Source organism: Mytilus edulis, chromosome 8, assembly GCF_963676685.1.
Source record: "Mytilus edulis chromosome 8, xbMytEdul2.2, whole genome shotgun sequence".
NCBI classification, from domain to species: Eukaryota; Metazoa; Mollusca; class Bivalvia; order Mytilida; family Mytilidae; genus Mytilus; species Mytilus edulis.
In genome coordinates, this window is record NC_092351.1 from 82,941,259 (window position 1) to 83,002,819 (window position 61,561).

At 31.8% G+C, this 61,561-nt stretch overlaps 2 protein-coding genes across 3 annotated transcripts; one reads left to right on the forward strand and one right to left on the reverse strand.

The window, feature by feature from the left end:
• The first annotated feature begins 17,767 nt into the window (after positions 1-17,767).
• Positions 17,768-23,710, forward strand: LOC139486419 (uncharacterized). The gene is made up of 2 exons (XM_071271291.1): positions 17,768-17,892; positions 21,507-23,710. The coding sequence occupies exons 1-2, from the start codon at positions 17,840-17,842 to the stop codon at positions 22,555-22,557; spliced, it is 1,104 nt and encodes a 367-aa protein (XP_071127392.1). The 5' UTR covers positions 17,768-17,839; the 3' UTR covers positions 22,558-23,710.
• Positions 23,711-29,033: 5,323 nt separating this feature from the next.
• Positions 29,034-57,958, reverse strand: LOC139486418 (uncharacterized). 2 transcript variants are annotated; one of them, XM_071271289.1, is made up of 18 exons: positions 57,848-57,958; positions 55,500-55,550; positions 54,199-54,321; positions 50,982-52,774; positions 48,990-49,126; positions 48,100-48,250; positions 47,546-47,662; positions 46,959-47,035; positions 46,100-46,335; positions 44,651-44,730; positions 43,500-43,621; positions 42,860-42,996; positions 41,356-41,529; positions 40,477-40,666; positions 39,660-39,779; positions 33,922-37,413; positions 32,998-33,021; positions 29,034-29,257 (listed from the first exon to the last, which is right to left on the reverse strand). In XM_071271289.1, exons 2-18 carry the CDS (start codon positions 55,529-55,531, stop codon positions 29,168-29,170), a joined length of 7,095 nt encoding a protein of 2,364 aa, XP_071127390.1. In that variant the 5' UTR covers positions 55,532-55,550; positions 57,848-57,958; the 3' UTR covers positions 29,034-29,167. The 2 variants fall into 2 exon arrangements, with proteins under 2 accessions (XP_071127390.1, XP_071127391.1); XM_071271290.1 differs by lacking the exon at positions 32,998-33,021.
• Between the last annotated feature and the right edge of the window lie 3,603 nt (positions 57,959-61,561).

A 61,561-nucleotide genomic window follows, 5' to 3' on the forward strand; every position in this document is an offset into this window, starting at 1 on the left:
AAAAATCAATATGAGTACAACTTGTGACGTCATAATGAAACGCAGAAACGTAAAATTTTCAACAAAATGGTTTATATCCTAGCTAGTCAATGTATTAGCTATAATTTATCGTGATATTGGTCGATAAATCCGAATTTGAAATTTACGCTAAAAAAGGGGGCCATTTTAGGACCTTATCGAACATACTCCTTTACTTTTTGGATTTTCATGATACACAAATAGGAGTATTTTACTCACAGCGTTATGAAGACTGTAATTTTGGATATGAAGTAGTAGCATAATGATATGACAACTTAACCATGATGACTGGCTTTTCCTGTTCTCTTTGCTCAACAATTTTAATTTTAATTTGTTTTTGAATATCCTGTGAATATTGAGGAGGAAGTGCACCAGAAGATGAAATATTTGTGCAGTGTATAATGTACATTTGGTTGGATTTAACAGACATAGTAGTATTGGATTTGTGATAATGTTTGGATTATGTCTGTGTGAAAATGTGATTCTAGAATTTTCCTGATCTAATCTGAATGTCTTAGCATAAGGAACTGCTGATGTACATGTATCATAACTCTTTTTATGCATAAATTTTGTATTGCGGGTAACGTTTACAAAACATTTGATAGTTGTGATCCAGCTTTTATTATGACATTTAGTTGGTAAATATATGGAAATTTGTTTGCCGTACAATGGATTGTAAATTTTTAAAAGATGAGTGCTTTTCATCATGTTCAATATCAAAAATAAATTACATGTATACATATATTTTTGTATTACTCTTTCATGGGAATAAGTATAATCTACTATTATACCATATCCGTTAACTTTTGTTCATTTTTTATAATATAGATAAAAACAACAAAAGAGAAAAAAATAACATAAATGAATTGACATACACCTATGATTATTTAAAAGAAATATTTGGGTGTAGGCCACACAAAAAAAGGGGAGAATTAAAAATACAGTTTGTTCTTTAATCAAACTACATTTACCTGAATTTATATCGTCTTCCAATGAGTTAATGCCCTTTTGGTTTTTGAATAGGGACGGATCATTCATGGACTTCATCAGTTGGTGTTGTTGCTGGACGCTTTTCACTACGAGAGTCTGGTGTTCCCGCGCCAAATTGAAACATTGTTGTCTGAATGTTTGATTTTTTTGCTGTAGCGTCTCCTGATTTTTTCCTTCGTTTTGTTGTTTTCTTTTTTTTTCTTTTTTGGGTTTTCCACTTCCTCCAAAATATCATTGGTTTTATTTTCGAAGGAAAATGTCGCTTTGGTGATTTTCTTCGAGGCCTTTCCGAGTACATTTGATACCTTTTTCGGATTGACGTTTGTTGTCGATTCTTCTGGTGTATCATCAATTGACTCAGTTTTAGATTCGTCACTGTCAGTGTCACTTTGAGAAGAGCTGCTGCTTTTTGACTCATTGTCATGAGGCATACTGTTACTCTCCTTGTTTTGAGCTTCAAAACTTGGACAGTCAACCTGCTTTTCATAACATTCAGTTGAGGCAAAATAAAATAAGAGAACGGAAACTAATATTGTTGGGACGTACGGACGGAGAAGGGTAACACGTAATGCTCACTCCGAAGCGGCCGCGAATAAAAGTATCGGACGTTTTTATACTAAAATATTGCATACCCGACTATCCCTACGACCCATATACGATCAAGTCGATCTGGTCTGGTCAAGATCACACTGAGATTGTGAAAAAAAATATTTGGTATCTAGTCGAGTAAAGATCGTGTAAAAACCGTGAATGGATCGGATTTTATCGAACAAGTATTCATTTTGTTGTCGGGATGGAGTCCTGATGGGGTCGTAAATTGTCGAGTAAAGGTCGTGAACAATCGGATGGCGGTCAGGTAGAAGTCGTAAACAGGCCCTATCAACATTTTGGTTGAGCTTAGTCGTGGAAATTTTGACAAACGAATTCATCGAGTTGATCTGATCGGCAGTGTTAACCTAGCTTAAGGCAGAATACTACATAATTACCTGTTGATGACAAGATGGTAATGTTGGTGTATTTGATTGCTGTGTTATTGATGCATCACATTCTCTTATTTGCTTTTATTTATGTATATATGCATCCCCAAAAAAATATAAAGACCGATTGTATGTACCTACTGATTTCATATAAAAGCATGCTAACAAATATCTTACTACATCAATAAATTAAAGTAATACATTCTCTGACTACTCTAGCAAATATGCAAGTCGTTATCGATTTATGAAATTAGTTCTCCTAAAGAGGACTGAGAGATTGATTAACCCCATTTATCAAATTAAATATACATGTATTTTATTTTAGAACAAGGCTTTACACATTTTAAAATGCTGACTTGTTTAACTACGCTTTGTTTATCAATAACATTAACGGTACCTTTTGTCTTGCACCAGATGCGCATTTCGACAATACATGTCTCTTCAGTGATGCTCGTGACCAAAATATTTGAAATCCAAAGCTTATATAAAAGATATAATCAACGTATTCTTGTATTAACTGTTACAGCAATAAAAAAGTAATTTACCTAACAATTTTTCTAGTATAGAATCCGGAATAGAAATGACCTTAGTTTTCGTGATCAATGTCATCCTTGACATAATTTTGAAATATTTCCGGATGTTGATGTTAATATACATTCAAATGAGAGGCATTAAAACGAAGGATTGTTTTATTCATAAGTCAAAAGCAAATTGACCATACACGACAAACATGACAAATATACAAATCAAACACCCAAACCACATAAACACAATTTTGTAAAAAAATATTCCTTCATTTTATGTTTAAATAAACTCATCATAGATACCAGGACTAAATTTTGTATATACGCCAGACGCGTGTTTCGTCTACAAAAAACTCATCAGTGGCGCTCAAATCCAAAAAAGTTAAAAAGGCCAGTTAAAGTACGAAGTTGAAGAGCATTGAGGACCAAAATTCCTAAAAGTTTTGCCAAATACAGCTAAGGTAATCTATGCATGAGGTAGAAAAGCCTTAGTATTTAAAAAAATCAATATTTTGTAAACAGTAAATTTATAAATATAACCATATCAATGACAATTCATGTCAGCACAAAAAGTGCTGACTACTGGGCGTGTGATACCCTCGGGGGGGAAATCTCCACCAGCAGTGGCATCGACCCAGTGGTTGTAAATAAACTCATCATAGATACCAGGACTATATTTTTTATATACGCCAGACGCGCGTTTCGTCTACAAAAAACTCATCAGTGACGCTCAAATCCAAAAAAGTTAAAAAGGCCAGTTAAAGTACGAAGTTGAAGAGCATTGAGGACCAAAATTCCTAAAAGTTTTGCAAAATACAGCTAAGGTAATCTATGCCTGGGGTAGAAAAGCCTTAGTATTTCATAAAAATCAATATTTTGTAAACAGTAAATTTATAAAAACAACCATATCAATAACAATTCATGTCAGTACAAAAAGTGCTGACTACTGGGCGTGTGATACCCTCGGAGAAATAAATTTCCACCAGCAGTGGCATCGACCCAGGGTTTATAAATAAACTCACCATAGATACTAGGACTAAATTTTGTTTATACGCCAGACGCGCGTTTCGTCTACAAAAAGACTCAGCAGTGACGCTCGAATCCAAAAAAGTTAAAAGGGCCAATTAAAGTACGAAGTTGAAGAGCATTGAGGACCATCGAGTTGATCTGATCGGCAGTGTTAACCTAGCTTAAGGCAGAATACTACATAATTACCTGTTGATGACAAGATGGTAATTTTGGTGTATTTGATTGCTGTGTTATTGATGCATCACATTCTCTTATTTGCTTTTATTTATGTATATATGCATCCCCAAAAAAATATAAAGACCGATTGTATGTACCTACTCATTTCATATAAAAGCATGCTAACAAATATCTTACTAAATCAATAAATTAAAGTAATATATTCTCTGACTACTCTAGCAAATATGCAAGTCGTTATCGATTTATGAAATTAGTTCTCCTAAAGAGGACTGAGAGATTGATTAACCCCATTTATCAAATTAAATATACATGTATTTTATTTTAGAACAAGGCTTTACTCATTTTAAAATGCTGACTTGTTTAACTACGCTTTGTTTATCAATAACATTAACAGTACCTTTTGTCTTGCACCAAATGCGCATTTCGACAATACATGTCTCTTCAGTGATGCTCGTGACCAAAATATTTGAAATCCAAAGCTTATATAAAAGATATAATCAACGTATTCTTGTATTAACTGTTACAGCAATAAAAAAGTAATTTACCTAACAATTTTTCTAGTATAGAATTCGGAATAGAAATGACCTTAGTTTTCGTGATCAATGTCATCCTTGACATAATTTTGAAATATTTCCGGATGTTGATGTTAATATACATTCAAATGAGAGGCATTAAAACGAAGGATTGTTTTATTCATAAGTCAAAAGCAAATTGACCATACACGACAAACATGACAAATATACAAATCAAACACCCAAACCACATAAGCACAATTTTGTAAAAAATTATTCCTTCATTTTATGTTTAAATAAACTCATCATAGATACCAGGACTAAATTTTGTATATACGCCAGACGCGTGTTTCGTCTACAAAAAACTCATCAGTGACGCTCAAATCCAAAAAAGTTAAAAAGGCCAGTTAAAGTACGAAGTTGAAGAGCATTGAGGACCAAAATTCCTAAAAGTTTTGCCAAATACAGCTAAGGTAATCTATGCATGAGGTAGAAAAGCCTTAGTATTTAAAAAAATCAATATTTTGTAAACAGTAAATTTATAAATATAACCATATCAATGACAATTCATGTCAGCACAAAAAGTGCTGACTACTGGGTGTGTGATACCCTCGGGGGGGAAAATCTCCACCAGCAGTGGCATCGACCCAGTGGTTGTAAATAAACTCATCATAGATACCAGGACTATATTTTTTATATACGCCAGACGCGCGTTTCGTCTACAAAAGACTCATCAGTGACGCTTGAATCCAAAAAAAGTTAAAAAGGCCTATTAAAGTACGAAGTTGAAGAGCATTGAGGACCAAAATTCCTAAAAGTTTTGCCAAATACAGCTCAGGTAATCTATGCCTAGGGTAGAAAAGCCTTAGTATTTAAAAAAATCAATATTTTGTAAACAGTAAATTTATAAATATAACCATATCAATGACAATTCATGTCAGCACAAAAAGTGCTGACTACTGGGCTTGTGATACCCTCGGAGAAATAAATTTCCACTAGCAGTGGCATCGACCCAGGGTTTATAAATAAACTTACCATAGATATCAGGACTAAATTTTGTTTATACGCCAGACGCGCGTTTCGCCTACAAAAAGACTCAGCAGTGACGCTGGAATCCAAAAAAGTTAAAAGGGCCAATTAAAGTACGAAGTTGAAGAGCATTAAGGACCAAAATTCCTAAAAGTTTTGCCAAATACAGCTAAGGTAATCTATACCTGAGGTAGAATAACCTTAGTATTTCCAAAAAATCAATATTTTGTAAACAGTAAATTTATAAATATAACCATATCAATGACAATTCATGTCAGAACAAAAAGTGCGGAATACTGGGCTTTTGATACCCTCGGAAGAAAAATCTCCACCAGCAATGGCATCGACCAAGTGGTTGTAAATATACTCATAAATGATTCCTTCATTTTATGTTGAAATGATTCCTTCATTTTATATTATAGAATATTTATCTTCCATGCCAAACAATTATTTTTTGATATAACTGTCTCACCTGCACAAATCAAACAGCCGTCCATTTACTTTTAAAATTTTATCTGCATAGCTATTACAGCTAGGTACTGAGAATGGTGTTTGAAAAAAAAACGAAGCAAAGAATACCAATGTTAGTGCAATTTTTGGTCTCATTTGTATTGATTTATATCACTGCTTTTGATACACCATAATATTAAAATATAAAAATATAGATATAAATCAAGACATTAACAGATTATTGTATATCTTCACGAAGAAATAGATTGTTTATTGATATGTACCATTTGTTTTACATAAACAAAATGACTAAAAAAAGAGTAAATTTTATATAGACTACGTACTGTAACATCATAGTACAGGACAGTCGATGTAACGGCGTTTACAATGACAATTATGCCCGTGTGCATATTTGTCTCAGGAGACTACTGTTAAAGATAATAAATGTTTAAAGTTGGTTGAAAAACATATGAGAAAAATTCAATTGATCGCTGTTGTATTTTGTAAACTGTTGGGTTTTTTTTCCATTGCTTTGTAATACCGCAGTCCCACTAGGCCAAGATCGCACTAAGATATGTAAAAAAGAAATTAAAATTTTGACGATCATAGTGCATTCGTGTAGATTGCAGTAAAGTCGTATCACGGTCGTGGTAAGGTCTTCAAGATCGTGATTAGCGTGGCCAACTTTGAACATGTTCAAAACAAGCGTGGTGTTGTGGCGAAATCAGGTCGTAGTAGAAGCGTAATTAGAGTGCAGTAAGGTCATGGTAAGATCGCAAAGGTCGTAATACCTTTTTGAAATTATCTAATTCTATGCTGTCTAATTTCCCATTTGATTAACTTCCAACTGTTTTGAATCAAGCGTCATTTCTGATTCTTATAAGGACGATACGGTCATCTGAAGTCTGGCCATAAACAAGCACCTGTCCAAGTTTGGTACAAACCAAGGATAGTTTAAGAAAGTTATTAAAATATGTGAATTTGTAACAATAGAGTGGATATGATGTTATCTTGCAAAAAAGGTAAATCCAATTGTAAGTCAAATATCAATAAAGAGTTATTTTTATAGAAATTTACCTCTGAATATTCAATTTTGATCATAAAAAATCTGCTGTCTCAATTTGGTAGAAATACGGGATAGTTTCTAAAACTTTAACCATAGAGTAAATATGTGTGGACGCCGCCGCCGACGCCGACAACGGAATATTAGATTGCTATGTCTCGTTTTAGAGACAAAAGTAGCAGGCTCGTCAAAAAGCGTAAAAAGTATAATAACATTAACGGTACCAGTTTTTCTGCACCAGATGCGCATTTCGACAATACATGTCTCTTCAGTGATGCTTGTGGCCAAAATATGTAAAATCCAAAGCTTATATAAAAGATGAAGTGCTATAATCCAAAAGTTCCAAAAAGTATAGCCAAAAGTCGTAAAAGGAATCAGAGCTTTGCATGAGGGAGATACATTCCTTAATTTATAATAATTTTTATCATTTTGTAACCGCAAATTTAATAACACAAAAAATCCGCATTTTCATGCCAGTACCGGAGTACTGGCTACTGGGCCGGTGATACCCTCGGGGACTAACAGTCCACCAGCAGAGGCATCGACCCAGTGGTAGTAATAACATTAACGGTGCCAGTTTTTCTGCACCAGATGCGCATTTCGACAATACATGTCTCTTCAGTGATGCTCGTGTCCAAAATATGTAAAATCCAAAATTAAAAATTAAAAAAGCAAAATCCTTCTATTAAAAATAAAATAACACTAATACCTATCTCCGTGGAAAATTTAAATCGGAAGTCCGTTATCAAATGGCAAAATTAAACACATAAAAAATCCCAGTAGTCATCAGGACTTCTGTGTTGACTTGAGTTATAATTGGTATGCTCACAATTATAAATAAACTTTTAACAAAATTTTGGCCTTTTTAACAATTTTTCATTCAAGCATCACTGATAAGTCTTTTATAGACGAAACGCGCGTCGCGCGTAAATGAAAACAAATCTATTCTGGTCTCTATGACGAGTTTATCAAATGCCAAAATCAAACGAATGCAAAACAACAGTTATATATGGTACAGGCAATTTATCATGCAGAAAATGGTGGATAACATTACCTAGCCGATCCTCGCACGTGTATGACAGTCGGGCAAAATTTCAATATATTGACAATAACATGTAAGCAAAACAAAAAGACATAATAGTTGCAAATGTCAAAAATGTCAAAAATAGGAGTACAGCGACAATTCAATTGGTGTAGGAGTAATATCGACCAAGTGCTTGTAAACTAGAATTATAGTTTTTCCATTACCAGATAAATCTTCATTACGCTCAAACCCAAACCTTTGAAAGCTAAGGCTCCATAGGACATAAGCAAGCTAAGACTTTACTGACTAAAAGGGACACAAACGCTTGAAATTTTTGTAGATTTGTGTCTTCTCGTCGTTATTTGTAGTCTGTCATTGCGTCGACGGTTTTGGTCGACTTAAATACTTTAAATTATTATAACATTTTAATATATTTATCCCCTTCTTTAGCAAACGTTTCATTCTAGTTTACTTATACGGGTTTTTTTTCTTTTTAAATATCATTGTCAAAGTAAAACGACGATTCATTAATAGATTAATTAATATAATTATAATAAACCTATACAAACACACCGTTTGAACCAGGCTCTAAATATGTGATTTGCGTTGTACCTCTATTGTCTAATACTGCATATGATAAGATTACAAAACGAATAAATAAATAGTTTTATCGATTACATATATCAATAGGATGAAGGTCAAGAACAAAATATGAGAAGCATACTTTTACTTGCATAATCTGGTTTTTTTTCTTATTACTTTATTTTTCAAAGGAAAAAGTTGAAACTCTATGGAAAGATCTTTATTTTTAAAAACATTTACACTACAGGAAAAGAATAGATTTGTTTGGGTGTACTGGTACCGGAAAAAGTTCATTAGGAAACACATTGTTAGGCAGATATTGTTTCAAAGAGATAACAACATCATCTTCTGTAACGCAAAAGTGTGAACAGCAGAAAAGACATTAAAATCTAGACAACGTATTCGAATTGTAGACACGCCAGGGATTTTTGATACAAAAAGGAAAAAATATGTTTTCAGAGGTGCAAAACTTTTTTGATTTATTGAAATCTGGCCCACCTGCAATCTTGGTTGTATTTATTTCAAACAGATATCAGGAGGAGAAAGACGTACTTGAGCTACGAAATGTTTTTGATAACGATTTTTTTCAATAATATATATTCTGATTATGAACAGAAAATCATATATTAGCAACGCTTCAATCCCAAATGTCCGGGAATATATTAAAGACTTTGCTACCGTTGAGCTTCAAAAATTGTATGAACAATGTGGGAAACGGGTTGTTGCTGTGGAAAATCACGATGTTTGGGAAAAAGAAAATTGAATGCGGAAAAAATTATGAGGGAAATTGGAAAATTAGACGTTAATTATATACACCATTGCTTTGCCCTGGTACATGAGAATATAGATACAAGCAGAACAACTTAATAGACAAGAACAAATTCGGAAATTTGAAAGAAAAAACAAAGATTTAAAGTATAGGAATAATGCATCTTGCAACATGCTATGAGTTGAAATAAAGGGTTCTATTTATAAGACTACTTTTAAACTTTTAATGTAAATGACGTTCACTCGGAACATAGAGCTATCAAAACAGAGCAGATCTCGTTTAGTTGTTAGGAAAAATTGAAAGTTCCAAATGAGGGGTTGAAACTTCAATATCAAACTGTTTGAAATATCTTGTATTTCTACCAAACTTGGAAAGGAGCTATTGTATGATTATAAAATAGTATTTCAGTAAAACATGAATTGAATTATACCCACTTAAAATGTTATCGGAAGTAAAAATAATGTTGGAAGACGAGTTTTTTTTTATGTATTCAGAAACAAGTACAAAGGAAAACGCATAAACAAAACATGTAAATGTAAAACATATGACGTTTCTTGTGGTACCAAGTGTCACCTTGGGGGAGAGAACCATAATAGGATTTAGATGAGTAATTAAACAAATATTTAAGTTTAGTTGTTTGATTTTTCGCGCTTTTCATCTAATTGTAGTAATAACAATTTTGAAAAGTAAAATAATAGATTTTGATATAGAGGTTTGTTTGAATTAAATCCATATGCTCACAAAAAATGTATGGTCAGTTCGTACTGGACTGTACGATTATACTAATACGATCCGACCGTACGCGTATGGTCAGACCGTACAAGTATACGTATATGGTCCGATCCACACGCTAACGATCCAAATACTCGTATGGTTTGAATAATATATAAAGATTGAAGTAGTCCAATAAATGGTTATTTAAACTATTTTGTTTAGTTCGAATTTTTAGTATTGATGGCTGGCTTATTCTTGTTTTGTTTTATTTTATTCATATTTTGTAATAATTTATGTATTAGCTCATTGTAACGATACTTTTGTACTTCAGAAGACTGCGATATTGAATCAAATAATAGGATGGTAGTTATGTAAAGTTGTGGTTGCTCCTATTCGTTTTGTGTATATGTACTCTATTCTCTGGCTTTATGAAATGAATATAACATTATCCCCAAACAATGAAATGGCCGACTTTATTAACTTTAGTATCGCAGATGAATATTGTTACGTGTTTTCTTTTCTCAAACAATACAGATAAAATCATATCGTTTTCGAGATAATACAGTATCTGTGTGTCTGTTGATGTCAGGTATATTTGTTACTAACATTTTAATGTACGTACGTGTATATAAGATCGTTTGGACTCTTATACACATCTTTCAATACAATGTATGAATAGTTGTATGTGTCGTTAACATGTAATCATTTCTCTTTCAAAATCATATCGTTTTCGAGATAATACAATCAGTCTGTGTCTGTTGGTGTTAGGTATATGTGTTACTTACATTTGAATGTACGTATGTGTACCTTAGATCATTTGGACTTTTTATACACATCTTTCAATAAAACGTATAAATAGATGTATGGGGTGTTAAAATATAGTCACTTCTCTTTCAAATGAAGAATACCTGCATATTCAGGAAATATTTTCTTACTAAAGGATAGAATGATTTCTAAAATATGACAGATGGTTTGGTTTTTTTTTTGTATTGCTTTGTATTGTTCTTACTTGTGTCTTTATTTATAAATATGCCCTAACAGATTATCCGAAAAGAAATTATTTCATTAGATAACATTAATCGGCTTTTAAGAATTAAAATAAAGTAAAACCCAACGTTCCCTGGTTTCCTCTACATCTTCAAACAATAAGTGTCTTTATTTTTTTCTTTAATAAAACAATACATTAATAACATATTTTTTTTGTTAAAAAGATAAAACTGACAATATAACATAAAGGTGTTGTTTCATAGAAGACAGTATTAGTATATATTTCGACGCATTTCAATGAAATTATTCAACGTACTCATACTCATGTATCAAACTCTTTTAGATGTGAGATTACCATAAAATGTTGGTGACAGAAATCCAAGGAGGAATATTTCTTCTTTACATCTAGGAAACATTTTCTCAGTTCAAAATATGGAATGAAACTTTACCTGAAAAATACCATACATAGTTTGTACAACTATTGATACTGTTTTAGGTAAAAACTAAGTTTGATCATGAATAAATAATTTGATTTATCAGATTCTTAAGGAGGCTCGAGGGTACACCTGGTTTTTTTTTCATTACAAATTTTATTTATTTCATTATTCGTTGTTACTTTATGATATGGTACAAAATTGAACCAAAAAATCAATTCGTTTTGACCCCAGATAACTTTTAAAATGTTGATATCATTAAAAAAAAACTCTAAATTATCTCCCTTGGGCCATTTTCTGCATTAAAATTGAAATATCTCACTCATCGGCGACCTTTATTTTTTTATTATTTTTTTTCAAATAAGCTGTAATTTAACTAAACTATGGTAAAATTTAAGCGATTTCTGTGATTTAGTGGGGTTTTTTTTATTTCGAAATACCTTTTTTTTCTCCTATTAGTGCAAAAGAAATAAAGTACCTTAGTTAACAAACAAGCATGCTTCTTTCGAAGACAGATTTTGAGCTTAAATGAACGGTGACCCCATAATTTTAATTATTAATTTTTCTATTAAGTGTAGGATAAAATTTATTTATAGCAAAAAAATAGCGTAACCTTATTTTTAAAAAAAAATGTTTTATACCCGCGAGCCGCCTAAAGTAAAGCTCACTGACAAAAAATATTTTAAAATCAAAGTCCTAATAGGTGTAATACCACCAAATCATGGTACGTCACATCCGGTTGCATACGAAAGTAGGCCTAAAAAAATATTCCCTTGAATTTGACAGTTGTAGAAAATTAACCCTGCATTTCAATGCACTTAAATTTTTCTGAGTCGTAAATATGTATGTTGGGTGTCTGAAAGCATCATTCTTTTTTTATTTGATGGTCTTATAAAATATTTTGGAACGTTAAGGTTACATAGTTACCAAAGCAGGTAACCAGTAAATAACAGTGTAAAAATTGGGTTGTCTACCCTCGGCGGTGGTTACTTTCTTATATGCAATGAAATGTAGTGTGAAATTTTCACTGTATCACTGGAAAGGATTGAACTTTACACATGCAAAGTATTTCTTTGGTTGAAATAAAGGTAAATACTGTACGATTTTTTTAAAAGTGCCAATTTAACAAAGACTAATAGGGAAAAATCAATGGTGGTATTACACCTAATAGAAGCGTTGAAGAACTGATTATACTATACACCTTGAAAAAAGTATTGTAACACTTTCATTGAAAAAAATGTAAAATGACATAATTGTAGAATGTGTATAATTTGGTATTTACCAAATTCTCTTGATCCGTTTATAGTTTAAAATTGAATTTATGTTATTAACTTACGTTCAAATAGTTCAATATGAGTTTTATGCATAAAAATCTGTATTTTTTGCAGAACCAATGTTTTGGAAAAAATTAGTATCGATTTATTATACTTGTTATATCTTGTTAGAATTCAAGAGCTAAAAAAAATGGTGTTAAATGTAAAACTTCTCTTGATACTTATTATTATTAGTTGGTTTGGGTTTTTTTTCGTTCTTGTCGTTTATAAATGTATAAGTTCAAATTGATACGGTTATATTCTGTGACATTCTGTTGATAAACATGTTCATTAAACAGTATCGTGTACATTTTGTGTAAAGGTCGAAATATATTTATTTACTTATAAATCAATATCGATAAAACATGAGACTCGTATATTTAGTCACAAGCATGGGTCATAGATTTATATATCTATGTTACTATGTATAGTGTTGTTTTATTTTACTGAATAATTTATCTGATAAAAGGTAAACTAACAAAAATACCAAACTAATGTTGTTTGTATCGCCTGCAAAAAATAAAATAAATAACCAAATTAATAGCATGTTAACTTTTGTAAGTTTTTATACTTTTAATACATGAATTTCTACAATTACATATTACTTCAAAATGACTTTAGTGTGAAGGAAGTAAAGGTAATATTTTGGCTAGCTGTTTTCTAACTGAACTGTAAAATAATTATTAGGTTATTATCCTCCTTTCGGAGTAGTCTCGTCATACAGCTTGGTTATATGTCGGATTTGTCTACTCCTGAATGAGGGTATTAATTTTGACGTAATGTTGATTTATTCGAATGAAAAAAATTCAAAAATGTGTACACTAAACATTTATATTAAAAACTTTTAGCATGGCAAGCCGTTTTACTTTTTTCTTACTTCAAGATATCTCATATAATAAATTAGATATCCCATATAATATATCAGATATCTTATTTAATCTAATTTTATATATTAAATATCTTAAATTAGAAAAATACGTAAAACGCCTTGGCGTGGTTTTTATGTGTCATTACCAATGTGAAGTCTGTAAAAGTATGAGATCTATCAACCTTTTAAGTGGAAAAATCTTTTTTTTTTCTATACCAATAGCTGACACGGTATAATACAACTCTACTTTAGTAACGCCTCCATACTGTACACAAAATATTTTGCGGATACTTTATGCTGAGATTTGCCGTCATATTGTTTATTCATGATCATGTACATATAATATGTTACATGGAAGTAAGTTAAATCGAGAAAGTAGCATACCAACAAAGAACAAAATAAACAATTATGAGTTACCTTACAATCTTAATCAATGAGTTGGATGCATACTTTTCTGTGAGCAACAAATGGCAGTTTGTGGTCAGCGCGTCACTGATGAGTCTTTCGAAGTTGATACGCGTCTCTGGCGTAGAACATTTTAATCTCAATTTCCAAATGAGTGAAGGAACAACTCATTAAGAAACACCAACATTTATTATTATAGTTTAAGACTAACTTATCTCGGCGTCCATGTTAAGTGTACACATTAAGCCAATTTTAGCTTTGACCAATTATTGTTTATTATGAACAATAATCTGCTTGTCGGAACGATTTTTATCTTTAGGATAGTTTGTCATTATCTTAAATTGGCCATACAACATTCCGTAACTTTGTTCTGTTTTGTTTTGTTTGGGGTTTTTTGTTTTGTTCTGGTTTGTTTTTACCTTTTGAACCGTTTGCTTCTGATTTGCTTATCTCTTGAGACATGTAGGTCTGAACGTTTGCATACTTGATGAAATTGTTATTCACTTCATTGATTTTACCATACTGTATCTTAGCTTTTCTTAAATACAATGCTGGATTGAATTGATACACTCGTTATATTTGATAATAATGTAAGTATGGCGACATATTTTATGACTTCATAGATAAAAAGAAAGTACTTAAAAGAGGGACGAAAGATACCAAAGGGACAGTCAAACTCATAAATCCAAAACAAACTGACAACGCCATAGCTAAAATGAAAAAGACAAACAATAGTACATATGACTCAACATAGAAAACTAAAGGAAAACAACACGAACCCCACCAAACACTAGGGGTAATCTCAGGTGCTCTGGAAGGGTAAGCAGATCCTGCTCCACATGTGCACCCGTCGTGTTGTTCATGTGATAACAAATCCGGTAAATAGTATAATTCGGTAGGTCACATTCATGAATGGGAAGGGGATTGTAGTTACGACGTAAGGAACATATCCGATATCATTTGTGAAACTGTTATTCCATAACGGTCAACCAACTCGTGATGACGTCCGTAAAATTTACGAAGGGATGATTTCAACTTCACCATTTGGAACTCTTGGTTTAATAGCTTCCTTGTGAGCAGTAACCCTCTATCAAGAAAATCATGATAGGAAATGCAAGCACGGGAATATCGTATCAATTGGGAGATATATACCCCGTATGCAGGTGCTGCTGGAATGTTGCTACTTAGAAATGGAAAGTTCACAATTGGAAAGCTGAAATCATCTCTTTTGTCGTAAAGTTTTGTTTTCAACCGACCCTCATTGTCAATTTCTAGATGTAAGTCAAGATATGAAGCCGACTTAACTGTATCTGTAGTATCCTTTATCTCTAGCTCGATTGGATATATGCGTTCCACACAGTCACCAAATTTTGAATTATTTAGCGAAAGAACATCATCTATATAGCGAAAAGTAGAGTTAAAGGATATTGCTAACTTCTTATCTTTCTTCCTAAGAAGTTCCTGCATGAAGTCAGCCTCATAATAATAAAGAAACAAGTCGGCAAGTAGAGGGGCACAGTTTGTTCCCATTGGAATGCCGACAGTCTGTTGAAAAACACGTCCTCCGAACGTAACAAATATGTTGTCAATCAAGAAATCAAGCATCTTGATAATATCAGTTTCAGAGAATTTTTTGTTCGAATCAGAGTGATCCTTTACAAAGTAGGATTCGTCCCTCCCTAAGACAAGATACTTGTATCTACGTTGGCCATTATTTTTTACGAAGGAAAGCAATACCAACTCTTTCAATTTGTCTTTTAGTTTGGAATGTGGAATACTGGTGTAAAGAGTAGAAAAGTCAAATGTTTTAATACTGTTACAAGATGAAAGAGAGTTAGATTGTATGTACTCTAAAAAAATCTTTGGAATTTTTAAGTATCCACATCTGATTCACGCCCCCGCTAGAATAGGCAGTGTCACAATAACTTTGAAGCCCGTCTTTGATTGCTGATAAAATAGATGTTAATAATTTAGAAAGAGGTTTCGTGGAGCACTTGGAAGACCCAGCAATATACCGTTGTTTGTAAAAACACTTATGTAGTTTAGGTATCCAATACAGTGATGGCAAATCTAGTTCTTCATCTTTGGTTGAAATTCCAAAGGAGCACAGAACAAACCTATGATTATCCAGGATTTCCTCTTTGGTAAGTGTTGTGAGGGTATATGTTGAGTTTCCAAGGAACGGGCAAATGCATGTGGTGAACCTTAAAGTTTTCTAGATTATTGAATCTTGTATCTTACATGTATTTGACATATGCATTCTTATGATGTTACCCTTATTTTAATAATTATCAATTGTAATTAAGTAGAATAAATAAACTTTTTTTTATATTGAGATAACTTGTTTTTTTTTTTCAAGGACGCACTGACACTGACACACAGACATAATTAAAATATTGCAATGATATGATTCACAACAAATCAATGTCCTTTGGTTTTGTAAGTCTTTGTATAATCCTTGGTTTTGATTGTTATTGCCTTGGCATTGAACTAAAACAATATAAATATGCATAACTAAATTAAAAAAAAATATAATGATATAAATCTTTGATGGAACGGTAAAACAGTGTATCACAGATAAGTAATTTGCATAACCAAATGTATACAACAAAGATATCTAAACAAATGTGTTGATGATAATCATGAGCAAGATAATGAGGTAAACATTTTATACCGGCAAGCCAGGATTTATTGATTATTTGAATTAGTATGCCATGTTTGTATGAAACACAGTGATTTGTTTATAGGCATGAAACTGAGAATGAAAAAGGAAGAGATAGGGATGCAGTAATAGTTTATCACACAACAAGGATACAATATAGGTATTTTTCAGGATATTGGGCCAATAGTTTCTTAATATTAAGTTTATATACTCTTATATATTGAAGTATGTTTACATTTAAAACTTAATTTATATTCAAAATCCTTTACCATATGACAAACCGTTTTACTATTTTTTCTAACGGCAAGATATTGAATTTAATATTTAACATATCTCAAACAACATATGAGATATTTCACATACTTTATAAGATTTCTTATTTAATCTAGTTTTTTTATATTTAAGATATCTTTTAAAGTTCTATATAGAGGTTCTATTTTGTTTCGTTGTTGTTGTTGTTTTTTGTCTAGTTTTTTCGGGTTGTTTATTGTTTATGTTTTTGTTGATGTTTTGATGTTGTTTTTTTATTTTGCCTTTCGAAACATATTAAACTACTGACACATGATTAAAGATCAGTTTCTAATATTTTTTTATGTTATCGATTTACAATTATTGTTTATATGTTGTTGATAGCAACATGGAAGTGATTAAATATGGTCATTGAATTACTACAAGGGACAAGCAATCTGTATGCATCATTATATACAAGTACATAAAGATAAGAATGAAAATAAAGGTTAATTTAGGAAGACCTATTATTCAAAAACACCGGATTTGACTAATAATTTATCCCAAAGTGCAAAATATTTGCTAGCTGTAAGAAGTATACAAAAAAAAGTTTGCAAAATGTTTTTTTTTCTCGATAAAATGCATCTAACTGCTCAAGACTATAAGCAAGACGAATAAGCAAATAAAACAAGAAACAGAACGTGAGGTCAATATAAATTCGCCATACACACTTATCGATCTAAAGTTGAACACAAAGTTTTCAATGCATTTTTCAAAAGATGCAACATGCATATTTTAAAAAACAAAAATGTTAAATTTTATTTTATACAAAGTAATAGTAATGAGTTTTATAGCTTTGCATGGGTACTTGACAAGTTAAGGCTAGATCATGATAGGAAACGATTTATAAAATTGGAGTGTCTGAAGTGCTTTTCATTTTAACAAAATTTGAAGTAACGGATGTTTAAATACTTTAATAGTAAATTGCATTCAATCGACCGTTTACAATTTACACAAATACAAATAAAAAAAATGCATTTAGATATCCTTCTTTCTTTGACAGGATATGTGTAAATGAGTCATTATGAATACATATAACCATCAAGCAGAATCAATGGATGATATGCAGGCCTGTATGTAAGTTTTTGAATATAATTGATATACTTATCCAACAAATAATTACATTATTTTTTGTTTCAAATTTTATTTTTAATTCTGTAATATTCTAAACTGTTTTTATGAGTTCATGTCTCTTTTTTGTATAAAATTATTGTTTCTAGCACTCAAAACAAGTAAAAGTCTAAAATGGCCAAAATCTGTACTCGACTGTACTGGTTTTTAATTCGATCAGTGTTATTTGGCCTGCATTCTACTTGATTTAACTCGACCCCAGTCTTAACCATACTCGACTGTACTGATTTCTACTTGATCCTTATCTTTGTCATTGATAAAAGTCAGAGCTATTACTCGATCAGTCTTAAACAGTTTTAACCCATTCTCGACCTGTATTCGACCAGTTCTTGCCCTATTGTTATAGTCTGAACTTTTAAAATTTTAACTGTTTATAGACCTACCTATCTATAACTGATATAACAACAGATGCAATAATGTTGAGATTTTTACATCCTAACATGATTATCCAATTTAACTAATTGAGATAGTTAAATTATTTACTTTAAGTTTGAGTCTTGGTTTAAAATAATGGTTAAAAGGGATGAAAAATTAAGAAATGATTTAGAATGTTCTTCTGTTCAGATTTAACTATAAAATTATACCTCCTGATTGGGAAACACTCATTTGAAAGAGTACACATGTTCAGATAGTAATAAATTTTGATTGACTTCGTTTGAATATTAAACAACATGTACAAATTAAGTTGCAAGGACTAGTTGAATCCACTAGAAAAATAATATATATGTTTAAAGAAAAATATGATTTCTTTTTACCTGTTAAATGTACTTATTAAACTTTTAGGTTGATGTTCATGTGCCAGGCCTTAAAGTTTGTCAAAACTTAATGAATCAATTTAGATTTTTATTGAAACGTTGGAACATAATTTCTATTTTAAAAAGTGTTCACGAATTACTATGGTAGTTCTATAACATAAAATACTTGTGTTGCAAAACTAGGGTGCCATTTTAAAAATGTATTACTAGTAAGTAACTTTAAATACATTCTCTTTAAAAATGTTTATTGCGCTATTAACTTATAGTTATCAAAGGTACCAGGATTGTAAATTAAAACACCAAACGGTCGTTTCGTCTACGTAAGACTCATCAGTGACGCTCAGATCAAAATAGTTATAAAGCCAAACAAGTACAAAATTGAAGAACATTGAGGATCCAAATTCCAAAATGTTGTGCCTAAACTCTACTGAAACCCTTCATTGAGAATGTAGGGCAGGAGTCACAGGACAAAATTTGGTTTGTAGTTTCTTGAACTATGCTTTATAAAAGCAGTATTGTAAACAAACTTTCGTCTAAAAAATCTTTAATAATGTTGATCAATTAATTGTTAAAAAATCTATTTGTAAAAGTTGATTGTTACTTAAATGGATTTCTTAGTGTATATACATCTATCCTTACCATGATTTGAATATGATAAATCTTCATTTTTCAAGGCTTTTGACCACTTTCCTCATCTGTAACATAAACAAAAATGTAATAAAAAATATTTACCTCAAGATTTGTCTCTTAAATATGACCAATTTAAACAAATTATTTATAAATTATGGTCCTGCGACTTTTTTTCCTATCAAATTTGTGACTTGTGACTTTACCTATATTTTCTACCAGGCTTAAGTTATTGTTGAAAATTTTGCAGTAAACATAAAATATTTCTCTACATTTATCAACTTTTGAATATCATTAATGAAATTGAGAATGGAAATGGGGAATGTGCCAAAGAAACAACAACCCGACCATAAAACAGACAACAACAGAAGGTCATCAACAGGTCTTCAATGCAGTGACAAATTCCCACACCCGGAGGTGTCCTTTGGCTGGCCCCTAAACAAATGTATATGCTAGTTCAGTGATAATGAACGCCATACTTAACTCCAAATGTACACAAGAAACTAAAATTAAAGACAAAACAAGACTAACAAATGCCAGAGGCTCCTGACTTGAGACAAGCGCAAAAATGCGGCGGGGTTAAACATGTTTATGAGATCTCAAACCTCCCCCTATACCTCTAGCCAATGTAGAAAAGTAAACGCATAACAAAACGCACATTAAAATTCAGTTCAAAAGAAGTCCGAGTCTGATGTCAGAAGATGTAACCAAAGAAAATACACAAATTGACAATAATACATAAATAACAACAGACTACTAGCAGTTAACTGACATGCAAGCTCCAGACTTCAATTAAACTGATTGAAATATTATGTCTTCATCATATGAAAATCAGGCACAATCCTTTCCGTTAGGGGTTTAGTATCATACCACCATAACATATACATTAAGCTTATTTGTACAATGGTTGAAAGTACTGGTCGAGTAAAGGTCATGAAAGAGTTCAGAATGTTAAGTATGGTTCAAACTACAGTCGAATAATGTCAAGTTTTAGACCAATTCAGACTTGTCTAGTCGATTGAAAATCAGTACAGTTGAGGACAGATATAGGCCATTTCACACTTTAATTGGCCTGTAGTGAAGTCTTCAATCTATTAAAATTAAGGAATTTCCTCTACATGAAGGACCAGCCAAACAATACTTGGAAACTTGTGTTTGCTGTTGCTCTTCTAAGTACACGGCATAGAAGTAAAACCAAAGGATGTTTAGCTTATGGTAAAAATAATGTGCTCAGAAGTCATAACTAGTACATATTTATGTTTAGGTGTCAGCTAAATCTAATTTTCTTGCTGTGTTGAAGACCCTTTTGGTACTAAGCGCCCTTCGGCTTTTTTTTTTTTTTTTTTTTGCTCTTTGGTCACGTTTTTGGGTCTTTGCATGCTTCCACATTCCTAATTTTTTTTAAGAAGCATTACTAGGCTTCATATGATCTAACACCTTATAAAACAAATATAAATTGTGCTACACAAAAGGGTTCATTCTCATATTTTGGCATTTTAATCTTATATTGCTTCTTGACGTTAATAATTATCAATTTTAGCACTGAAATCAACGCTAAAATGGAAGATAAAAAACGCTTGCAGTACTGTTCAGCCTTTAGAAAAGAAAACGAAAATGTTTGATATGTATCCCTCAAGAATTGTATAGTATCCTTGGTTAAGATCTGTGTTTTTCATTCATAAATTAACTCACCAGTGACACTTGAGTAAAAGATAATTGAAAAGTATTCCAGATGGCTTGAATCTTTTCCATTTATGTGGATAATTAAGGAAAATATCGATATCATTTGAACATTCATACTAGTTTTTTGTGTTTTTGTTTTTAATTGGTCGACAAAACCGGATTTAAAGATTGTCAAATTCTTTTAAAAAATGAAAAAGTGGTAGATGCTAAAAGAAAATAGAAAGCAATAAGTGGAAATTGACAAACTTTTATACAACGTACTAGTATATCGAATACAAATTTATGAAACACTATATACACAGATAACAAAAAAATTAAAAACGAAACCACGCCAAACAAATAACGATGAAGAACTCGTGTTCTCCGGAAGGAACAACAGTTTGTATTCCAATGAATATATAAAATAAAAGATATTTTTGTTTATACTAGAAGGCTTATTTGGATGTATATTCATATTTAAATATTCAACGTTTCTTTTTCTTTTGTTATAAACAGAGATTCGAAAGTTAGTGTGGCTGCTAATCCTGAGATTAAGGATGCTGAATACGTAATTGAATCATCATTGTGTGATATCATCCCGCCATCTGAGAAACCTAATTCGCTTTGTTATGGTCATGGAAAATCACTGTTAAACAGTTGTTTGACTTATAACAACAAGTCAGCGACGAGTAAAGACATCAATATGGAATATCCTGTACTGTTTAATGAAGAAATTGTAATGGATTTATTTCTTGATAGATTTGTATCAGAAAAATTCGTTTATAAGTCTAGTTTTTGTATTGAAAAGCAAATGATGAATATATATATTAGCTGTGTCCGCGTTCATCATAAATATGGATACGTTATTATGGGCGAACTTTCACGACAACGTCTTGTCATGTACTACAAAACTGGACAGAAAATAGATGAAATACGGTTAGGGTATCAACCACAATCTCTTTGCTTAGTGGATGACGAAACCGTTGCCGTGGCAACCCCACAGGTAGTGTTGATTATCAACTTAGTGTCTAAAAGACATACACACTTTTCTCTGAATGACAGCTGTCATGGGATAGCTTGCACTGATACAATGAGACTAGTCGTTAACTGTTTAAACCGTGGCCTTGTTATAACAAATTTGAACGGGCAAATTCTTGAAAGTTTTCCAGGCATCAGAGGCAAATTAGTCTTGTGTAATTTTATGTGGGAAACGGTAGTGTACGCGCGAACGTGCTCTGATAACAAAGTACACTTTCTTGATTTAAAGTCAAAGAGTACAATAACTATTAGCTGTCTAGGACTTTGTGAAGCAGGTGGTATAACATGTGATGATGGCTACAATGTGCTGATAACCTGTGCTAAAAATAACCGCTTGTTTACGATTAACCGAAGTCGCGAAACATCGACCGAAGTACTGTCACTTACTCAGATACCCAAAATAAACTGGTTCTCATCACTAGATTATCATACGGAAACAAACGAACTGTTTTTAATTACAAATAGTGGGCGCTCGTTGTGTGTTTTGGCGGACAAAAAACAGTTCGACTTGGACCTTTTTAATTTTTGATTAATTTCGTTTATAAGCTTAACGATGCTACCTACCTTATTATATATATCTACTTAACTCTTGATAATGTTTTATTTCATGTTATGGTTACTAGTATTACTAACATTCAGGTTGGTTATACTTGATTAGTTCTTAGCTGACATGTTTTATATGATTTATATTGATCGATGTTCGATATGTGTGATAAGCATGATGCGCACTCATACTTTAATCACTCTTATTTTTTTTAAAGAATGACACATAACTAAAATGTTATATGCTTTAAAAAAAGAATCATGTGTATCTTTTTGTAAATATGTGTTGTATAAGAGAGGAAAACATTACCAAAGGGATATTTAAACTCAGAAATACAAAAAGAGGTGTTCTCGGGTGCTTACGGAAAAGAAAGATGAAAGTGGTGAGACTTAGAGTTTAATACACTATTGAATCTTGATTCTTAAATTAGTGTGACATATGCATTCTTATGTATAGACCTGGTTTCTCGATCATTTAACTTCTCTTACTGCTGGGAGTACAAACTACTGTTAGGCGACTTTCTGGTAAATATTGTGTGCTTGACTAAGCAGTTAAAATTTTAGTTTGATCAGTTTTGATTGACCAGAACAATATCAAATTCACCCACTTAGTGATAACAGTACTAACATAAGAAAGTAGAAAAATTTCATATTCAGAGAGACTAAGCATTTTATTTCTTCACACAATGTCATGGATTTCTTGCTTGAGGGTCTATACAGAATAGAAAAAAATGGACCATGAAGAATAAAGAATAGACACAAATAGAGCAAGAAAATACAGAATAGAGAAAACTTGGGTGTTCAATTATAAAGTATATAGAATTGTGTCCAATTATATAAAGAAGAGAGAAAAATGACCTATACATTAAAAGATGGCAAAAATAAAGGACTCGTTTAAAGTAATGAATATTTCTTGCCTTTTTCTTTTTTCTTTAAGCTATTCTGTTGTAAATCCTTCTTGTGCCTACTTCTTTCATTACATCTTAATTATCATTTTACTTTATATGCTTCTTTAATTTCACGAGGTTTCATCTGAAGAAACATTCATTTCAATGTTATTTGATTTCATATGTTATATTTTACCCTTATTTGATAATGTAGAGTGATGTTGGTAACAATAAACCTTTTATTCAAATTGAGACCACTTGTTTTATCAAGGACACACAGTCAGAAATATAATGCTGTAATGATATATGCTCCACTGAAACATTTGGCGCAACAAACAGCTGGTTCTATTTCTATATCATATCATAATTAAGTTTCAAATAAGAAAACTGTAAATTCAGAAATTTTTGTGTGCATTTATTATTGTGTTTTGGCAATGATAGACCAAAATGCGAGAATAATTATTGCAATTAAAGGAAAAGCTGCATATAAGTGTTTGTGTCAGATTTCAGAATGCAAATTTTCATTTTTGCGATATTCATCCAATCGCCTAATTCGCAATAATTTCTGAATTTACAGGTATAAATGTATGAAAAATAAAACAGTCAACTTTAAGACAAGTAATTAGAAATTTTATTTTTATCAAAATTCATCATAACTTGGCACTGAACTAAAACAACATAAATATGCATAACTAAAGAAAAAACTACAATGATATAAATCTTTGCTGGAATGGTAAAATAGTGTATCACAGATTAGAAGTTTGCATAGGCAAATGTATACAACAAAGAGATCTAAAAAAATGTGTTGATGATAATCATCAGTAAGTTATCTCCCTTTTAATGATTGAAAATAGGTAAAAACGTTTATACCGGCAAGCCTGGATTTAGTGAATATTTGAATTAGTATGCCATGTTTGTATGTAATACAGTGATTTGTTTATAGGCATGAAACTGAGAAAGACAGAAAGGAAAAGAGAGAGAGATGCAATAATATTATTCTTTATTTTCTGTCTCCTTTGCAAAGTCAACTACTGTAAACCAACTTATTTCCCGAAAAATTTATTTTTGCCACTTTTCTGAGTAGAAAAATTGTCTTCCATATGTAAAATAAGTAAACTGTACATGGAAAATCATAAAAACAAATCACTGAAAATTTGTTTGGAAAGGGCTAAACATGAAATAAAGTATAAGTTGGTTTAGATTTTAAGGATGATAAGAAACTTTGAGAAATATAAATAACAGTTCAGATGACATAAAACTAAAGTCTGAGAGAGAAGGAACCTTTGGTGTCTTTGTAATTTTTAAATTGATCATGACTACTGAGCTCTGGCAAAAACAATTCACAAACAGGGGTATCAACCCACTGCTTATTTGTTTAATAGTTTAAAAAAAATGAGCAGCAATTTTGCACAAAAAAAGAAAAACAGACTTCCAGTATAGCTATATAATGACTATACAATGGTATATAAGCCCAGATACTTTGCCATAGTTCTAGCTATGACAAATTCTCATATTAAATATAAAGGATCATCTGTAATTTCATTGAATATACACTCAAATAGTATGAATTGTTTCCTGTCCAGAAAATTTTAAAGGAGATAAGTTACTCATGTTCATCAATAAATAGCTGGAATAAAATATCTGTCATTATTACAATCACATCCAATATATTAAATACATGTATAAATATAAATTCATTTTGGATACAATATTCATGATATTTCTAAATATAAGACTATTCCTACAATAAAAAGGACATTAATCCTGCTATTTGATTTTTAATTCCTGAGTCTTTTGATAAGGCTTACAATAAAAAGTTTTTGAAATAGTTCATTCTCAAGTTGTTTTTCCAAGGGAAGCAACTCTTAGAAAAAAGGATCAATAATGTAAGATTTCTTTGGTTTTTAAATTAAAGGATATGCAGTTATTCTTTATAATTAACCTGAATGAGATTAACATTATTTTTTTTTTTGTACAATGTAATTATGTTTTCCCTATAAATAGCACATCTTACAAATGCTAAATAAATTGAACATGCTTCAAACATTTAAATAATTATTTCAAAGATGTACAAATATTGATTTCTGTTTATTACTTTATATAAGGGTTAGAAGACATAAGCAAAATTATGGTGATATTTTCCAAAGTAAATTAAAATTTTACTCAAAATGAAGACAAGCAATAAAAGCACTGTTCCTTTGCTTTTTTGCTTTTTTTTTTGCTGTGCATGTACTAATTTTGTGTTTTGGATGGATACCAAAGATCTATCCTTTGTTGTTCTATTAAAGCTTTTAAGACTCATTACTTTGACAAGTCTTTCCCTTAACCATATAACTACAAAAAAATGGACCTAAATTTGAAGCATAAAAAAAGAAGAGAGAGCTACTATAAACAATCATCTTAGTCATAACCACATAGAAATAAGGGTGTAATGTTTACTTTTATCAAATAATGAAAAGATGGACCCAGGACCAATAAGACTTAGTGATATGTTCAACAAGTGTAAAATGATTTGTCAACATACAATTAACAATAATATAATTATTAAGTATTCCCCAATTTTACCAAAATATTTTTTTCATCACCAAACATTGTGCAATCTAGCCATACACCATGTGTCACTCTAATTCATAAAAAAACATGTTTGTTATTTAAAAAATTATTACACAAACAAAAAAAAACAAATAAAAATGCCATAAAAAAAATTCGACACTTACACTAAATTTAAAAATACCATTGCAAGTTCATTATTCTATTGAAGCTCATTGTACATAAATTGTACTAGTGGGTATGTGTTGTAATGTTACAGTCATACTATCTTATTGTAAAGGATGGTCAACTGCCTGTAATTTAGGGACATCATTTTGTCCAGTACTGAATCAGTCTGCAATTGACAAAGGAAAACAATTTGTTCTAAAAAGTGTGACATAACAGTATTAAATCGTTAATCTGCAAATGACTATTGAATATATGTTAATCAAATATAGATATAGGAAAGTTAGACAAAAGATACCAGAGGGACAGTCAAACTCATAAATCGAAAATAAACTGACAACACCATGGCTAACAATGTGGTATGAGTGCCACTGTGCCAATGAGACAACTCTCCATCCAAGTCACAATTTATAAAAGTAAACCATTGTAGGTCAAGGTACGGCCTTCAACATGGAGCCTAGGCTCATACCGAACATTAAGCTATAAAGGGCATCAAAAATTACTAGTGTAAAACCATTCAAACGGGAAACCCAAAGGTCTAATCTATATAAAAGATGAGAAAAGAACCTAGTTCAATCTTCCCTTAAAAATAGTTGGAAAAAATAACACTTCATTCACTTGACTGTAATCAAATCACAATGATTTTTTCAATGGTATTTTTAAAACTAGTGTATTTGTATAACAAATGCAATGTTTCTAGAATAACACTTTCATTATCATTTCATCAATTCATTATTCAAAATTCATAACATAAGCACTTGGTCATTATATAATAAAAATACACTAAATTAAAGAGTATTATACAAATTAAATTTCATTGATGCTTTTTAAACATAGCATGGCATTTTGTCTTTTTTTATGGTTCACAACTGTGCCTATCAAATAAAATTATTCATCAACAAGAGGCTGTCACAACGACAGCAAACCGGATTTATTTACATTTATTTGTGTCCTGGCAATATCACAAGAACCATTACTGATGAATGGTGAAAGTGAAAATCATCAATATCAAATTTGACCTCTATTTTGTCATCAGTATCAACATTTTGAAATAATAATATTTGAAAAGCTTAGATTGAATGGTTCATGAGTAAATGCAACAACGTGAATGGAAACGCCATTTTACGATCTTTTAAGAACCATAATTCCTGAACAGTAAAAGTCAAAATCATCATTATGGAACTTGACCTCTATTTTGTCATCAGTAACAACATATTAAAATTTCAAAAGCTTTGGTTGAATGGTTCATGAGAAAATGCACGGACAAGACGGGAAACACCATTTTTCAATCTTTCAAGAACCATAACTCCTGAACGGTAAAAGTCAAAATCGTCATTATTGACCTTGACCTCCATTTTGTCATCAGTAACAGCATATTAAAATTTCGCAAGCTTTGGTAGAACAGTTCATGCATAAATGCACGGACACGACTGGAAACTCCATTTTTCAATCTTTCAAGAACCATAACTCCTGAACGGTAAAAGTCAAAATTGTCATTATTGAACTTGACCTCCATTCTGTCATCAGTAACAACATATTAAAATTTGGGAAGCTTTGGTAGAACAGTTCATGAGTAAATGCACGGACACGACTGAAAACTCCATTTTTCAATCTTTCAAGAACCATAACTCCTGAACGGTAAAAGTCAAAATCGCCATTATTGAACTTGACCTCTGTATAGTTGTCAGTAATAACATATTAAAATTTTAAAAGCTTTGGTTGAACAGTTCATGAGTTAATGCACGGACAACATTTGATTGCTGCCTTTCAAGAACCATAACTCCTGAACGGTAAAAGTCAAAATCGCCATTATTGAACTTGACCTTCGTATAGTTGTCAGTAATAACATATTAAAATTTTAAAAGCTTTGGTAGAACGGTTCATGAGTTAATGCACGGACAACATTTGATTGCCGCCCGCCCGCCCGCCCGACCGCCCGGCGTACATCCCCAAATCAATAACCAACATTTTTGTCACAAAAATACGGTTAAAAAGGCAGAGTTAAATTAATTTGAGATTCTAACACACATAAAGTAAAGCTGTTTAAGAAGCATCTGTTCTGAATTAACTTAAAAATACAACATCTATAAAATTATTTTGGCATGCAAATAATTCCACTTCATTTATCTCTGATTTTCAGAATTTTATAAAATAAAAAGGCAAAAAATAGTGAAACTAAGTGTCAGGAGTTGAGAATAAACATTCAAATTCATGTTGAAATAAGGTACTGCTACCATAATGCTAGCTGGTACATTTGAATACTGAAACTATAAATCTCAAATTCCTGAGAAATCAAATAACTCAAATATGGCATTATAAAAATCTCTTTGCACTCCAGTCTTAAGACTGTACAAAATAGAAATTTTCACTAAATTATTTCCTTAATAATAAGGCTTTAAAAATATGCCATAACAAGTACAAAAATTTCCATTAAATTACAATATTTACATTGTATCACTTCTATTTCTAAAAATAAACAGTACACTAGATAGAAATATATTGTTATATACTGATGAAAGATAACAATAAAAGTTGAGACCAATAAATAAATGTAAAGAGTACAAGGCGTACAGTCAAAATAAGTTTTTTTTTTTTTTTTATATCAGGCTACAGGACCTTCAGATTTTCAATTTTTACAAGAGTCAAAGACTAACAAATCTTTTACCCTTTTCATTTTCACAAAATTTTAATACACACTTTTTTCCCTACTTCAAACAGATCCCTTAAAAATTTGCAGTACATAAACCTTAAATAGTACATAATTTGAAGTGAAGTTCCCACCCTTCTTTTTTCTATTTCTTTAAGCTTGATCTACTCATGCCTTTCATCCCATGGTAAAAATATATTGTAGTCTTATGGCTACTCAACTCTTTTTTTTTATTAAATCTTTTGATTAAAATTCATCATGTTCTTGCATTAAAGTTGAAATGTTTATAACTAACAAATATTATTACAATATATTCATCAGATGTTTTTGTTAATAAAATCGTTCTTTTAGTCATCCACAAAGGACCAGCTACTGGCAACTGATGGGGACGGACTGTAATTATCTTCTCCCATAGCTTCTCTTCTGCTGAAAACTGCCTGTAAAGACACAAATATAAATTAGTTAATCGAAAATTGGAATATATTAAACTCTGGGAAAATCTTTATTTGATGAATACAAATATTAATTTTGATGAATGCAATACAAGTATGAGTGTTCTAGCAGCCTAATAGCTAACCAAGTTTTTACTGCAATGAAATTATTCTTACATGCATTAGATAAAATTTATCACCTTTAAATGAGGTATTTTTAAGAATTGTAGGTCTAAGAAATATCTTGAGTTTGTCACTGTTTCGTAATTTTATTTCTACATCATTAAGTATCAATGTATTTCTACTTCAGTACCATATATAAACATGCACACAAGTATAACATTGGGAAAAGTCTTTACTAAAGTCCTAAATCATTTGCATATATATGAATAAATACAAAAAATTAAGTCAGAGCTTTTGATTCTTACAAAAATCTGTATATGCAAATTGATTAAAAATGTGCACTTCATTCCACATTGGGATTCGTGGTTCACTTATATCCATGAAATCCTACATAATTGGTTTCCCATAAATTATAATGAATCAACAGTAAATTCATTTTTTTCAAGCGCATTCCCAACACTACCTCTTGCAGAAAGCCTCTGTCGTTTTTGGATACAAGTAATTTAAAAGCATTCCAAAATAGTTCATTGAAGTTACCGTATTTAGACATGTTTAGTGCGCAGTTGTGCATAATATGCACTCTTTTCATCCCTCAAAAATTGTGGACATTTTGCTGTTGAAAACAATAGAAAAATATACAAAATTACTTCTCTCCTGGTAACTTTGATAAAATATCATAAATTTTCATTTGAGTTTTAACTGCTTATAGGTGTATTTTGTGCATCATCTGGATTTTTAAGATACATCAGGTGCAGTCCAATTCATGCAAAGGCATTAACAAACATGAGCTGGTGGGGATCTAAGGTAGCTAAGGTATTAATAAAATCTAATAGCTGAAACATGTTTAAAAAATTGTAACTGAAAACAGTTATATGAATATGACACACTCTTGGAAAAATCTCCACAAAAAAAAACAAAAAAATGTGCAGTCAATTTTAAGATTATAAAATGTAGCAATAAATATTACATGAAATTACACTATTATCATGATCAAAGACCAACAATAGCCAAAAAATTGATTGCATTCATTCCTTTCTTTAAATCTGTTCATTTGTACACTGGTAAAATCTCTCACAAAGTTAAGATAAATGTATAAAGCAATGTGACAGGTGCCACATGTGGAGGAGGAAAAACAAAACTTTGGCAGTAACATACTTTTTTTGATTTTTGGTTGGTTCCTCTGTCTTTTTGTCTTTTGTTCATTAAATGATTTGTTATAGGTATATGTGCTTTTGTTATTTTTGGGGTGGGCCATTTTTTTATTTACTGCTTTAAAGATAGCATCCCGACCTCCAACCGAAGTATCTTATCTTTGAATTTTATCCACTGATCTAGTAGTAACAAACCAGATTTCCTTTTTCTTTGTGAAAATAAGACAATGTGGTAGGATTGCCGATGACACAACTATCCAAAAGAGACCAAAATCTTACAAGTTTTAAAAACTATATGTCACCATACCATATTTACTACTCATTCCAATTGTGACTTATTTTTCATCATATTTTACATGACATGAGCAGGCTGCAGCATACTGGGTACAATTTGAGGAGCAGAAACTGATTACTGTTCAATAACACCACAGGTTCACATCCTGTTTTAGTGTTCCTTAATTTTCAGTGTAAATATCTCATTTGTTGTTTTTTCTTTTTGAACCTTCTTTTTTCAGCTGACTGTCTATTCCTTTATATATGAAGGTACCAATTTTGATTGAGAAAGGAGAAATTGTATTTTCATTGAAATTTTGATTTCGGTTTTACAAAAATCTGTATAAGAAAATTACTTAAATGTTCATGTAAGTCTATTAAAAATGTGCACTTTATTCCACATTGGGATTTGTGGTTAATCTCTATCCATGAAATCCTACATGATGGGTATTCCACAAATTATAATGAATCAACAGTAAATTCGTTTTTAATATCGTCGCTGTGCTTCTAAAATGTTGTAAATTAACCAATTTTTCAAGAAAAAAATATCTCACAAACAGGCTTTGAAAATTTTGGCAAAATGCATGGTTCCAAAATGTCGCATGTGAATTTGAACATTTTTGCAAATAGCAGTAAAATAAAATCTTTGACTTTTCTGGATTATCCAAGAACTTAAATTATTTTCACAGAAATAAAGAAATGTACAATTATTTTTTCCCCAAAGCCATTTTTCAACGATTTTCAAATTTTCATACAGCATTTTGGAAGCAAACTTTACAAACAACTGACATTGGCAATTTTGTAATATGTCTTATTTCCCACATTCTGGTTGGTCTAATTGTATGCTATTTTGTAATGCCAAAGATTTCCTCCAGCCAAGACCATTGGTGTCAAAAAGTATTTTTAGCCAAAAAAGTCATATACAACATTTTAGAAGCCCAGCGGTGATATATTTCCTCCAACTCTTATTACCTATTGCTTTTAGATTTAGTTAATTTTTGCAATTAAAGTATTATTAAACACACAAACTTAATTGAGTTTATGAATCAGTTAAGTCAAACAAAACACAATTTATTATACGTACATTCTTACACAAACTAGTGCATTAGAACTGTTACTTTTTACTTGAATGAAATATTCAGGACACAAGTTGTGATCTTATAGGCCATTTCTTGTATCATGTCTTTCCCCCGAAAATATCATCAATTTTTCATGCTTGTAAGACATAATAACCAGATAGAAGGCACATTGTATTACTGTTCTATCAAAGTTTCAAGCACTTTCAGAATTGTTCTTCTGCAGGGTAGTTTAGAAAGAATATATATGTTCGGTAAGTACATAATCTTAATTCACATACCACTTAAGGGAGGGTGACCAACTTATTAGACTTAAATTTTCCAAACATTTTGTGAAACTTTTTAACCCTTTTGCTCAACATGTATGTGTTGAAAGTGACAATGCCTACATTTTAATCATGTGATGATTGAATTCACATGACAGATTCAACTAACTACCATAACCCCGGAACTGGCCTATACATGTAGTTTCCTTGAAAAATGACACCTACCTTTTTTAACTTTTATGTGTTTAATTAAACATAAAAAAATGTGGCAAATATAGAAAAGCAGACTATATAATATCAGAATAATGAACTATTTGTAAATAATGTTTTCCTTTTCTTTTACAACAAATCCTATGAAACAATACCTGCAACCCAAGCTTTAGATAAATAAATATAATTTAAGTAGAAAAACTTTCATTTTAGCGAAATTTAATATACAGTCGAAATTATTGCACAAACATCAGCACAAAATAGCAGACATTGATCATGTGACAATATCTGAAATAATTCTCAGGAGAGAATCCTTTGGAAACCTTGGAAAGGGGACAAAGGGAAAAAATATACAGACAAATTAATTTCATGGACATAAAGCAGAACAAACGTTGATCACAATATCTGAATTATTTTCTCAGGAGGATCCAGCAACTATTGAAAGGAAATTAAATGGTCCTAACTTATTTCTGTTTTTTCATTGAGAGAGCTACAATCAAGTCTGATATGCAGCAAATCATGTGATATTAACATGCACTTAAAATCACAAAGGTCAAGGTTATTCACACATCAATCAAGCTCATGCTGATGTTTTACAAGTTCTTGTTATCTACATAGAAGGTAAGCACTCATGAGACTTAGCTTACCATTCTTATGTCAGTCCAGTTAGCCTGTATTTGAAATCATATGTAGAGCAACTAGCAAATAAATCTATCAAACATTTAAATTTAATTTTATATTCTATTTTTTTTTTTTTTTCGGCAAATTAAACATGTTAAATTAGTTCTTTTGCATTGATAAAATGACGTTTTAGAATATTGACGTGTTTCTCAATTGTAAATAAATTTTCAACAAAGTTTTGCATATAGATACAAAAAAAACAGTAAGTGTGCAATATTCCTTTGTAATATAAATCACAAGAAAATCATGCAATTTTTGGCATTTATTTAATTAATTGAACGATATCTATTTATATGTGCTTATAGGTATCCTTCATTCTCTGTTCATGAGTGAAAAAACACACTTATATAAAATCACACATTGAAATATTAAATAATATGAAGTATGTCTCCTACATTTCATACAAAGCTAGTAGTCTTATCAAATTAATTAAATACTAAATATGAATAATGTCCCCATTTCAAATGTAGATCTGTTATAGAGATGTACTTTCAAATTCTTCTGCCAAAAAGTTTCAATTGAAATTATTACTTAGTACATATAGCACTAAAATGATAATGATAAAAGTTTGTTTTTTTTCTCATAAAACTGGTAGTGAAAATAATTGTGGATGTAGAAACTTTAATATAGATTTGTCGTTGTCAAATTTAATACAAATGTACCCGTATTCATAAAGTAAACAATTATCTTTTATACTTTGCTGATCAAAAATTCCACTCGCTCTAGGATTACGGTAGACCCAATTTAATTTTTTCTTACTTTTTTTAGCTCGTTATTTTCTATTCTGTTTTACCCCATTTAGATCCTCCTGCCCTTTCTTGATGTATTCACCATTATACTTCAGAGAAAAAATTACTGTGTATATCTATGACCGTTAATATATTACTCACCCTTTTTAGAATATCTGCTATAGATGTGTATGTCTGTTTATTGACCTGTGAAAGATCTGTGAGCTGGTTTGGATGTGGCTTAGATATTGATTGTAAGACTTCCTTTTGATCCCTTAATTCTGCTGATTTCACCATTATTGGATCGTCTCCCTTTGCTGCTAGATTGGATTTAGTTGAATTTGAAGGTGTTGCCTCATGGCTGGAATGCTTTGCTTCAGGAATCCCCAGCCTCTTTTTTATATTAGAATTAGTTGTCTCCCATACTGCAGCATCCTGTTCTGGCAAAGGTGGAGCTGGTGGAGGAGTCAATTCCATTGATGGTATAGGTGGAGCTGGTGGAGGAGTCAATTCCATTGTTGGTATAGGTGGAGCTGGTGGAATGGGTGGATCATCAGAAATGAAATTATGTGGTGGATCGTCAGGTAGCAAAATTGGAGGGGGATGTGAGGGCAAACTTGATGTTGATATTTTACGTTGCTTTTGCTTTGCATCAGTCATGACTGGTTTCGCTTCAACCCAAGCCTCTATACTTTTACGGTTTTTAGGATTTGTCTGATTTTCTGAACAGTTCTCATTACTGACAGTAAGATTTTCATTTGCTGCTGTTTTCTTGTCGGGTACTGATTTTGCTTTCTTTTTTGGCTTGGATTTCCCACTTTCTTTTGCATTTTTCTTTCCCTTTTCTTTATCATCTTCTTTTGTTTGTTCTGTTTTCCCCTTTTCTTTTCTTTTTAATTTTTTTGTCGAAAATTGTGCTATTTCATTATTTAACGACATTCTCAAATCTGGCAAGTTTTTGACACTATCATTTTTACCCGTATTTGAATTTTCTGGCAATGATTTAGCACTATTATTAGTGTCTTCCTTCCTGTCAACTTTTTCAGTTTTACTCTTTGACATTGAACAAGATTTCTCACTATCTTGATCACTTTCAACTTTAGTTCCACTAAAATTAGCCTCACTTTCAATCTTCTTCAGATTAGTCATGTGAACAATATCGTCTGTTATACTGTCATTAAGGTCAAGGCTATCAACAGACAGATTGTCAAGGTCATCCTTTATGTCTATGTTTTCAATGGAATCTTTATCACTAGTATTATCCTTCTCTAAAATATTATCCTTCATCTCATTCCCATTGGCCGAATTTTTCTCCATGTTTTCATTTCCCTTTTTCCCACTTCTGAGCTTCGTATGAAGTTGCTTTATTTCTTCAACATGTCCAGTTTTTTCACTTCGTAATTTTGTGTGTAAACTTTTCATTTCTGTCAGTAAATTTTGTTGAGGACCTTTTTTCTTACCATTTGACTTATCTTTTGAACTAAGTTTGGATTTGACCTCAATCTCAGTTTGAACTTTTTCTTCAGTGTCAACTGTGTTAATTTTTCCAGAATCAAAGTCAGTTTGCAACAAATCTAAAAACTTCTGTTCAGCATCTCTATTCTTAGAAATGAAGTTTTCATCTTCGGAACTTTCATTTGCTCGAACCTTAGCAGATTTTTGAGAATTTGTATCCTTTGAATCAACATATGCTGAAACTGGATTTTTCTTCCCATCTTTTTTGAACAGTTTTCCTGAATTTCTTATTTCATCCATCACATTGGCATGAATTGTCTTTCTTGGGGTGGAATCTTTCTTCATGTCATCATTTGACTTTTTGATAAAAGATTCGTAAATAATACTGTCATGTGACTTCCTTGGGGTGGAATCTTTTCTTAAGACATCATGTGACTTTCTTAGAGGAGATTCATCAATGAAACTGTCATGTGACTTCCTTGGAGTAATATCTTTCTTCAAGACATCATGTGACTTTCTGAGAGGAGATTCATCAATGAAGCTGTCATGTGACTTCCTTGGTGTAAAATCTTTCTTCAAGACATCATGTGAATTTCTGAGAGGAGATTCATCAATGATACTGTCATGTGACTTCCTTGGGGTGGAATCTTTCTTCAAGACATCATGTGACTTTCTGAGAGGAGATTCATCAATGATACTATCATGTGACTTCCTTGGGGTGGAATCTTTCTTTAAGACATCATGTGACTTTCTCAAAGACATTTCCTCCATCATACTTGCATGCAATGATCTCGGAGTTGAATCTTTCTTCCATTTATCATGTGACAGTCTTGGTGAAGAATCTTCAATCAAACTATCATGTGACTTCCTAAGGAGGGAACTTTCGTCATGTGACTTTCTTGGTGTAGATTCTTTCTTTAAGTGATCATGTGACCTCTTAGATGATGGATCAGTTTTAGAATAAGCTTTTGAATTAAGCATTTCCTTCAAAGCAGCATCATGTGATTTTCTCATCGATGAATCAGTTACATCTGATTGTTGGTTTTCCATGTCATGTGACTTTCCTCCAGTGGAATCATGTGAGATTCCAGTAGTACTTTTCAGATCTTTTTCCTCATTTTCTTGTTTTGCCATAAACCTCTGTGGTGTTTCTTTTTCTAGATTGGATTTTGATTTTCTTATCTCCTGCAGGAGTATGTCATGTGACTTTCTTACTGCAGAATCATGTGACTTTCCTACTATGGAATCATGCGACTTTCCAGTTGATTGATTTTTGTCAGAGGATGACTTTGTTGAGTTCAAAACTTCATGATCAAAACGTTGATCTGACTTCCTCAAATCAGCCAGAGGGGACTTAGATCTTGGAATACTAGCAATTGTTTCAATTACAGCTCCTGTTTGGTCAGACTTTTCAGAATCAGTGTAAAGAAAATCTTTCATATTATCTGAATATTTACTCCTCACCGGACTTCTAATTGTTGGTGATAAAATTTCACATGACGTTTTTAGATAGTTTAAGTATTCAGCGGTTGTGTCTTCCCCATGTGCAGAATTTTTGAAATCTCTCAAAGATGTCTGACTTTTCTGGAAAAATTTCTCATCTTGATTTTGTTCATTTTGAAAATCTTCCATAAAATTGGTATTAAATTTAAAATCAAAACTATCTCTAACATCTTCCGTTTCTCCAATTTCTTCCTCAATAGAATCACCAACATTTTTCTCGTCATCAAACTTTTTATTCCTAGTTGAAGAAAATGGTGAATCAAATGATTTTCTGGTGAGAATAGATTCCCCAGAATTCCTTGCTTTATCATATGAATGTCTATTTGACGATGATATCATGTCCTGTGACCTTCTTGTCGTGGTTGTCAGACTTTTTTGAGGTTCCCTAGATTGAACTGAAAAGTTATAAGACTCCCTGGCTGAGTTGCTAGGATACCTATTCTGATCATTTGATTGGTTTATGTAAACATGTGATTCTCTTGTCAAGTCATGTGATGCCATTATAGCATCATTTGAATGTCTTATATCTTGCATCATGGTCTTCACATTTTCTAGATCCACAGTGTTGTTGACTAGGCTGATAATGGTTCTGGCTGACTGTACATCTTCTAATGCTTCATTTGGTACGCCTGCTTCTTTGAAAAGAGCTCTCCAGTCAGGAGGAAATGCTAACTTATCAAGTTGTAAAATGATGTCCTACAAAATCAAATTAATTAAAATTGTCAAGACTTTTCTTAGTTGATTCAGAAAAACTAATTTCAAAATGAATGCAAAATGGTGGCTCAAATTCAATTTCATCAAATCTTGTACAATGTGTAATTTTAAGATTTACAAATAAAGCATTATAGATTTATTATTATTCTTACTATAATTTTTGTGGGTATGGTGAGATCATATGTTTTCATACGTCATATGGATTTGTACTATGCAGGCTTTTCAATGGAAATTGTGACGTCACAATGCTTTCTTAAGGTGGTACCTAACACTACAGGGAGATAACTCTGTAAAGTCAGCTAAACGTTTTAACTGCGTTGTGTTATATAAGGAATATTAAACTTCTCAATGATCAAAATTGGTGTTTGTCAAATTGCTATATAACCAGTGTATTTCTTCTGACAAAATGGTTGGTTCAAAAAATTTTAAACTTTTATATTTTTATTAAAGTCTCAAAGTAAATACTTCGACAAAATTTTATGAAAATTAAACGAGCCAAATTAATTTTAGTGAAAGTGTTGGGTACCACCTTAACAGTATGAAAACCAATAGGACAAGGATACAGGTAAACAAGAAACTTAAATAAATGTGCAAAAAGGTATCAGCTTTTTCAAGAGTTGTACAAAGACTTTCTTAAACCCACTAATATAAAAAAAAATCCTCAATCCCCAACCAGTGGTATTCACGTAAAAAATATGAACTAACAGCTCTCATATATATTCTAAGATTATGTGTATGGACTGTCATGATTTGTGAAAAGGTATGAAGATTCTTCTTTAAATCTTTAATATCAGTGTAAGCACTTGTATACAAGTGATAAAAATAGCACAGGAAAATACAAAGTTGAGCTCATGAATGAAGAAGGACCCTTAAATGTCAGGATTTGATATTTAATTTCTAAAGAAAAAGTGTGACTAAAATTTCATCCGGACATGCTGATGTACACCAGTAAACGATACTTCAGATTAACTTCATAAATATGCAGCAACGTCTAGTCTGATGGTTGACATGAATTCATCATCCTTTAAAGAACTACCATTGTTGACAAATTTATATAAACATTGCTGGCAAGATATATTCCAGAATATGCATACGCTGATTAAGATAATAACACAATGTTGACTTCTGTACCCCTAATTGTGACATTTTTACCTAGTGTGTCTGTTTTGTTCATGCATAGTTTTAAAATATAATGAAATTTGATGCGACTGTCAAGCAGTCAGGGGTACTACTTGTACAAGTAATTTTTATTTACTGGAAGAAGAAAATTTTAATATACTCATATAAGTAAATTTTTAGGATACTTATACAAGTGAATTTTATTTACTTGTATAGGTTAAAAAAAATTGGACAAGTTATGTCCCTTAGATATTTAGAATTTTTTACTTATATAAGTGAAAAAGTCATCCTATCTTCTTTTCTTAAATTCTTAGGATTCCCTTGCTCTAATAGAATTTTAAATTGTCTGCCCTTTGCAGATGTCTTTTCTTATCATTTAAGTGTAGTTTCATGGACAATGAAAATTGCATTTATCTGTTATCTTCAGAACACTACTCATTTACAAGCCCCCCAAGGAGCAATTTGTGAATGCCTTGCGCAAATACTTAAGTTCTTTGTGCAATCAGTTTCTTTGTTGAATTAATGAGATGATTGTTGAACTCTAATAAAAAATTATGAGCTAACCTGGGCAAAATCATTAAAGGCATGTTTTTACATTTCAAAACTTAAGATTGTGGAATTGTAAAAAAAAATCACTTTATACAAGTAAATTTTTGAGAAAATTAAGGGGAGATCATTCAAAAATTATAATTCACTTATAAAAGTATATATTTTTTACCTCTTCAAGTAAAAACAATTACTTATACAAGTAGTACCCCTGACTGACAAGTGAGAGGTTTAGCTAGCTATAAAACCAAGTTTAATCCACAACTTATTACATAAGAAAATGCCTGTACAAGTAGTACCCCTGACTGACAAGTGAGAGGTTTAGGTAGCTATAAAACCAAGTTTAATCCACCACTTATTACATAAGAAAATGCCTGTACCAAGTCAGGAATATGACATATGTTATCCATTCGTTTGATGAGTTTGATTTTGCCATTTGATTAGGATCTTTCCTTTTTGAAGTTTTGTATTTTTGTGATTTTACTTTTTGTTACTAAATAATTTGCTAATTTTTAATGCTGTTTTTTTTAAATTGTTAAAATTGTTTAAAATGTATAGTTTACTTTAAATGCAGGTCTTTTTGCAGGATTTTGATCCCAACATCTCTTTATCAATGATGACAGATCTGGTGGACTATTCGTAGAAATTTCTGGTCTCTTGTTCAACCTCACTCTTTCTAAGATCTAAAAAAATTAGAAATAATGACTTTTTTTTCAGATAATTTAATGAGGTTTTTATTCATGCAAATAATGACACTGATTAAGTGTGGCAATAATAAGAACTTGCATTCTGATATCAGATAGATATATGTGTATGCAGCTTTTCATGAAATAGCAATAATCTATCTCTCATTTTTGTTAATTTTTCAAAATCAAAATAATAATATAAACATACAATCATTTACAGTAATCAATTTGACAAAAGTAATTGTCATCAATCTCTAAGTCTAAACAGTCCAAGGGAGATAATCTTTTTTTCTTCATTTAGATTGATGCACTGTATTATTCAAACTAGTGTTAGATTGATGAATTACATTGTTGGTGGTATGCACCAATTTCAGCAAGAATACAAAGCACAAATAGGTCTAATGGGATTCATTTAAATAAGCAACAAACATCCTATATAATCTAAAAATAATACTGTGGATTTAATATTATTCGTTGGATACCAATTATCAAGAAATCAATTATTCACAAAAATACAACTTTTCCATGATCCACAAATATTGGTCTTCACAAAAATTAGTGGCCTGATTAACACTTCTTTTCTGCTCCATATAATAATGTTATAACTGAGCTCAAACAAATCGCATGCAAAATTAATTCATCATGAATACACCCTGCATGAAATAAAAGCATATAGAGTAAAATTGACACTTACCTGAAACACAGAACAACCATCATAAGGATGGCTCCTTGTTAACATTTCCCACAGGATAATGCCAAAGCTATAAACATCTGCTTTTGTTGTTATCTCCCCTGTTTCCAATAATTCTGGTGCCATCCAAGTTGGCGAGCTGCACATGCTTTTCTTTTTTGATAATTTTGATGCTTTTAAATCAGCATCATGTCTGAAAACAAAATAATAATTTAAAAATTAGATGTGGTATTATGGTTGCCAAAAGATAACTATCCATAGACCAAGGAACAAAGATTTAAACTAATTTGTAATTTAGTAAAGAATAAAAGACAATATAAATGCAATATACATATATTAAAACAGCCTTAAAAATCTTAAAAATTGTTGGAAAATTAGTTCATGCAGAACAAAATCCTAGGTATCATTTTACAGTTGTGAACCAAAAGTCAGCTCAATATCTACAAGAATATTGAGACAGAATTTTAAGTTATTTCATGAAATGTGGAAAACTTTTTTTTTGGTGTCAAACTTGAATATCAAAATCAAAAGCAGTGGCGGATCCAGGGGGGGGGGGGGGGGGTGTTCCGGGGGTGCGCACCCCCCCTTTATTTTTGCCGATCAATGCATTTGTATCGGGACATATGTTTTGCACCCCCCCTTTGCCCTGGGTGCCCTGGGTTAGCACCCCCCCTTTCGAAAATTCCTGCATCCGCCCCTGAAAAGGCATAATGAAAGTCACTGATGGAGCAGGAAAATATAATATCTATGTATATGCAAGTTTTAAGGAATCCAAGAAAATTGATAAAAAAATGAAAATAAATGAATCCACAGTATAAAATTAAATGTTTGGAGGAAAATATAAAATTAAAGATAACAAATGTTAATATTTTCAAGTTTTACCTAAATTTAGAAAATCCAAAGTCTGCTATCTTAGCTCTGCCACTACTATCCAGAAGGACATTCATAGACTTGAGGTCAAGATGTAGGACTTGTGGTTTGTGTTGATGCAGGTAATTCATTCCTAGAGCGATATCATGTGCAACTCCATAATATTCAGCATGATCCATCGACTCACTGAAAATAATTATTTTGGTGTAATGTATTTGATATTACAAATTTATTGTGAAAAGGAACAAAAATTGTATCTTTCAATAATTTACTTTATTTGAATTTGTCTTTGTCAAGAAACAGTACATAATCACTACAGCTATATCATTCTTGATATGTGTTCAAATAACAAAAATGGTAACACAAAAAAAACCAAGTGGGAAATATGACTACTAAAATTGAAAATTGAAAAGAAAGAATGTGTTTAAGAGTCAACAATCCAACCAAAAAGCAGAAAATACCTGAAGGTCACCAATTGGACTTTCACACAGCGAGAAAATTCTGCACCTGGATGCAGACATCAGTTGATCCCTATTCAATGAATGTAAGAAGGTAGGAAGGAAGATTTTCTTCCTGGATAGGGTTCATCATTCATTAATGGCTGTATGCCCATTTCATGTACTGTGGATTCATTATTATACATTGGATACCAATTTTCATGGGTATTGTGGGTACAGATGAACCATGAATTAAAATATTCCACCAATAACAAATTTTCAATACTATAGGCTTTGTATGCAGAGATTTGGAAAACCAAGTATCCATGAAATGCAAATTTTCAGCACTCCACGGAAATTAATACCCATGAAAATAAATGAATGCACAGTATGTAAAAGAAATCCAAGAAGGTATATTGGTTTTGGGCAGGTTTAGTGGACTAGCCCTTACCTGATCAACTATGTTAATGTCTACCTGTCTCAAATAATAATACAGGAATTAAATTTTGAATGGGCACAAACTGTCAAATCAATCACCGATCCTTTGGAATTCTTCTGATATTGATGTAAAAAGTCAATGTTAGAAAATGTTTGAACCAAACCAAGGGCACATAACTCTTACTTTACAGATAAAGTAATATATACTTTTTTACATTTTATTTTTGAGGGGATCAAAAGTTATTAAAATTTTACAAGATATGGCATTTTAAGTTGTTGCTACAGGACAATTTATATTTTCAGTAAGGTTAGAGTATTGATCGTGTTTGAAAACCCCACTATACCTTATAGATGAAGAACAGCAATAACAATGTTATTCATTTGCTTTTGTTTTTTTCATGTGTGTGTGTGTGTAATGATTTTGTGTCAGAAATTGATTACCCTGTTATATCAATATGAAAATAGTGCTGCCTTTCACTTTTCTTGCAGATATTTTCAAATGCTTGATTAAAGTCTTATGTATTTCTACTTTTACATGTACAAGATGCATCTTAAAAATATTCACAGATAAACATATCATGTAGACAACAACTTTCTCCCAGCTTTTTGTAATATTTCCCAGAATATAGCAAAAGTCTCACCATTTTGGATCATGTAGATAATAGTAAAGACTGCCTCTTGCCATAAACTCTAGTACCAGAAGTGGGAATTTGTCTGTAGTACATACACCTATCAGTTGTACTACACGAGGATGATGCAGCTCCTTCAGAAGACTAACCTACAAAATATAAAAAGTTTGAATCTATTTTATTAACAGCACCTCCATCAGTAGTGACTAAAAAATAACCTGCTGCATGAGCGTCATTAGCATGAATACTGTAAATTCAGAAATTATTGCGTGCATTTATTATTGCAATTTTGTCATTTTAAATTTAAATGTGAATTTTATTTTTACGATTTTTTCTCAAATCTGGTTTAATTCATATACAAATGTGAGTTTATATTATTGCTTTTACAACTCTGTCGAATTTTTCGCAATAATAAAAACCTCGCAATAATTTCTGAATTTATAGTACTTTAGCTGCTCAACCAAGTTTTACCCGTTTGTTGTAAAAACTAATGGCGGCAGTGCAATCTGGACCGCATTTTTGCACAATTCCCACTTCATGAGCCTCTGGCCTTTGTTAGTCTTGTATGATTTTTAATTTTAGTTTCTTGTGTATATTTCCGGTTTAGTATAACGTCCATTAACACTTTTCTTTTACAGGAATTTTAACATACCTCTGCAGCAAAATAGTTTTTATCATGTGAGGTCAAAGGAATTTTAAGTTGTTTTATGGCTACTTCTGCTCCTAGACACACACCATGGTACACTCTGGAGAAAGTTCCTTCTCCAACCAAATCTGAAGGAAAAGTAGAATAAATCATTTTGATAAATTGTGCTTCATCTGATGCAGCACTGCTTTCATGGTAAAAATAAGATATGGTATGATTGACAAAAGATCAACTATTGACCATTAATACCAGACCTTTCCTAGTGTCTAAAAAATCTTAACTTTGCAATAATTAAAATAAACAATGGTAATTTTTTTTAAATTAAAAAAAAAAACATTTAGGAAAAATAAAAATGAATTGGTCTAAAGGTGATTCTAATAACAATAAATGAGCAACTCTTTTTTCTTTTCTTAATTTTAATAGAGGTTATTAGTAAAATAAACTTTGAACACAAAATCCCTACATACAAGTTAACTGACAAAACTTAATGTGTATGACTGTTCTTCATCTCAAAGGCTTAGTGAGTCTTTTAACATGTAGCAAAGGATCACACCTTACTTAAAGACATTGCTTAATCTAGTTTTAAGCAGAATGTTGTGCTATATTATGGTCCCATATTTGTGAACTGTGGACTCATTATTTGTGGGGTACCAATTTTAATTAAATACATGGTCAAACAGAAACCACAAACTTAAATGTACAACATGGTAAATAGCCTTTTAAACAAACTTTAGCGAAACCACAAATTAAGATTAACGCACAAAAATACCTTGTCCCCAAATCAACAAAAGTGAGGAAAAAATCAGAAAATAAATGAAATAAAAAGCACAGTTAAGAGGTGATATCAACTTATATACTTAATATAAATGGAAAACTACTGTCATAATTTGACCAATACCAACATTGTGAAATACAGAAACAAAACTAACTATGAGACACAGCTTTGATAAGGTTAAATCATAACTCGTTCAATAGTTGCTAGAAGTCAAAGATTAATACCATTTTCCTGTGCTAAAACTTTAATATTTTAGACAGGTGTTTCTCTATATTTTGTATTACAGGAGTCATGCTTTAGTGATTCCTATATAATCAACCAAATGTTTCCCACAAAAGGCCCTCCCCCCTGCTTTTGGATCTGCCTATGATAATTTTCTTACCTGTTGAATCAAACATGATGTCATCACTGTTAATCTCTAAAGACTTCAAAGGATCATTGACCTTTAAAAGTTCTGGTGACCTACAAAAAAAATCAAATAGATACTGTAGATAGTCTGTGAAATAAGATAGCTTGTTGGTGTTTGGATCCACAACCTTTAAGCAGGGTTCAAACTCAGTGAAATAAGAATAGCAAAAGGTTAACTTATCACAAATTTTAGGAAAAAAATGATACATATTTCTCTATCATTTTCTGAAAATTATTGAGATGGATATTCTTTAAATGATTGACTTATGATATTTGTGAGCAGTCTCACCAAATATGACAAACTATGGAAGTCTAGAAATTCAATAACTTTGAAGAAAAACAGCAGACCAAAAAATGACATGAAAGGGGACATAATCCATGCAGATCAATTGTTTAAGTTTGTGTTTATTATGTTTATCATTTACACTCTCCTTCTGCAGGCAATAGAGAATATATATATATATATATATATATACAACTCGTCCAAACATCAGCCCAAAAATGTTAGATCTGTAAATTTGCTTTCGCATATATACAGATTTGCTTAAATTGTGTTCAATACATGAATAACTGGTATAAAAGAAGCTTCATTTTTATGTAATTTAATTTTGGATGTAACACGTCTTCTGATTGGCTGACGTCCTTTTGTATATCAGCACATAGACATAATTTTGTCATGTGACCGTGACTTCATCAACATTTTTCTTGGTTTACTCCGTTTAAAAATGGAATTTAGAATTAAATTATAAGAAATTACTGTATTATTTTTTCTGTCTATTCGAAATAACATTAAAAATGTGGTGCACACTTTGAAATAACCCGCTATGTCGGTTATTTAGTGTGCACCACATTTTTTGATTTTATTTTGAATAGACAGAAAAAATAAAACAGTCATTTCTTATAATATTATAAATGTATCAAACATTCTTGTCCAAGGTTAGGGGGAAGGTTTGGCACTAGCAAACATGTTTAACTGCACTAAATTCTATATGTACCTGTCCTAAAACAGAAACCTGTAATTCAGTGTTTATTGTTTGTGTTGACGTATTCTGTACTGGTTCATTTTCTGTTTTATACATAATCAGGCTGTTTTTTAATTTGAATTGTTTTACATTTGTCATTTTGGGGCCCTCACTATGTCTTTCATCACAGGACAGAAAAAAAAATTACATAATAAATTTCTAATAAAAAAGTTTACAAGCAGACAAATACTGTACTTGCACTTTTTTCGCAGGTACTTATTTTCCTGACTTGTGTTTTTCAAACACGTTCGCGGGTATTTAATTTCGCGATTTTAAACTTATTTCCTTTCAGGTGAAAGGTTTGATTTAGATTCAAGTGTATTTTTTTTTTATAATAAATCAACCGCAAAATTTGTGAAAATAAACACACCGCGAAAAAAAGTACAATTACAGTATAGTACCTCATTGGTCTAATATCTTTCTCTTTCTCTTTTTCTATCTCACTGATAATGTCCTTCCCTCTAACTGACATGGACACAGGATGTTTGGGCTCCGTCCCTCTATGTTTCTGTTTTATTTTTGGAGGTTTTGTATCCTTTATCTGTTGTTCGATTTCTTCCAGTCTTTGTTGGAGTCCTTTAACTAAATCCATGGTAACCATTTCACCTGACAATGCCTTGTTTTGTAATTCTTCAATCTGAAAAAGCAGAAATATACTTTGTTAGTCTTGTACTCTTGTATGATTTTAAATTTTAGTTTCTTGTGTATAATTCGAGTTCAGTATGACATCCAATATCACTGAACTAGTAACATATTTGTTTAGGGGCCAGCTGAAGGACTCCTCAGGTTGCGGGAGTTTCTCTCGCTGCATTGAAGACCCATTGGTGGCCTTCAGCAGTTGTCTGTTTTATGGTTGCGTTGTTGTCTCTTTGACTCATTCCCCATTTCCATTCTCAATTTTAATAAATTCATAAACGAATGAATAATAAATTAGAATAGTAATGTATTTTTATATTCATTGACTAGTACATGTTCTAACTATTGTTCTGATACCTAATTTGCAGTAAATCAAGATTTTTTTGCAGTTAATATCCAGATTATTATTATTTTTAGCTTGTATTAACATATAGATAACTATAATACTGAATTGTTTCAAAACCAACTGGATATTTCTTAATAACATATGCCCTGCTTTTTTCAAATCTTTGTAGAATTATTAATGAGCTATATACCTGTGACTCTATTGTCTTTGTAAAAGTATTAATGAGCTATCTACCTGTGACTCTATTGTCTTTGTAGAAGTATTAATGAGCTATATACCTGTGACTCTATTGTCTTTACTTCATTTTCTCTTGCAGACTGATACCTCTTGCCTTGACCAGTGGGTAAAAAGTCACCTGAAAATAACAAATATAGTCTGCTTTTATCTAAATGTACAAGCTAATTAGGCTAATTTGGTTGAAATTCATTAGAAATTAACATATAAGTGGGTCTGATTGTGGTCTAAGCGATGCAGGATTGCCCATTTTTTGTAAGCGTGACATGTGAAAGTCAAATTATTGTGCTGTGAAAACGGGAAATGAAGTCTTGCGGGACACAGGAAGTTACAAAAAAATGAGAAGTGCTTGCGTACATAGTGTAAGCAGGGTACAGGAATCTAACAAAACAGTAAGTAGGATCCAGGATCGGAACCCCCAATGAGACCCCCATATAAGGGGAGCTAACTGTGTATTTTGTTATCATTCTAACCCCAAATTATCTTGAGAAATTTCCAATTACCAGACACACAGATATTAACAACCCATAAGGATTTTAATCATGAATTAATGAATCATTTCACCTCATTTTCATGACATGTAATTTAAATCCATCCCTTAATTTTCTTTATGTTTCAGAAAGTAACTTACCAGGGAAATCTGCACCAATATAGATTGGTTTGTTTATACTTTGTCTGACATGTCTTGATGACCTGGGTCTGGGTCTCTCAACAGGTCTCTCTTCCCTCTTTGAGGTTTCTACATAATCTAAAAAAACAAGGTAATTGAGTATTCTACAAGATAGTGTGAATTCATAAATTTATTTTTCGTTACTTCAAAATTTTGTGGATTCAGGAAAACTTGTTTGTTTGTGGATATTTCGTGGTCAAAGTCTACATTCAACCGCAACATTCTATATGGGCTTGTCCCATAGTCAGGAGTCTGTAATTGAGTGTTTGTTGTTGGTTCATGTCTGTCATATATGTTTTTATCATTAATCATGTTAATTGTTTTGCTACAAATTAGGCTATATTTTTTCTCAATTGAATTGTCTCACATCATGTTAGGGCCTTTTATAGCTGACTATACTTAGTACGTATTTTTCATTGTTGAAGGCTGTATGGTTGCCTTTAATTGCTCACATCAAATTCATGACTAAATTTAGTCCTAACATTTTCTGGGATGAGCCCCAGTATGATAAATACCATTGTTCTTGTTGACAGGATCTAACACTGTGACAGATATCAGTTTACTGATGTCCTGGTCTAGTTCTGTTATCACCATCCTCTCCTGCTCATATTCTCTGTCTAACTTATCTACTCGGCCATCATCAATGTCATCCTCCTCAATTTCAGCCTGAAAATTATACCAAATCATTTCATTTTATTCCAGACAATTTAAACACTAGCATTATAAATTTATTCAGTTCTGTATACTGCATGTGTGCATTAATTATTGTGATTGTTAAAAAAAAATAGGGACAAAATTTCATCTTTCTAATCAATATCATCCTGAAAAGTATATCAAATCATTTCAATTTTCCAGACGTTTGTCAATATCAGAATTTATTGCATGCTGGGTAATAGTTTCAAAAGTGTAAACTAACACATTTTGATTGGTTAATTAGTAATAAACAATAGAAATTCACCCAATGACAATTAACACTTTCATTTTAGGTTAATACACACAAAAATAAACAATAATCCTGAAGACTCTGAACAGGCAAAATCAATCACCGGTAATTTAAAGTTATCATACTTAATAATGATCAGTAACTTCAGATATTTAAAAATACATACCTGTAATTTTTTGCATATATACCAGGTATGTGTAATCGTTTTTGCAATTGAAGAAGGTCACATTAGAAGTTTTAGCATACTTTTGACAATGGCTGGAAATTTTGTTTGTTCTGTTATTGAAATGCACACAAATATCAGGTTTGACCCACCCCCTTTTTTTGGGGACAATCAATGCAATTGAATGGGAGCATATAGTTGGAACCCCCCCCCCCCCCCCCTTTTACCTTGGGTTGGGAACTCCTTTTAAAATGGCTGGATCTGCCCCTGCAAATAACCAAAACATTAGTTAAATGTACCTGTTGTCTATTTTCATGCCTTGCTGCCATTTCATCTCTTTGTACTTTCTTTATTTTCTTTACTTTTGTGTGTTTTTCTTCCTTTTCTATAATCTGTTTCTGTTTTTCATTAAATTTTTTAGCTGCTGCTGCAACCCCTGTAAAGAATGTGGTAAAAGATGATTAAGAGTATATTTGATAAAACATCAGTGACAACATATGACCTGCAAAGAAAAGAAATTGACTGTATTCAAATATTTATCTATACATCTCTTAACTCATTTTGGGTTTAAAAAAGCTTGATGCAAAGTCTGCAATTGTGTTCAAAATGATTTGTTGTAATATTAGATTCCTACAAATCAGACCAAAATTTGTCCTTTAATTGAAATTATTTTGTATTCGAATGTTTCCAAATCAACAAAATTCTTGTACTATGTACACGCAAATGAATAATGAATATGTGCATTTCCATAAGGTCACTTTTTTTCCGATGCAGCTCATAAGAGAATTTCAAATTTCTTTTGATTGTGAACCTATAAAAGTTTTTCTAATGTCACTATTTTTATTGTGTACATTTGCTCTTCAATTTTAGGTTTTTATAAGAATAATTGCTTTTTATCCATCAATATTTGTACTCAAATTTTGAATACAGAAAACTTGTTTACCCGATTTTCATAATTGTTCAAACTTCAGTTACAAGGTTATTTTATTTTCTGCCCAATCCCATTGAAAGATGCATGCATCTTAATAAACACTTAATTCTTGTGTTTTTTTTTTATAATTTTTTTAATTCAATGAATAAAAACATTTGTACAAGGATCAGCATTTATCAGTTTACATGTACTTTCCCAAACCTAACTTCCTCCATCCTCCTTTAAGAGATATATGATTAGGGGATAAGTATGTTATGAATATAATATGTTCTATGCACTTTAATATTTTGCTGGTATCGTATGTTATTCAAGGCACTTCTCGAATTGTCAAGTGTACCTAGACCTTAAGTGTAAATTATCAATAGTCATTACATAATTATTATATTATATACATATATATCTATATATACATTGCATACACCTACAACTTGGCTACATTTTTACATACGAGTTTTTGACGAATTTTTTTTTCATATGCTGGTGAGATTTATACATTAAATAGGTCAATGTTACAAAGTTACATGTATGTGAATTTATTTATATAATCATGATAATGGTATGCATGCTATGAAAGGGTAGAATATATATTTTTAAATTATGGAATTCCTTCATGTGTTTTTTACCATCAGTGGATGCGGAATAGGTAGACATGTATTTAAATACTGTGGATTCATTCATTTTCTTGGGTAGCAATTTCAATATTAGATTTTCATGGATATTTGATGTCATGGATTTGCTATAGTCTGCATATAACATGTATAAATCAATAGACACATAAACTTACTTCTTTGAACATCTTAATTTATGGTCTACTATTTCTAAACAAAATCCACAAAATTAGGTACCTCAAGAATATAAATGAATCCACAATATAAATATATCATGTATGTCAGTGAATTATATAGATTACTGTGTTGGGACTTTTCATTCAGCATACCTGACTACTTGCTACTAACAAATAAACACATACAATGTATATATACTTCAGCTGTTTAGAATCATATAGCATTTGTCATTTCACTCAGCGATGTTATAAATTTCTGGATATTTTAAACAAAATCATGCTTAGAGTGCATTTATTTTATGTATTCTTGATATTTTACATGTGCTACTCTTCTGTTCTTGGTGTTGAACATTCTATTCCACACTCACCAGTAACAATCTAAATATTTTCAAATATCAAATATCAGATAAAAAAAATAATGTGATCTTTTATATTTTTACTACATGTATAAAACCCATCCCTCAGTAATTTTAAATAAAAACATCCAACAATATCTGAATTTACAGTAACCACTTCTTAAAATCTATTCATAGCTTTAGTTTCAATATATACAAATATTTCTTAGTTTCTTATTACCTTCCTTAGCCTTCTTCTCAGCCCCCTGTGCAGATTTGGCTCTTGGCCAGAGAACAGGGGTATTCTTAGATTTGCCACTCCCTTGTCTATTCAGTGTGCTCTTTTTTCCACCAACCTCACTCCCCTGCCTGGAGAATGGACCCTTCTGTCCTGTTGGAGTATTATCACATTTCTTTTTAGCTGGAACATCAGAATCGGCAGGTTTGTCTGCAGGTTTCGTCTTCCTTCTTGCTGGACTGCTAGCTGGTCTCCTAGCTGGAGAATTGGACCTTTTTCTGAGAGTTTTGACTTTTTCATCATTTTGGACTGGCTGATTGTCTTTATCAGCAATTTTTGGGGTCTCAGTATTTTGAACAGGAGAATTCACACTTTTTCGCACAACAGACATTGTATTGGATTCAATATTTTTGTCTTTCAGATTTGCTTTTTCTTTTTTCATTCTCTCTGCCATGCCATCATCAAGCGAAGCTCTCAACGCATCAGAAGAATACAAACTTTTCGACGCAGAGCTTGCAAAACTTCTAGATCTTCGTAAATTAGTCCTGGACTGATCCATATTACTTAAACGCTCTTCAAATGTCATACTCCTTTTGAAATCATGATCTGTATGCCCTAAAGTTTTAGATTGTCTATTCTCATTTTCTATATTTAAAACGTTTTTGAAATCCAGACTAGATGAAAGATTTTTTGTTGGTCTTACTTCCAATGAGTTTTTTGTTTGTTTTAATTCTTTTATACCTCTGAGAATTTTATTCAATGCACCAAATGCCGTGATTCCTATTTCATTAAGTTGTAATGCTGTTAGCTGAGAAACCTCGTCCATATCCATTTCATTTTCGGCAAACATTTTTAAATACTTTTCCTCTTCCATAAGTCCTAAGCTTTGAATCCAATCTTTCACATGAGGATCACATTTAGAAATTGTTTGCTCTCTATTGGAATTGTTTGATTCATTTTGACTAGGCACCCCATTATCTAATGAACCTGATTTTGGTACTAGGTCTGATCTTTGGTTGCTAGGTAACTGATCAGGCCTTTGGTTGCTAGGCATTGATAATATTTTAAAAACTTCATTATCTCTGCACCTTTCTAATGCTTGTGAAGGTTTAATATTAGTCTGTTTTAGTTTTGTACTCGGAGGCTTCCCTCTAAGTAGCCCATCATTTAGTAATTTCTCTGCATTTTGATTAGTAATATTTCTCATATTTTGTACATCATCAAATTTGTTATGCCTTGATTTGTCTACATTTTTTAAAGCTGACTGGAGTTTTACAGGAGTTTCATTTGAAATTTTTGAAGAATTTTTATTTGAATCAAAATTTGATTTTAAATCTGAATGTGTTTTAGGTGTACTATGCTTTCGATGAATAACACCTACACTAGCTTTTTCTAAAACTTTGTTCTTTAAAATTGAAACCTTTTCAGCCTCAATTTCAAAATTTGAATCTACTTTCAACCCATTGGTTGTTTTTGTCACATGGTCTTTCTGGTTTCCATGTTTACCTTTGTTGTCCATGCTTTCATCATTAGCACTATCCCCATTTTTGTTATGGATAGGAACTCCTGCAGATTTTGCAACCAGTTCATTCTGGTTTTCACTTAGCTTTGAATTGACTTTATCTTTTTCATTTTCTTTTTGATTAGCTTCATATTGTTTATTTCTCCTCTGTCGTCTTTTGTTTACTCGTGATTCTGGTACATTTTTCTCCGATTCTTCTAAATCATTTGCGGTCCTGTATGAATGTAATTTACCGGACCCCCCACGCTGCCAAATGGATCCTCCTATTTCTTTTCTAATAAAGAAAAAAGAAACGTAAAGCATAACATTAAAATAGAGAATCTTAACATCAAATATTTTTATAGAAATAAGAAGACATGGTATGAGTGGCAATAAGAGAGGGGGTAGGAGAGGTCCTGATCACGAAATCCCGAGGTTAAAAACACAAAATCCAGAGGTCCTAAATTTAAAAAAATTTCCTGTAATTCAGTGGTTGTCATTATAGCTGACTATGCGGTATGGGCTTTGCTCATTGTTGAAGGCCGTACAGTGATCTATAGTTGATAATGTCTGTGTCATTTTGGTCTTTTGTGGATAGTTGTCTCATTGGCAATCATACCACATCTTCTTTTTATTATTAAATCCCAACATCCCAAAATTCTAAAAAAGAATTCCTGGATCCTGAGAGGGTCAATCCCCAAACCCGAGCTAAAAACCACGACCCGGGAGCCCCGATTAAGGTCCTATCCCTCCTCATGAGACAACTCTCCATCCAAGTTACAATGTAAAAAAAAGTAAACAATTATAGGTCAAAGCACAACCTTCAACACAGAGCAATGGCTCACACCAACCAGCAAGTTGTGTCTGGTTAATTTTATGTCAACAACTTTACACTTAACACTATTATATTCATGTATATGTATTTAGTAAAGGTATTTTTAAATAGACATTGATACGTATCATGTAAGAAAAGAACTTGTAAGCAGAGAATCAGAATTCAGATTTTAATGTGTATTCCAGAACCGATTAATGACTTTATTGTTAAATAGGACACTTTTGAGTTATGTCATTCACCAGAAAAGTTCCTCAATTGTGTTTGCCTGTGTGATGTTATTTACCAGATAGAGAGGATAGCTTGTATCCCTGCTCTATCAATAGTGTGTGCCTGTGTGATGTCATTTACCAGATAGAGAGGATAGCTTGTATCCCTGCTCTATCAATTTTCACCAAGCTCTTTGTGATTGTCATTATGCAGGATAAACTATAAATAATATTTGTTCTGAATGTACTTAATCATAATTCCTGAATGCTAGCAGTATTGAATATCAATTATACGAATTTAATTTCCAAATAATTCCTGCAGTACAACGAATAGCGTTCTCATTCTTTCAACTAATCGTTCAACATCAACGAAGAAACTGACAAGACAACACCTCTAAACGTACTAATGATGTTCAGTAAAACAAAAGTTTTTGACAGAATTGCAGAAAACTTGAAAGTTGAAAGTCTATTGTGTCAGCTTTACTTATAAAAGTGCCAAAAATGAGGGGAAAAAATAATCTATTTAATGTTGAAATGCAATAATAATAAACAATTGATAAATAATGTCTTTCCAATAGAAAATCATGTACCGGTAAACACCAGAATACAAAACCTGTCATTACTTAATAATACTGCAAAGCACTAATACTTTTCTTGAAAGGTTTAACTTAATCTTACCTTAATAGACCTCTAACACTAGTGTCATTGTCATGTTTGTATCGTTGATGTAGGATGAGAGCATCCTCTAGGGCCTCTACTTCAGCATGCAACTTCTTACTTTCTTTTTTCAACTGGAATAACCTGAAGAAAATTACAAATGCATACAACTTTTTCTCAACTTATACAATCTAAAAACAAAAATAAAATTCTGAAATGTTGAATCCATTGAAGACCTAAAATAGTAATGGTACCGCTAAGTATATCCTCCACATGTAATTTTAAGTACTGTAAATTCAGAAATTATTGCGAGGTTTTTATTATTGCGAAAAATGCGACAGAGTTGAAAACGCAATAATTTGAACTCGCATTTTGAATGATTTTATATAAATTAAACAGGATTTTTCTCAAAATCGTAAAAATTATAATCGCATTTCAGTCTAAAATGACAAAATCGCATTAATAAATGCACGCAATAATTTCTGAATTTAAGGTATCAGAAAACAGGCAGTATGTGTCTGATGAGATGCTGACCAACTATGAAGTCATTCCTGTCATGCTTTTATGTAGATTCTGTGAAAAAAAGTGATGGAAATATTTGATGGACAAACCTTTAACCCTGCCACATTCTGTATGTGCCTGAGCCTTTTATTGCTGCATACATGTACATTGTAGTTTCTTTGTTTAAGTTTCTTATCTTTGCTTATATCCACTACATTTGAACTTTGTTGAATAATTGTCTTCTCATTGGCAATCATACATGTACCAAACTTCTTTATTTTTATATAAATAATCATCAGCAACTTAAAATATTCAAATTTTTGTTCAACCATCTGCCTTAAAACTTTCAATAAATGTATGTTTTTAAAATGAACAGAATGTAAACGATACAAACAGCAATACATAAAACTATAAAGGCCATAACACTTCAAAATGTTTCACTGAGGTTGAGTGGGGGTTCAAATTAAGTTCAGGAGACAAATTTTAACATGTTTAATAAACATTTCAAAAAGAGAATGTTTAGAAAATTTAACCCTGCTGCATTTTAGGACCTGTCCCAGGTCAGGAACCTCTGGCCTTTTATACTTGTGTATGGTTTTTTTTAGTTCTGACATTTATAGGTTTTAGACTTTGGTGTGACATCCATTTTCATTGAACTAGTACACATTTTCTGCTTTTTGATCAGGTTGTTGTCTCTTTGACACATTCCCCATTTCCATTCTCAACTTCATTCTTCAGAAAACTGAGATATAAAAATGAATAAGTTTAAGGTTTAATATCATTAAAGCAATAATAATTTACTAAGTTTTAAATGTACTTACTTTTTGTCATTTTTGTGTTTTATAGTTGCCATCCTATTTCAATTTTCTAATCTGTAAATAAAATGAAATGTTAAATAAGGAAAGATAGAGTAAACATATTCAAAATGTAGTGATGATTTTTTAAGCATATTCAAGGTGGCAGCTATTTACTTTGCCAAAGATTTATAATACATAAAGTTTAGTGCATATATGTAATGGTACTTGTGGTATATAATATATATATCCCAATGAAAAATAAAGAATGTGGCATTTTTCTCTTTTTGTTCCACATTTGTCACGGTAAGGTATTTGAGTGCTTACTATATAATACAGTATAGGTTTTGCTCATTGTTAAAGGTTGCACTGTCATCTATATATAGTAGCTTACTTACAATTTTTAAATAGTGACACACGTTGTTGTTTCATTGACAATCAGCTGTTGACAATCATACATATTACTATTGCTCCTTTTTTTCATGTTTATGCAGGGGTAAACATGAATAATTCAAATCTACAATCTATTTTTTTTTTCAAGGTGGGCTTCTTTTTTCTTTTGTAAATCAACAACAGAAAATACCATCATGTATAAATAAACTCATCAAAGATACCAGAATTTAATCTTTGTACGTCAGACTACAATCGTCTACAAAAAGATATATTTATGATGCGCTAAAAACAGGTAAAATAATGTATGACCATTGTTTGAGTGACTGTAAACAAATAAAAAAATAAAAATAAAAATACAAATAAAAGTGGGGTTTGAGCAGGATCAAAATTATGGATAATATTGTCAACATTCTATGTGTTCATGGTCCCAGGTTGATGAGAGATAAGTTGTCGGCGCCTGATTAAATTGGGGTTTGAGCAGGATTAAAATTATGGATAATATTGTCAACATTCTATGTATTCATGGTCCCAGGTTGATGAGAGAAAATGTTGTCAGCGCTTGATTCAGTGATGTTTCCTGTGTTTTTGTTTCCCTTCTCAGAATGTCATTGTGTAGAATGATCTATTGATTGGCGATTGATTTCCATAAGCCCAAAATGCTTCATCACAGCTTGTAAAATCTGTGGTGGTATTCAAATATATACATTGTGGCTTCACAATACGGACTAGATGGCTTAATACAAGGATTTGAGAAACAAGATGTTTCCACCATGGGACTGGTTCAGCCTTGATCATTTTGCAATGTACAACTTTGGCCATGTAACAAAAAATAGAGATTTCGTTACTGCCAAGTCTCACGCATTTCACATGAGACTCACACGTTTTCATGCTTATTTGGTGGCATTTGAATCCTTGAATCCGGGTCTGTTCGTGCCCAATCACGTTCGCCACCAATCACGTTTGCGCCCATTCACATTCGCGCCCTTTCACTTTCACACCCTACACATTCGCATCCAACACATTCGTGCCCAATTTTTATTGGTATTATTTATATAATTTGGAATCGAGTTTTGGTAAGTGTATTGCTATAAATTTTTTTTTTTCATTGTTTCTACATATAGTGAGATTCTGACAACGTTTTTTAATGTGTTGAATAAATCTTAAAGTTCATGTGGACCCTTTGGCTAAAATGGCTGTATTTTCACCTCAAAATTTACTCTGAGTACAGACAAATCTGTGCATCTGGAAAAGTTTGAAGGCATAGCATGCCCTAGATAAATGGAATTCAAATGCATTGTATGATTTTGAAAATTCATAACTTAGCTGGATTTTGCTGTGCATTTTATTTCGTCCCTGCAATGCTGCAGAAGATGATAGCAATATTAACACAGTTGAATTGTCCTTGATATGGTCCACTCAGGTAAAAATTGGGCGCGAACGTGTAGGGTGCGAAACAGACTTTGAGGGCGAACATGTAGGGTGCGAAAGTGTATTGGGCGATAACAGACCTGATACCTTTTCCTTTGATCTGTTGTTTTAATCTCTTTGATCTTTACAATTTTTGCCTAATCTCATGCATTTGCTTCATGAAAACCTGACAGCCCTGAAATTTTGTTATATATTTGCATTCACTAATGTACCCTTTATATCCTAATTTCATAACGTTTCATAAATATAACAGTTTAAAAACACTTGCATGCACATGCACTTGTTTCTATCCATTGGAAGACCAACTATCAACGTATATTTACGAGCTCGTTAATGTACGTTGATAATGGGTCTTCCAACAGTCCAATGGATAGAAACAAGTGCCTGTGATTGCATGTGTAAATCAAGAAATTGAATCAGCTGAGTCTGAGACTGCAAGATCATGCATGAAATTGTCCTCAGAAATAGGTCGTAATTTTGATATCTGAAAAAGCTCTTAAATGGATTTTTGGGAGGTGTAGTAGTGTGATATAGAATTCAATAAACAAAAGAACCTGTTATTTGCAGGCATCGTTGGTTTGTTAGTAGTTATAAAGAGACAATGACAAAGTTGTGTACATTCGAGACGACGAACTCTTCAATATTGAAAACCACAAAAATAGATCGTTAAAGCGACATCTCGCGACAAAAATTCAACAGCAAGTCCAACAACTCTATATTTCCCGCGTTTTCTACTAGATTAGAAGTACTTAGTCAGTGGAACATTACCAATAGATTTAAGAAGAGAAGAAAAGGCCATAGAGAGTTAGGAAAAATTCATTCATACAGTAATAATATCCCAATTAAAAGAAAATTTGAAATTTGGAAACAGGAGGAAAATCCAGAAACATTTATATCACCCGCATTACATGCATTAGGAAAAATGTATCAGCAAACAGAAGACATGAGAGATACAGAATTGGTTGATATAAACAAGATAGAACCACAGTATGAATACCAAGGTCTAGTATCAGTCATTAGAGCCCCTGACTACTGGCGTAACATAGGCAGCTCAAAATCCAGAACAACAGCCCAAATAGAGGAAGGGAAACAAATTATCTCTGAACAACTCAAATCTCAAACACCATTGAACACAGCAGTCGCTTTTACAGATGGGTCATGTTTGGGAAATCCAGGCCCATGCGGTGCAGGAGCTATAATCTACATCAATGATCAAGAAGAAAAATTAAAAAGACCTGTCTCTAACCATGAAAGTATTATATTTAATACTTCCATGCTCTAACAAAGGATCAATCTTGCTAGCTGAACTTATAGCAATAAAAATTGTACTGGATCACATAGAATCTTTTTCTAAAGCGCAAATTGATACTTTAACTATATTTTCGGACTGTTAAACCGCATTAGGTATCTTAACTCTTAATTGGAAAATTGACAGCTATCATCAAACCATTAACGAAATCAAAGGGAAAATGAAAAATTTAAACGAACATGGAATTTTAATCAACTTAAACTGGACACCAGGACATGCCAACATAAAAGGAAATGATGAGGCAGATTCCCTGGCAAAAGAAGCTGCTAAAGAAGCATAAACACTAGCAGTTGATGACATAGTATTTACAAAACAAGATGTTAAAAAAGCAGCTAGAAATTCAGTTACAAAAAAATGGCAACGCAGATGGGAAAACAGTGATGCTGGAAGTCATTATTTCAGATTTCATCCTGAAGTTAAAAATAAAGTAAAAAAATACTTCCCGTCAAAATAAAATGTACAACATAATCAACAGTTATTCTAAATTAAATGCATACCAATTTATAATAAACCAGCGCATCAATTCGGAAATCTGTGATCACTGCAAACAAAAAGAAAATGTACAACACTACCTTTTTGGATGTGATCTGTATTCAAATGCCAGAGACACATTATTTCATCAAATCTACTTTATAACAGGACAAATTCCAACAGAGTTAGACAATTTATTAACAATCAATTTGCCAGATGCAGAAAAAAGAGGAAACAAACCGTTTTAGTGGATAATTTGATACAAATTTCTTTTAATAATATTATTATTTTTTAATTTTTCATGTCATTTCAATTACCTAATTAACATTTTTTTTTCACTTCATACATTGATTCTTTAATATTTTTAAAGCGCCACCTACAATATAAAAGTACAAAGGAGTAACTACATTAGTGGTTAATAATTTTACAAGAGAGGATAATTTACAAGAGAGATTACTCTGTCATCACGACAAAGATTGAAGATTGAAGATTTCTGATTTTCTTGTTTTCTTCTATATTTTCTGTTACAACTTTTACACTCATTCAACGAAGAAAACCATCCTTCTATGTTCGTTATGTGCAATGAAGATGTGAAGTTTGAAAATTAAAAACCAAATATATCATTGCACTTTTGGGTAACAAAAATTGAAAACCATTAAAAAAAAATACTAAACGTTCTGTTTCTCTTGTAGAAAAAAATATGGAAGGTAGGTAAAGACAAATGTTTTTTTTTTTAATATTTATATCATACATAAAATATAAAGAAATATTTTCTGTATTTAAACGGTAACGCCGGGACAAAACCATAAAATCCAAACTGAAAAAATCTGGACCGGCTCAGTTAACAGCTCACAGACAAAAAAATTCGGACATTTAAAATCGATCAGATCAAAATTGTTAAGTTTTCTTTTTAGAGTATATGCAGTTGATGCTTTAATTGAGATTACAAAATACGATTGGGCGACAAATGTAGCCTTTTGAAAGATACATGCAGACTTTAGAAAAGTTGATTTTTATACGAAACCTGGCTAGAATTGGTATGAAGAACCATTATTAGGACTGTCGACATAATTTGTTAGTAACAAACAAATATAGGTTCCCGTCTCGGGGGGGGGGGGGGGGTACTTCAATACTTATTGATAGGGGTGCGGCTGGGGTTCTGTACCCTTACCTTTACATTTTTAATATGTTTTCTATTTTTTTTAAATGTATACCTTAATTTCATATATTACGTAGGTAAAAATGTAACTTTTTCCCTTATTGTTTGGGTTCCATGTAGAGTGTAATGGTCTGTAATGAAAGAGTGGAATATCAAAGTGTAAAAAGAGAAGAATTGGTTGCGATGATTAAAACAACCAGGAACACCTAGAAAAATGACAGCCTGACGAAGAAGTTATAGGAACGTAATTGACCTAATCATATATTCCTAATAGTTCGTTCCCGATCTATTAGATAAACAGATAGATACTTTATTCTAAACTAAATACAAGTTTACAGAGAAACATGTATATTTAAGAGCTTGAAAACTGAGGTGACCTATTCCAGCGACACGTCCCATCACCTTGTATATAGGAAGTGCCCCTCCCCCGAAAGTTCCCGTAGCTTTTCATACACAATTTGTACTTATCGCCCTTGCATATCAATCGTGCACTTATTTATAAACAATACTTGTCTCGTCACAGCGTAGACTTATTTTACTTCCTTTGGGGCTAACAAAAAATATGGAATGCTGGCATATGAAGAATATAAATAATTGCAAATAGAATAAAGAAATGAAAAGAAAAGAAAAATGACAAAGATTTAAATACAACAAGAGTTCACACGCTGAACGTCTCGCCTTCTTTACTAACCATTGATATTATTTTGATAGTCCTAAATATAAAAGTTTATTACAACTGTCCCTTAAACTTAATATTAACCATGAAAACTAAACATTGACCAATGAACCATGAAAATGGGGTCAAGGTTAGATGAAATATGCCAGGTAGGCATGTACAGCTAACAATTCTTCCATACAAATATAGTTGACAGTTTAAAAAAAACATTACCAAAACACAATAACTTAACACTGACCAATGAACCGTGAAAATGAGGTCACGGTCAATTAAAATCGGCGCGACTGATCATGACATATAGATCATAAAATATTGTCATATACCAAATATAGTTGACCTATTGCATATAGTATTAGAAAAAAAGGGCGAAACTCTAAAACTTAACTTTGACCACTGAACCATGAAATGAGGTCAAGGTCAGATGACACCAGCCAGCTAGACGTACACACCTAACAATCATTCCATACATCAAATATAGTAGACCTATTGCATACAGTATAAGAAAAACAGACCAAAACACAACCAGATGCTTCGCAGGGCGCAGCTTTATACGACCGCAGAGGTTGAACCCTGAACGGTTGGGGCAAGTATGGACACAACATTCAAGCTTAGTTCAGCTCTAAATTTGGATTGTGATTAAATAGTTGACACAG

What these genes read in the sequence shown, in the direction of transcription:
- LOC139486419 (XM_071271291.1), top strand. Translation starts at nt 17,840, where the DNA reads ATGAATACATATAACCATCAAGCAGAATCAATGGATGATATGCAGGCC. An exon ending in GATGATATGCAGGCCTGTAT is followed by an intron (nt 17,893 to 21,506) that starts GTAAGTTTTTGA and finishes TGTTATAAACAG; the next exon opens with AGATTCGAAAGTTAGTGTGG.
- LOC139486418 (XM_071271289.1), bottom strand. Translation starts at nt 55,531, where the DNA reads ATGGCAACTATAAAACACAAAAATGACAAAAA. An exon ending in TATTGGTGCAGATTTCCCTG is followed by an intron (nt 47,036 to 47,545) that starts GTAAGTTACTTT and finishes TGTTATTTTCAG; the next exon opens with GTGACTTTTTACCCACTGGT. An exon ending in AAAACTATTTTGCTGCAGAG is followed by an intron (nt 42,997 to 43,499) that starts GTATGTTAAAAT and finishes TATATTTTGTAG; the next exon opens with GTTAGTCTTCTGAAGGAGCT.